Consider the following 72089-nt stretch of genomic DNA (forward strand, 5'->3'; position numbering starts at 1 on the left):
ACAATTGATAATGCTAATAATCTCCACACTTGAAGGGATTTTCTGCTGTTTTCAGTGACATACATTGTTAAAGTTGTTTAAAAAGAGTGAGAGGAAGGTATATTGCCAGGGATCACATCTAGTAGAGCAAATTCTGGGTATAAAGTTTCATTCAGGTGTACAACATAAGACATTAACTGATCTTGGCAGGACATCTGGTGGTCATCCTTTGGGTGTGTGTGGGGGGGTGACTAGTGTTAGGAACCTTGAAATCTGAACCAGCACCATGTAGGCACCAGAAGACTCTACAACAAACATTTTTATCCAAGGGCTTGATTTGGGGGAATCCTTACCAGAGCTAGAACATGGAGCCAGTTTCCCAATAATCTCCAAAATCTAAACAACACTATTTTGTGATGTCCAGAACGGTTTGTGCAGTGTGAAATTGTTGCTTACCTAACTAAAGCCTTTTTTCCAAAGTTCAGGGGACTTCCCTGGTTTTTATTTCGGTTTGTATATGTAGTGTGATTTAGCTAGTTTATTTTTTACATTAGTGTATTGTAAAAAACCAAAAAAGTTTGCATATGGGGCTTTCAGTTGCATATTATTGATTTGTATGTGTTCTAGTTGTGCTATGTTAGCCCAATTTACTAGACAAGCACCCTGTCTACTTAACATACCGCTGCATGGTAAAACAATAGAATGACTAAGCCTCAATCACCCAGCCTAACACTAATGAAGTCTATGGATCAAATGATCTCATATTACAAGCTTCATTGACATTGCCATACGAAATCAGCTCAGTGTGGTGTTTGATCAAGAAGAAAAATGTTTTTTTCAATGCCAAAATTTTAAATAGCCCCAATACAATGCCTAATCTGTATTGTATTTGCCGCGGTAGGTATTTTATGTATATCCCATGGCTACTCCTTTTGATTAATTAAAAAAAATCACATGGTATCTTTGAATATGAAATATATATATATATATATATACTGTATACAACACAGTTACCTTTGTGTTGCTTTCTATTGGGTTCATACATGCACAAAAAGTCAGTCCAACTGCAGGTTTCTTCCCGATTCAAGACTGTCCGATGCCATTAAACTTAATACAGAATTGCCCTAAAACCTTGAAATCAAATTTAAAGTGTGAAATAGTATTGCTAGAATATTACTAATTTGTGGACTTGTTAAAGCATCCACCTGTGGTAGTGGGTCAGTTGGCTAACAGATTTGCTGATTCTCAAAGAGCAGTAAAGCGGCTTGTGGTGGGATTATACATTATCTTCTCAGTGAGGCTGGCAGGACCTAACAAAGACAATCGTGGAAGGGGGAGGGTCAGAGTAGGACAAACAGTCAGTAAATGCTATGTTTCTGTGTGCTATATGAAAAGTTAGACAAAGGGACACGGCAACTTTGTTTGATTTATAACCTGAAGCTTCCCTCATTTCATTTCATTTAGAACACAAATATACCATTTTGTTTCAAGTGAGCCTATGCATCATAGTGTGCCATGTTGGAGCATGTACAAAGCAGAACATGGTGATAATCGAAGATTGCATTTTGTTAAATAGTGTTCCAATGGATTAGTGCAGGCCTGATAGAGCTGCAATTCTATTCTCTTTTATTAAGTAGATAGTAGATAGTTATGGGCAAATCCATGGTGTCATAGTTGACAACTGTCTGGTTTAGTGGGAGCAGTCCTAAGGCCTGTTTTAATGAGAAATGTGAGTGGGAATTAGGCATAAAGTTGGAAGGTCATAACCTTTGTCACAGAGCAGGACAAAACGTTGACAGCTATGTATATCATGATGTTCTGCTACTCCCTAAACTTATTATGTCACATCCCACCCAGGTTATGCCCAGACATTGTGCATGCAGTAAGTATATGTAAAAGGAACCTAGGTAGTGTTAAAAAAAAAATATTCTTAAAACCACCCACACCAATTTATATAAAGTACGTAGCGGTACATACATATAAATTGCACACACAGCCCATGTTGGTGACAGGACTCAACATATCGCTGGTTACAAATAGGAAATGGTTACACTGCATTATTATGTTGAAGAAACAGTAGTATCTTTAAAGGGCTATAATTCCTGTCACGACCTAATCGTTCTGTGTAAGGGCGATAGGCGCTGCTGTCCATAGCAGGTATAACAATACTCCCTGTGCACATACGCAGAATGCGCTCCCATTTATTTCAAATTAGTGGTGCAAAACCAGACACTATAATTGTCATTACGATACACATGCCCACACCCCTGATCGCACAATCACAATCTCAGCCTCTCTTTCACCTTCATTCGCATTTATTACGTGTTCCATTTCCTGGAGGCGCACAATCTATCTCTACTGCGCACTCGATGGTACAACGGTAGACGCGCTGTCCCATTGCACTCGTTTAGTCCTCCACCAGTTTCATAACGCGTCCTCGCGTGGTAGTTTTCAATCGCTATGGAGACGGTTCGAAGGGTCATTATCTCCACGCTTACTATCGGTGCTTTCGGAGGGGTCGGGGCAGTGCTCTGGCTTCTAGTAGCTCCGAATGAACAGCGTAGGTTAGAAATGCGCAAGGTAAGGCTACGTCAATATGATAAAACGCGGGGAAGGGGAGTGTAGAGGTTGCTGGAACCGGCTTGTGGGTCATCAGCTGTCTATATACCCAGAAAAACACGAGCGCTCACCGAAAAAATATTTATTTATTCAAATTGCTAAACAGTTTTTTAAATTCATAAAACGTGTCGAGGTTTTGGTCCCTGAAGGGCGCATTTGACACTTTTTTAGCCATTTCAGTGAGAAAGTCCCTTGAGTCATCCTGCTTTTCTGGGTATCTTTATTTTTCATTAGAAGCACCAGGGCCGTTCACTTCTGAATTATGTTTATTTTATATTATCATATATATCTATATTTCTCCTCATTCAAGCAGCACTTGACAGAGCAGGTAGCACAGTATGTATATCTTGGCAGACCCCTCCAAAATACCAAAACTGTTAAAACGTCAGCAGCAGATAATACAGAGGATTGCGCTGAAGACCTTCAAGAAAAGGGTGACCTTAATCTTAAAAGTCTCCTTTTGTTTATTTTTGCTGTTGCTCCTGCAGTCTCAAATATTATTAGTATTTATCAATGCTTTTTTTGACACACAGCCCTCTTAACAGCAGCCACACTTTTCCTAAACTACATTTTACATTCTATAGATTAGATGGACCTATGTAATAATCTTTACAGAATAAAATAGCAATATATGTATTAGAAACCCACATCATGTGTATTCCATGGGGAAAGTTGTCTTTATTTCTTACAGGATCTGTATGATTATTCCTGCTCATGATGTTGCCTCAGGGCCATCTGTAATTTGTTGACTGGCTCTGACTACCTTTGTTATGGGTGTTGAAGGGAAGGTTAAAACTTCAGGACAGGAAATTGGTAATATTAGGCTGGCCCTGCTTTAGGCTTCCCCCAGTCTCCCCATCTGTAAGGTTAACTAGAAATGTTAATAAGTTAGATTGTTTTTATCAATTTCAGAATAACTGATTAGCATTATTATTGGTTTATATAGTCATCAGATTATGCAGCGCTGTACACAGGACATAAGATGACATACAGAAAGAGGTGAGGAGGGCCCTATATCATATACAAACCCACATACAGGTATGCATTGGAGCACGGAGCTGTAACCAGGGCTGCGACAATGCTTGCTTTGTATCTTTATAAAACCGGGGTCAAGATAAAGCAAGACAAAATACCTTAATGCATATGATAATCATGTTGGGATCCTGAGAATTAGAACCTGCAACCCATCTACTTTGAATATAGTAGATGTGCTTGGCCAAACATCTCTCTCTGTGTGATATACTTACGGCCGGACAGCTCAATGCCTGATGGAATGCTCTGGGTTGGTCTATTCAGACCCCCATGCACATGGGCAGCAAGCACCTTTCTGCAACTTCTAGGTAAATTTTTTTTATTATTTATTTATTTTATTTTTTTTGGTGTTTTGTTTAAAGAATGCATACTTCCAGAGTACTATTTTAGTTCCTCAGCATTAAGTATGTAACACATTAAGAATTTACAAGCTAATAAATACATACACATACAGTGATCACAAAATGGTTTGGACCCCTTACCAATACACTCATGTTACTGAATTACAAACAGAACATGAAAACTTAATGTGTATGTTTTTGTATTGTTTGAAATGTAGTTTCTTTCCCCCCTGTAGGAGATATATTGTTGGTACGTTACATAGCAATGTGTGTATTGTTTTGTGTTACAAAAAGCATGAGTGCAATAAAACTTACTATGTATCATGAATGTTCCTTAGTTTGTGTTTTTCCCAGTATGGTTTACATGTAGTAAATCTAGTATTTGTACGGTTGTGTGTTGCCTTTCCTTTGGACGCTAAAAGGCATTACTATTCTGAGCTGAAGTATTGTCCCAAATAAATAAGCATTTTGCTATCTCTGCAAAAGTATGCAGCTTGTGTAAAGGCACTGACACCATTATGTTGCATGCTGTGTCCCTTGTGATGCAATTGGTGCCTTGTTCCAATTGCTACCTGATCACAAGATCTCAATTATTCATTAGTGGATGTGTGGGCAAGTACTCCCATCTAACATAGGAATAAATCAGAAAGTCTTGGTTCTGACATTCATTACATATTCATTTCAACCCTAGAACAATCAAAGGATATTATAGTTGGAGTTTGCCCTTTGGTTTTTGGGATTTTGCTTACAAAAGTTTTAATGCCTTTTTGCAAAATGGCTCAGCCTTATATCCACACATAAAACTCCTCTGAACTAAAAGACTCTCCCCTTTTCTTCTTAGAATTTTCCTGAAGCAAATCCAGCTGTCATGGCTGAGGTGCGGAAACGAAATGAGTTGGTTCTTCAAGCTATTAAAGAAGCGGCTGAAACAAATGACAATGTCTCAAGGAAACCGCCATGGGGTTCATAAATACAGCTCTCAGATCACTGCTAAACAGTTATCATTTTCATACATACGTGAGTGACAGCAACATGCTAATTTTATAGCTGACCGATTGGGACTAAACTTCAAGACTTCAACATTTTGGGAACGTTTTACTATTATGCACAAGCATGCTAGTGCGTTTACTTTTGTCATGAATGACTTAAGGCAGGAACTCCTCAGCTGAATCATGTTCTATGCATTGTTGAGTGATAAAAGAATTCTCTGGGATTCCCACCTTAGAGTATTCCATCAATGTGTTTATCGCCTTTGAGCAGATCTTTGACTGCCATTTCTACTCATATTGCTCTAGCAAAACAAGAAGAGCATTTATTCTTGGATCCTGGCCAACGACATTGTAGATTTAAACAAAAAATATTGATGGTGTTCGGTGTATATTATGCAAAAGGAGATAAGTGTAAAGAGTGGAAAATTTATTAAATGTATAATGTAAAAATTAAAAAATAGCCAATCATTCATTTGGCTGGGAATTCAGAGTAAACTTTGTGCCTCACCAACTAACTGAATCTGCTTCTTCTATTTAAATATTTTTAAATATGTAGAATACATTTTAGAGTGTCAATGAATAAGCAAAACATAAACTTCAACTATAAACACAACAAAATGTTGATTCACCAGTAGTATTATTTTGTAATAAAAAGTGTTACTCTACAATATTGGAGCAAGCATACATTAAAAATAGATACATTAAAAATAACCCACTCTTATGGTACCTATAAATGTTTTTTTTGCAAACTAAAAATTTTATTTAAATGTACTATATTAATGATCTCTGATGAGTTTCTATCAGACAATAGCTAGAGCTTGTTGTAAAAAAGTACACCCTCTCTGAATTCCATGGTTTTACATATCGGGACATAACAATCATCTGTTCCTTAGCAGGTCTAAAAATTAGGTAAATACAACACATGACATTACACCATATATTAATTCAACAAAAAGAAAGCCAAAATGGAGAAGCCGGGTGCGAAAAACGAAGTAAACCCTTAATGTACTCTGAGTACCGTTTGCTGGGACCTCCATTCCTGGGAAGATTTCCACTTTTGAAAAATCTTTCTCACTGTAGAATGATGATTTAAATTGTTTGATAATAGCCTTATAACCCTTTCTAAATTCATGGGCGGCAACAATTGCTTCTCTAAGATAATTGCTGATGTCTTTCCTCCTTAGCATTGTGTTAAAACACACCTGAATGCTCCAGACCAGCAAACTTGCTGATGATCAATTTAAAAAGGGCATTTGATTAGCAGCTCCTGTCTGCTGCTTAGCATCTTAATTCCTATGGAAGCAGTAACTTTAGTTTTTAGTACATGGCTTCTCCGTTTTGGCTTTATTTTTGTTGAATAAATGAGAAGTGTAATATGTCGTGCTGTTCATCTGAGGTGGTATTTACCTAATTTTTAGCCCTGCTAAGTAACTAATGATTTTTTTGCCTAGTTAATAGAAAAGGAACTAGGCCAAGTCGACATGCTAGATGCGTGTACTTCTTTAAAGCTGCTTTTGCATATCAGGTAAGTTGTGCTTAATGTTAAAGGGAGACAGAAACAGATTTGTGTTTGAGGCTGTGATTAAACCCTGACTCACCAGTTTGTTACCGCAAGCGGACCTCCTTACATTACAATTCTTGCTTCCGTCTGTTGCTGTTTTCCCCTGATTGTTTATATAGGGTTGCAATGCCTCTCTAAGGCTAGGTTACCACTTGGGTATTTTTTGCAAAAACGCCCATAACAACGCCAATTCAGCCACACGGCATTTTATTAGTGAAAAAACGCTGCGGCCAGATGTTAGCTGTTCTTCAATAGGAAATCGCACAATGCTATATCCACTTGCTGTTTTTCTGTTTGGCGTTTTTTCAGTCCTCTTTGGCGTTTTACCACTTCTTGGGGCTCTGTGGCAGTTTTTCAAAATCGCAGCATGTTGACACTTTTTACAAAAAAATCTTGTGGGTTTTGCCTTGGCGTTTTTTATGGCGTTTTTTTCCCACAGTTACAAAAAAGGGGCAGGACCCAGGAAGAGGAAGAGCTGCCATTTTCCCAGTACTGTGGTAAAACTTGTATCTGCTTGTACACTGTGTGCTGTCTCTGTGTAATTTTATTAGCAGCATGGCACCCAGAATTGTCTTTGATGTGTCCAAGCTTATTCAACTAGTGAGTATCCCTTGCAATTTGCACCATCATTTGGGGTCAATCTTCCTAGAGGAGCAGAAATTCGGAATAAAGCATGCCTTACAAACCACAGAAAAGAGAAAAAAGGGTTCGCCGGGGCGTGTTTAAGTAGAACTCTACCAAGGAAATGACATCAGGAGGGGGCAGATACTTGCCATTTATCCTAATCCCTTTTAGCTGGGTGAAAATTCTAACTTGTAAAGGCTGGCAAAACTGCCTAAGGTCAAAAAAGCAAAAAATTTCCACAGAAAGGCTAAAATGCCAGAAAAACCGCCAAAACGCAGGAAAATGCAGTGGCAGTTTCCCTGGCGTTTTTCATTAAGAAAATAACGCAGGAAAAATACCCAAGTGGAAACCTAGCCTAAGGCTCACTTCCATTGTCTAATGTTGGGTATGGGCAAAAACATAGAATTTGATGGCAGATTTGGGCCGTCTAGTCCGCCCATTTTCCTGACGTAAAGTCTCTTATTAAGCAGGGTTATCGTCGGAAATCTTGGGGCCCCAGTACATGCTAAATGCCACTATGGCACCTATCACTGTTCTTTAAGATCCTCCAATAATCATAGCCTAGAGTTAGTGGTGCCTGGGTGAAATATACAGCATATTCACTCACTTTAATGCCCACTCACTCTACCACCATACACACATTCTTTCTCCTGTTCCTCTTCCTAGGTGCCACTAACACAATGCTCATCCCTGACACACAAGTGCTTGATATCATACACTGACACACATGCTAACACTAAATATTCACACATGCACTCATGCTATCATATGCACACAAACATTAACACTTTAAAGTAACACACATACACAGGCATAATACCCCATACACTAAACACACACACTGCACTACATGCAGATAAACATGCTAATGCAATATGTTTAGTACCAGAATGGGGTACCCTGCCTGCTGTCTTTCAGTACTGCTGGAGCTTTCATGACGGGAGCATGCAGTGACGTACAGCGAGAGGCAGAGCTGACTTGGCACCAGGATTTTAAAAACCCAGAACTGTTGCGTTATGGTACCCTAGTGTGGTCCCGCTTAGTTTTATCCTGTTGGCCTGCTCTTTTTGGTTGCTATATTGGTGTATGATTCCCAGCCTGCCTGACTACCTGCTTTGTGTACCAATTTGGCTATGTCTGACTACTTGTTCTGGCATCTACCTGTAGCACTACCTATACAGGTATCTGGCAACTCCTGTATTTTGCTACCTATACCCAGTGCCTATATACAATGTGTATGTATGTATATATGTGTGTGTGGGTTTTGCCTGTACCTGAACCTCCAAATTCCTGTCCTCTTATCTTGAGGCTCAACCCATTGCTAGGTGTATCAGGGCAAAGAATCCATACAGTAACACACCCAACACCATCTGCATACACACTCTAACACCACACATGCACACATAATCCAACATACAGTAAAACACACTATTAAATATTAGTGTGTGTGCTATATAATAATATATATTACACACACATACTGACTTTAACTCAACAGTACAATACACACACAACTCTCCCCTCTTATTTTGCTGACCCCTCTCTCCCATTCAGCTTGCACTCCCTGTGTGTGCAAAAATGCTGACATACTTACACACACATAAATTTATACTTAATACACACAATAAAATACGAACACATACAGTACCATACTTATTCGCACTAACATACCGGGTACTTACACACACTAACATACGCACAACTTACCTTTGTTGGCTCAGGAGGGGGTAGGACAGAGTCGGCTCTTCTGCTCCCTCAAGGTCCTCATACACTATGAGTACAGGGAAATGACATCATATCCTGGCACTCATATTCAGCATGTTAGGCATGAGGAAGCGTGGCCTGCATCCTTTCCTCCATGCTGTACATATTGAGCTCCCTTAGTCTTTTCTGTTATTCATAGTATCAGATTTAAAATGTTTCCATAAATATTGTGCCATTTTATTTATTAAAGAAAGTGTTTGTTGAAACAAAATGTGATGAAACGAGTCTTCTGTCAGTCCTAACCTATATTAGTGTATACAGCACTGTATTTTATAGCAGGGGTCGACAAACTTGGTTTGGATCTGGAAGCCAGATAAAAAAGGTAGGAGCCATCTTTTTTATGTTTTTATTTTCTTGGTGCCACACACCATATGTAACAGATACATGCTAACATCTTATGCTCACAAACACCTTACAGTAACAGACACACGCTAGCATTCTACACTATAACCATTCTACAAACATGCTAACACCATACACACACTGACTGTAGTCCTAGCACTATACATATACACACACTCAAGCACTATATATATATACCGGTGTGTGTGTGTGTGTGTGTGTGTGTGTGTGTGTGTATATATCTATATGTATATACACACAACACTGACTCTAACACTACAGTAAACACATATACACACACTGACACTAGCAGTGTTCATATACACACAAATGCACTGACTCTTAACACTACAGTAAACACATATACACACACTGACACTAGCAGTGTTCATATACACACAAATGCACTGACTCTTAACTCTACAGTAAACACATATACTCACACTGACTACACACAAATGCACTGACTCTGACTATATAGTACACGTGCACTACTTCCCTCTCACCTCATATAGACCAGCCACGCCGCTGTCTATGTTCTGCTAATGTGAATTTGGCACCCTAGGTTTTACTGGGGGGGCACGCTTAGGCGAGGGCCGTGCAATAGATGACCCCACTGCGAGGCCACACATCCCCCGGATTCATTATGGCAACCATGCAAAACCTTGGATGTCAGAAAGTGTTCTAGTTGCCAGGGTCTGTCGAGCCCTGTTTTCTAGTCAAAAACCCATTCTGTATTTTACATGGGCCTTCTTCCCCTTTTATTTAGTGACGGGAATTTCAGTGTCCGAACTAAGTGTTCCTGGGAAATATTTCAATTTGATTTTTACTCGGCCCCTAAATAATTACCTGCAACACGCATCAACACTGGTTGGTGTTTGTTTAGTACCCCCCAAACTAAATGTTTGCCAATGTCCACCCCAGTTAACTCCCCTGCAAGAAGGGCTGGCCTAGCCTTATGTAATGCATACTTGGATCAGTGAGAATTCCTGAAACCCTCCTTACCCATTGTTGTATGTGTACTGCAGGAACACGTGGCCCTTGACATAACTGGTAAGTTAAAATTATACCTCCACAGCGAACGCCTCAGCATAGCTGGGAACTTTCTGGTTCTGGCTACCCAGAGCATCCCATTGTGGGATGTGGGTAGGAGGTCTAGCGACCTGGAGTTTCCCCTTAGTGACCCTGAGACACAGTGCTTCACCCAGACAGTTCCCAGGTATGCTCCTTACTGAATAAATTTCTCTGCGGCAAACATCTAAGCAAGACGCCCTGTAGATGCAACAACTTTCACCATGTTTTCTCAACAAAGAATGATGAATGTTTTCTTGTTCCTGTAAAGGAGCACCTCAGCCCAGTTTCATTTTGCATGGTACATTTTATGGCTCCTCCCATCGATGTTTCTACTGCAAGTAGAGGGCATACCTCAGTATGCTGCTTGCACATGCCGGTATGGTATTGAATACTGACGTGTTGATAAAGTAAATGTGATTGGCTGCTGCTTCTTTCACTTACGTGGGAATGCTACTGAGCTGCTTAACATCTTATAGTTTTCTGCATCAGGAGAGGTAGACTGTGGAGAAGGTAAATTAAGCAAAAGCCCTCCAGTAACCATGCATTAAACTAATTGTTGTCCTTGCAAAACGGACTCCTAAGTGTAAGTGACTAGCGCAGTAAAATCATTCCTGGCACCGTATGGCCAGCAGCCTATAAATTGAACACTTTGCAGCGTGCAGCCCTCTCAGTATAAGCGTAGTGATGGGAAAAGAAAGCGGGAAGTGTTGAGGCTCGGTAACTAAATCGATCCTTTAATGGCCACATGGCGGCACTCGGAAGCCGTTAATGTAAACGTTGTATCTTTTGTTTGTGGCCACATGGGGGCGCTCGCTCCCGACCACTTCAAGCTGAAGTTATTGTGTGAGGAGCTGGCAGTTCTACCGTTAACCAGCGGACGGAGCAGTGCAGGTACACGCCACCCAATGGTGGAGCAGTGGCGCTGGAGCCTGCATTTCACCTTTGCGCCCGGTAGTGTGCGCTGTGATCACTAGCAGTAGGCGGGCCCTAGCTTCCCGCAGCAATAAGAAAAGATACCGAGGAGAAGCGGCGCAGATTAAGCCGTGTAGCCGTCTCTTGCTGTCTTTTTTGCGGGAGATACCGCCTCATGACGGGAGCCCCATGCTGACTGACTGCAGGACATGGGAATCCTTAATATCACTGACCAGGTGAGCAGCGCTTTGTATGCACCGCTGGTCGACTGAGCATACTGCGGCCTAGCAGAGAGCCTGAGGCCTCGGTCTGACCACCAAGGCCGAACAGTGAAGAGGAATGATGCGCGGGGTTGGCTGCACAGGACGGGCTCTCGCTGTGGCTTCTGGGGCAAGGGACCGAGGCTGCATGTCCTCACCGGGTTTCCCGCCGGCCCTGCACAGTGTAGTGGGAAGTGCGTATTGGCCTGTCCCCTTCCACCATCCCCGTCCCTGATCGAGTACTCTCCGTGCTCCGAGGTGGCCTCGGGTTCCTCACCGGCGAAAGCTTATGTTTACGTAGGCGCCATGGGGTGGGCACGGCCCGTCCTACTCACTATGTCGCCCCTGTTGCGGTGCTATTTGCGGCCTTTCTGCAAAGATGCTGCCCCCCCCCTTTACATGCACTCGCCCGAGCTGTACCCAGGTCCCCATAGAGACAGCGCCTGTGCCCATCCATTTTGTGAGCCCGTGGAAATGTGCGTGTCGTCAGCCGTTACCAGCTTGCACCCATTTGCTGAGCGCGCTCCCCCCCAGTAGAGTTGTAAACATAACCTGACAGAGTCTGCAGCGCTCCCTCCATCATCATACTTTATAATAAAGCTGTATGGATTTACCTCACGTGCAGCAAATTACAGGTTTTTGGGACAGAATCCCTGTTTTTTGTCACAATCCTGGCCCTTGGCTGTACTAATCCCTGTTCTGCCGCACAATCCACCGTGAATAATGGAGTGAATCCCAATTTTAGCTGCTTACCCGATTCCTTTAACGAAGTCTAGTTGTGTAAGCGTTTGTTTTTTTGAGACAGAACAATAAATCTGTGTTTTCAAGCATTATTACAGAAAACATACAATTTTGCCTATTAGGCGCTTTACACAACTTGTTGAAGGGCCGCACTTAAGTTTTGCTGTACTTTTCAACGTGCGGAATCGGTGAACGACAATCGCGTGACGTATCGATTGCAAGTTTGATAGAGGCGTATGTATTTATTATTATACAAGATAAATATTTCTTTTGCAGAGTACTGTTTTAACTGCTCTTGGACAAGCACAGTTTCAATACACCCTGCTTTGTAACCGCGTGATAGCTTTAGGTTTGAGACAAAATCTGTGATCTTTGTTTACAAAGCAGTTATTTTTTTATCACCTTTTTATTTTTATTAAGCGCCAACAAATTACACAGCGCTGTTCAATTTACATGCGGCAGGTAACACAGATAACCGATATACATTAATACATACAGACACATCAGGAGATGAGAACCTGCCAGTGAGCTTGCTTTTTAGCCTTATGGTACTTTATACAAAGTTCCTGGCGGGGATGGTGGCCTTGGCTCGTGAGCTTACAATCTAAAATCAGGAGCTGTAGTTCTCTTGATGAATTCTTTAAAAGTGGAAGACTAACAGAAAAAAATATTTTTCACCTTCAGAAAGGAAATACAGTGCTTTATACAGTTATGTTCCCCTAAATGTAATTTATCATGACCTGGACGCTGCCATTGCTGTCAGTCTTGATATTTTGGAAGACTTTCCCGTCTCCAACACCACACGGACGTGATCCTTTACAGCAGTGCTAAGGACGTCTGTTCCTCCATAGACTTTTATTAGTCCATATTCAACGAAGTGATTAAGACTGAGGGATTCTGTTGTCTACACTAGCTCTGTTATCAGCTACCTAAAAAATTTTTAGGCACAAAAACAAACTGGAACTGCTTAAAAATGCAATGGTTTTCAAAACCATATTTTTATTCTCGTGCCGATAATAAAAACGTTGGTGCGCGTCCATTATTAAAATTAGTATTATGTGTAACAGTTTGGAAACAATGTTTTGTTTTACTGGAACATGGTAAGAAAAATGCAACTTCGGTTTCGCCACCTCCATGTCTGGAAAGTGCCTTTATTTTTCCTGTCTTTATGAATGCATATTAACCCCTTCAGTCCTGGCGGGGTATTTGGTACCTTACATCACAGACCTTTTTTTAGCCAATTTTACCATATGTGGGTTTAATTAAGATTCCTTCTTTTCTGTGTTTGATATACACACAAATTACACATCCCTTTTCAGTACAAATAGGACTTTTATATGAAACCACAGAAACATGCAAAAAAAAGTTTTTTGCACTCATCTTAGAATTTCTCTATTCTGCAACATCCCCTGATTATAGACATTGCCCCACATACATATTTTAACGCTCTAGAGGATCACGTCACTTCTTACATAGTGCCGTAAAGGGTAGTAGTTTTAATAGTTCTGTTGTAATGGGTTTTGTAATAGGGCGATGGGATATAAGGGTTTTTTTTTTTTGGCGCAGTATGGCTAGAGATTCCTCTGGGGAAAATGTTTTTATGCAAGCCATGTCTCAATGCCATCAGTTAGCTCACTTTTTATTTATTTATTTTTTTTTACTTTTTTCCACTCATGGGAGGAGGGAGAGTCATTTCTCACTTGCTTCTCTGCTATACCAAGCGAGTCTCCATAGACTTGCATTGGGTATTGCAATGCATGTGATCGGCCAGTAGGGGCACTGTCCCTGCAGGGAATATCTGGCCTCTGCTGACCTTCCGGTTGATGCCAGCAGTGACATCTCCCAGAAGGGAATGCCCGATGGGGCACTCTTTATTTAAGGACCTACCAGCTCTTGCGCCAGCAGCCGTTACAAACGATCGGTCAGCAGTCTGCTGACATGGGGACATCTCCTGGACTCCCCTCGGTATCTGTACGTCCTTAAGGGCTTCTTAGAATGTACAGGTGTGTCCATAGGGGACTGAAGTGGTTAAAATACGTTCTTATGCATTCTTCTTTAGTAGGGCTGTCAGATACAATAAACTGTCTCTTTAACACCTGCTGGTGTGTCTTTTTACTTCTAGAAACAAGGTTGTGACCCAGATTTGCTTATGTACTTCACTTATATACAGTACATTTGTCTTTTAGACATCATTGTAGTGAAATAGTAATCTATCTAAAAGTAATCTTTTTCTTTTTTGGATATTTAGGACCAGTGCACAGTGAGGTGGACTGACACTTTGTGCATTCTCAGTTCTCTTCCAATCTTGTTGACATGAGTTAAATACTAGGGATGCACCAATATATTGGCCAAAAGGGGCATTATCGACAAAATAATCATCCAGCCTTCTTACCTGTGCGTTGGCCGGGAGAAGCAGGCACCCAGCAGAGTCATGTGAATGCATGACAGAGGGAAGCAGCAGGGGCCCTGTGAGTGAGAGGATGGAGGACGGTGTATGAGTATATGAAAGTGTGTGTGTGGGGGGGGTAAGCATGGCATAGAGAAACTGTAATCACACTCCTATCATGCCCAGGTTTCAGCATCTACTTGCTGCGTGGGCATGATAGAAGTGTGATTGCTGTTAGTAATTATATATATTGTTTTTTTTTATTTTGTCCAATTTTGGTGTTACTCATGTTTTGTTTTTTTTGTTTGTTTTTTTTAAATGTTGGGGGGGGTCATTTTCAGTTTCAGCCAAGTGAATGCTGAATTTTCGGTTTCGGACCAGACGTTTCATTTCAATGCGTCCCTATTAAATGCATATGGAAGAGCCCAAGTCAGATAGGGCTGATGCAGATGAATTCATGTTCTAACAATCTTTATTTTGTGTCTAACCCTTTCCAATGTTTCTACAAACATAAAATAGAGTTTACCGATTTAAAATGTGGTAGTGCCTTATTCTGCCCCATTACGTTATCTCTACTCTGCTTAGATGGGTTACAACTTCGGGACAGCAAACTGATAGGATAACGAGGTGCCCTTTTATATCCAAATCCTGATTAACAAACACAATTCACTAGGTGTAGGGAGTTATTAAATCTATACTAAGAACTGTGGCAGCAGTTCCCTAAAGTTGTCGGTAACACTGTTGCCTCTATATGTGTAAAAGGCACAGCACACGAGAATCGCTAACATTCCAGTTCCTTTTGATTTCCATTCTGGTGGAAGGAGATGGATTTGGGGTAAGGTTTGTAGAACAGGTTGAGTATCCCTGATCCAAAATCAGAATCCATTTTTTTTTTCTTTCAGGTAAGGGATACTCACGATTGGGGGGAGGGGGCTAGACTTGCAGGAAAGAGGTGTCTGACCTCTCCTGTAGTCAATCTTTTCCTGCCACTTTTTCGTCCTGCACGAATTATACATCATTTTGGAGACGTAGTAGTCTTTTAAAGTCATCTGCGTGCATAAAACATAATTTATTATTAGTGATGATAAATACAAAAAACCCTATACTAAAATAGGAAGAAAAATCCAATTTTTCCAATCTTGCTTACATTTTCTTTTATACTGTAAGTGCCACAGCTGAACAGTGACCGGAATTATGTTCAGCAACATCTCCTGAATAGTCATACCCCACATACATACTTATGTTCCAGATGGCCATATCCATGCTTTCCATATTACCCCATATTACATGTCTCCTAATACTATTGACTTGGTTTCAGTGTCTGCGTCCAAAGTTAACTTTTGTTCTCATTCTTCTGTCTCCTAGCATCCACTGGTCCAAGCAATATTCAATCGGAACATAGAAGAAGTGAAATTATTGTTGAGTCACAAGGAAAATGTCAATGTTTTGGTGAGTGACCCCATCTTAACCCCTTCAATCCCAGGGGTTTTTGGTACCTCAAGTCCCAGAGCAATTTTGCGCTATGTCGGTTCAGCGATTATTCTCTTTTCCTGTGAATAGTGTACCCATGTAAACTATATATTGTTTTTTCAAGGAGAGATAGAGCTTTCTTTTGATACCATAGTTGGATGATTAGCTGAAAATTTAGAATGAGACATTTAGTAAAAACTAGCGAAAATTTGACAAAAAAACTTTTTTTTTTTGTCCCATCACTAGGTAAAGTGATGGAAAATTCCCTCCAAGTTTAACCCAAGTTTAACCCAAGTTTACATTTTTTGTAGAATATTTATGTTTTTGTATTTATGTTTATGGCTTAACGGGTTTGTGGGTTGTGAACGGGGGCAGGAGGGTTATACTGGGTAGATGTTATGCTAGGGCAGTGATGGCAAACCTTTTTGAGCCCAAGTGCCCAAACTGCAAACCAAAACGACTTATTTTTTTCAAAGTGCCAACACTGCAATTAAACCTGAATAACGAGGTTTTAGTTTAGAAAAAACAGTTCGTACTAATTAACAGCTTTTGTTTAAAAAGAAAAACACAATAACAGAGCTTTCCATTAAACATTTTTTTTATTGAAAAAAACAAAAAAAAATACAACTGTACACGTGCATGTATTTTTTTAAAGACGCCTTTTGTAGGCACAATTAATGTGATTTTTGCTGTTGTGTGTCCACACACTTAAACACTTGAATAACATACACACGCATGCACACACTTACGTACACACACATAATGGGTTAAACATGTGTTACAGGGAATCATTCTCTTCCCTTTATGTATGACATGCCTGCTTATACACACATATGCACTGCTCTTACGCATGCCTGCCCACAAACACACACATATACACTGCAGTTGCCTGCAGATACACACTTGCCAGTACTCACACATATGCACTACCCTTATACACACCTGCCCAAACATACATAATCTTCTCACACACACACACACACGCCTCCTCATAAATATACACTGCCCTTGCACATACTTACAAAGACGTATACACTATAAGACAAATACACTCCTTATATACACACATATACACTGCCCATACAGACGTACACATATACACTGCCCATACACACGTACACATATACACTGCCCATACACACGTACACATATACACTGCCCATACACACGTACACATATACACTGCCCATACACACGTACACATATACACTGCCCATACACACGTACACATATACACTGCCCATAGACGTATGCACATACACACACATATACACAGCTGCCCTATACACACACACATATGCCTGCCCAAGTGCCCATACATATGCCTTACCATATGTATATGCACACACAAATCTACCATCAGACGCCCCCCACCCACCCACCTTCATTCTCCACATCAGACCCCCCCAACCCACCTTTGTTCTCCACATCAGACCCCCCCACAACCTTTGTTCTTCACATCAGACCCCCCCACAACCTTTGTTCTTCACATCAGACCCCCCACAACCTTTGTTCTCCACATCAGACCCCCTCCCACCCAGCCACCTTCGTTCTCCACATCAGACCCCCCTAGCCCACCTTCGTTCTCCACATCAGACCCCCCAATAGTCAACCACCCACCCACCTTGGTTCCCCACAAATCTTACCTTTTCTTCCTCCTTTCTGCTTCCCCTTCCTCCTTTCTGCTTCCTCCTTTCTGCTTCTTCCGTTCTAACTTTCCTTGTGTTTTGCCGCTCGCAGTCTGTGCAGTGCGGCTGCGCACAGCTGTTTATGCTGAGCGCCGGGGCTGGATATAAACGTCATATCCAGTCGCCCGGCGCTCAGCAGAAACAGCTGGAGGGTTCTCCCCAGAGAACTGTGGGAGATGTAGTCCGCGGGAGCTGACGCCGTGACTACAGTGTATGACTGTAGTCACGGCGTGCCCACAGAGACGGCTCGGCGTGCCAACAGCGGCACGCGTGCCACACGTTCGCCATCACTGTGCTAGGGCAATGGGATGTAAGGTTTTTTATTTTTTGTATTTTTTATATATATAATATAAATATTTTTTTTTTTTATTGGTTAGAGGTCCTCTTAGGGACCTCCTGAACATGTTATTAATGCCAGTGATGTCACAATGACATCACTTAGCTCACTTTATTATTATTTATATTATTTAAATGATTTTTTTATTTTTTAAATGAATAACTTTTTTTTTTTTTTTCTCCTTCTCTGTTTCAGGAGGGGGGAGTGAGAGAGATGGTTTCTCACTCCCCTCCCTGCGATCCCCCTGCACCGATCACACTGTGATCTCTATGCAGGTCCTCACAGACGTGCATGGAGATCGCAGCGTCTGTGCCTCATCCCCTGCAGGGGATATCCTGTCCTCCGCTGAACTTCCGTGTTACGTCAGCATCGACGCAACCCGGAAGGGAATGAACGATCGGGCAGTTTAAAATGTAACCGCTTTCCGGCTTTCATGCCGGAAGCTGTTACCTCAGATCAGACAGCTTCTGCTATCAGCGGAGAGTCCAGGCTGTCAAACGACAGCCTGATCTCCTGTTGAAGCGGCAGGGATGTGTCCCTGATGCTGCAAGAAGGGCTGGACGTACCGGTACGTCCATAGGGGATTCTTGGGATGCGTTTTTTTGGACCGACCATTGCTCGTTAGTTTGCTTACGAAACATATCTAAAGTTATCTTTTTATTTTTATTTTACGAGGTATGTCATGTGTTTTCTAATCTTATGCCATTCTTCCTCATGCTAGGACCAAGAGAGACGTTCTCCATTGCATGCTGCTGCCTTCTTAGGAGACACCCAAACTATTGAACTATTAATACAGTCAGGTAAAATCCACATTTAATTGCCTTATATAACTTTTTTTTAATCTGGATAAAATCTACCGTGCCCATGATACCTGCGGGTATATGCATCCTAAAATGATCATTATATTGGGTGCTTCAATATGCACCACTCTTCTGTGGGTATTTATTTTTATATAAAGATCTTTTTTTTTCATCTCAAGATCAGTAGCTGCTGGTTTATTCACAAGACCGGTATCTTGTGATTAACATTTCATGAGAGCCTTTACACTTCAAGTGTGTATATATAGTATACGAACTTGCTGTGTGAATTGAGTGACTGTAGATGAGCTTTAAAGAACGTATATAATATTTAATGCTGATCTTAAACATTTTCATTTTTTTTAAGCCAAATTTAGCTGTACCTTGAGAGACTAACAATACATGATTAATGCTTCCTTCTTTATACCTTGCTACAAAATCACTGAAGATGATCGATGCAACCAAAGTATCCCATTCATGATACAGTGGCTTATAGCTATAGTTGGTTATGGAACTTATTTCATTTACTTAAGGTTTCTGCAGAGGAAAAATGTTATCTGTTCTTCTTTATAGGTGCTAATGTTAATGCAAAGGATTCGGCTTGGCTTACTCCTGTGCACCGGGCTGTTGCTGCACGCAACGAGGTAAATAGCGCACCCTGAAATGTTTTTGGGTTTTTTTGTTTGTTTTTTGTACGTGTTGTGTGGAGTGTATGTAGATAATGTAGCAGCCAGTAGTTCACTAAAGGAACTCTCTAACTTCACCGTTCATAATGAAGTGTGAGTGGAGGTAGAACAAGAAGGGCTGAGCTGGCCCTGTATAATACATAAATCAGTAGGTGAGGAGAGATCTCACCAACGTTATAATCTCTGCATTATCCAGGGCCAGTCAAATTCTTCCTTTGCAGTGGGGTTGGCCTTTTATGATGCATAGCAAAGCCAAGTAGTTAACCTAACTCTCATCCAAACTGCATTCTCTATAGCAAATAGACCCCGTTGTCTTAGTATATTTGATACCTTAATTTGAGCAAAGCGATTTATTCCGATATTGTAGAAACAGTGGGCAATACTTGATTTCTGTTTGTTGTCATAAAAAGTGTTGCAAGTGTCTGAAAACTTAAAACAAAAACCGGTGGGTTCTGTTGATGTTGGGAACGGCATATCTACATACTTAAGGTCTTAACTTATTTTTGTTACACCTAATTAAACTTATTCTCCAAAAAATACAGAGGGCAGTCTCTTTGCTTGTGAAGCACTCTGCTGATGTCAACGCACGGGACAAATACTGGCAAACTCCACTACATATTGCTGCTGCTAATCGAGCAAATAAATGTGCAGAGACGTTGATACCGCTGGTCAAGAATGTCAACATAGCTGATCGGACAGGACGCACTGCCCTTCATCATGCTGTGCTCAGTGGAAACTTAGAGGTATAACTTATCTGATAGATTGATACAGAACATACAACTATTGCATCTTTCTCCAGTTATTAAGCTTACTCAAATAATGAAAAGTAAAGGGTTCATGTATTACTTTTGGCGTTGTGAAGCTTCTGCCTTCTTGTATTATTAAACGGTATGCTGGTCTTCTTCTCCTTTCCAGATGGTGGTAATGCTTTTAAACAAGAGGGCCCATCATGGTATATGTGATAAGAAGGAACGGCAGCCTATTATGTATGCATCTTTCCTGGGTAAGCTGCTGTATGAGGCTTATCCTCTATTTTGTTTCTTTCAGCCTACTCTCCCATTTGAACTGGCAGGGTACTGTCTCCTCCTTGGCGACGGTAATTGTGGTGGGTTAGCAACTACCCACAATGTCATGCAACAGGGCATATCTTCTCAACTTCCACCGTGTTGTATTGTGACCATAAAGAATACCTTTTGGCAGCTATCTCCTTACAGCTTATCAGTGTATTCAATAGCCAAACATAAGGCACTAGGGCAGAGGTAACTTGAAGGGGTTTCCGATACTCCAATACTTATGTATACATATATTGCCCGATGATTGTAAGGAATGTGTGTGATATTTGTTACTCTAGTAACTATTTGTATGCTTCATGTGAGTACTCGCTTACCCATAATTCTCTTCTGTTGGAAATGCTAGGTTTCTTAACTTAGAAGCCACAAATGGCTTCAAACAGATTATATCATAAATACTTCTCTTTCTGCAACAATACTGTAGGCACTAAGGAACACACCCAAACACATTCCTGGTCTTCTGCTTCAGGTAGCTATACGTAGAATACGTAGCACACATTGCTAGGTTACTGACAATTATGCATCACAAAAAATAAAAATCACCTTTTTCTTTTTTACTAGTTTACTAGTTAGATCATTTTTAATTATTGACACTGATGGAAGACTGAAGGTGTGAACCTTAATTAGCATTGCCATAAAGCATCAGCTCAGAGTGATTTTTTTTTTTGTGCGGGGAATGTCATCAGAAATAACATGACAGACAACAATGACAGCCCTCGGGTCTGCTGGTAGGGGAAGTTTAATTGGAGCACAACTAGACAAAAAACAGGGTTTTGTCAATATTAGATTAACCCCTTTAACATTAAAACCAAGTGTGGTGTTGAAATATGATGCATTTATTTAGCCTTAGGTACGCACGCTTCTATTAGAGGATTTTTGTTGTATCTTAACATATGGGGTCATGCTCTTCAAGGTCACCTGGAAATTACTAAACTGCTGATCTCTCGGGGAGCCGATGCAATGTCAAAGGACAAGAAAGGTTATACTCCGCTTCATGCAGCTGCTTGTAGTGGCCAGGTGGATGTTTTGAAGTATTTGCTGAAATTGGGCGTGGAGGTAAGTTTGAGTGATATTTTTATATACACACACAATACATGTCTAGAACTTTATGAATAGAGTATAGTTTAGTATAGTATTAGTATAGTATAGTTTGTGTGACTTATAGGACCTAATAGTACATCTTAAAGTCTTCCACTGGCAGGCTATTTCCTATTGGTACATCGGAGATCAGGCTGTCATGAGACCCCCCTAGCGACAGGTGTGCACCATTTGTACTTAAGTCAAGCAGAATGCCCAAATTATGTATGTCTTATCTCTGAGAATGTGGCACGTAAGCATCACTGTTTTGGTTTAAGGTTTGTCTGATGCAGATTTTTTTTTTTTTTTTTTTTTTTAAACAAAAAAAAAAAACCATAAGAATGAAAATGTCTTGGCAATTATGGTATATTTCTTCTGCAGATTGATGAGCCCAACGCCTTTGGGAACACTGCCATGCACATTGCCTGTTACATGGGTCAAGATTCTGTAGCCAATGAACTTGTCAATTATGGCTCCAATGTCAACCAGCCTAACGAGAAAGGCTTCACCCCTCTGCACTTTGCTGCTGTTTCCACTAACGGGGCTCTGTGCCTGGAACTTCTTGTTAACAACGGGGCAGATGTCAATTTTCAGGTAAGTGTCTAGGAGGGTTCTGAATCGCCCTATAGTATTAGGTGCAAGTAAGTGCACCGTGGGGCTTGTTTTTAAGTTAAATTGCTTGACCACCTTCCACAATCTTGCATGTTCATGTAACAGATGGTTCTAGTCTGGGTGGGACACATAATCTAGTCACCAAAGGACACTGTGCTATAATGGCCTGTGAGCTAATGGTTTGAATGATCACCACTGCCCTTTATCCACCCCACCCGTTTTACCATTACTGCCCACTTCTGAATGGTGCTTGGTTCTGCAGGTTCGAAAGGGAGAAAACATAAGGCTAGGATACTTCCTTCATTGAAAATATATTAATAGTTACAATGTTCCTTCTAGAGTTCTTGTATGTCCTGCTTTTATATAGTGCGGATTTTATTTACAGAGTAAAGATGGGAAGAGCCCACTGCACATGGCTGCCATCCACGGAAGGTTTACACGCTCTCAGATTCTAATACAGAACGGTAAGTGTGGACATCCCCATATGGCCCATAAATACTGAGATTTTTTACGGATTGATAAATACAGATAAATTCGTTGTTTGTTTTTTTACAGGTGGTGAAATTGACTGTGTTGATAAATATGGCAATACTCCTTTGCATGTCGCTGCTAGATACGGGCATGAGCTGCTAATTAGTACGTTGATGACAAATGGTGCTGACACTGCAAGGTAAGACTGCCCATGGATAACTACAGTGTGCTTTGGGAGTTTGCATTTTTGTTTGAGCAACGAATGTATGGTTATTGTGGTTTTCCTCCCTAGGCGTGGTGTGCACGGCATGTTTCCCCTTCACTTAGCTGTTCTCTTTGGGTTCTCCGACTGTTGCCGTAAACTACTTTCCTCAGGTAAGAGACCGGCTTTAATTTATAATTCATGTCTAATGTAGCTGTTAAGTGTGTATACGTAACCCAAGCAAACCAGGGCACTTTGAGTTTAAAATGTGTAATATTCAGGCCTTTGTAGGATATATGGTGTGTTCAGTCTGGAAGCTTCTTATTTGCGTTATCTTTATAGTTGTTTTGGCCTCTTTGCAGGTCAGCTGTACAGCATAGTGTCGTCATTGAGCAATGAACATGTGCTGTCTGCCGGCTTTGATATTAACACACCTGACAACCTTGGGAGGACCTGCCTCCATGCTGCTGCTTCGGGAGGGTGAGTGGCTTCATAAAAGGCAGTACATATACCTCAGTATGTCGATTTACTTGCAGGATTGTAGGGTGTTGCATTGTTTTGTCTCATCTAGCTGTCAACATTATGCCATGTACGGTAATCTACACTTATTTAACTGAATGCGGCTTCTGAAACATTCTTGATAACGTCAAACCATCCCCATTTTCTTTTGTATTCTAGAAATGTAGAATGTCTTAATTTGCTGTCTAGCAGTGGTGCTGATTTGAAGAGACGGGATAAATTTGGAAGGTAAGATGATGATCCTTAGCATCTAGCATTATTAAATAATTCCCATACAGTTGCAATCCTATTACTGTACACAATGACTGCCTGCGCTCCCCAACATTGTCGTACTTTTTTTCTTCTAGGACTCCACTGCATTATGCTGCTGCTAATGGCAGCTACCAGTGCATAGTGAATCTGGTTAAGGCTGGAGCCAGTATTAATGAGGCAGATTACAGAGGCTGCACCCCCTTACACTATGCTGCTGCTTCAGATACCTACAGGAGGTTAGTAATCACCTTTAAAGAACAAACCTAAAGTTGTCAGAGGGAAGAGAGCTACTACGATTGGTGCAGTGTTGGTTATCTACGTGTCTCGATTAATATACTTGGTATGGTGACTAAGTTGTAGGTTTGCCGGTGCATTAAGGGAAGGTATCCGGAACCTTTAGAATTTGATCAGCTTTAGCTCCTTCCGGAAATGTTTAGCCCCAATTCCTTTTATTCCAGAAGAATGTTTTCTTCTTTGGGTCATGATCTTCCTCCACTTATGTAACTGTTGTCCAAGCTGTCTGCGGTAATAGGATTTTGAAGATTCTTCAGGTCATCCCTATGTCTCCTCAGGGTGGACACGCACTCTGGGACGAGCCAAGAGCATGAGGAAGAACTGCTTAAAGCCTCGCAACAGAAGGAGTCTTTCTTGTGAGTTTATTTATTTTGCTTGTTTAATGCCTAGATGTGCAAGTACAAATATACACAATCCAAGACAGAAACTGACCTACTGAGAATTTAGTTTTGTTTTTCATATTTCAAGAGAATTTGATAATTTGAAACAAAAAAGGGAGACACTATGAATATGAAAACTTAGAGCCTCTCAGATATTATATGCAAGTGAATATGATGGCAGAAATGTCGCTTTAAACAACTTGTGTCTTGCAGATACCAGTTTTACCCAGGAGTTGCTATTGTGACTTATATATGTTTTTGTATCCTGTCCTCTTCCAGCTGCCTAGAATTCTTGTTGGATAACAATGCCGATCCCTCACTTCGTGACAAACAAGGATACGCTGCTGTGCATTATGCAGCAGCCTTTGGCAACAGACAGAACTTGGAACTGGTGAGTCAGCCCAAAATATGTAAGAGCAAAGAAAATACCTATTGAGAGGACAGTGAATAAGGGGTTATGCTGTGTGTGTGCGTGCGTATAAATGATACACATACAGTAGTTTGAAGCTGCTTTGTTTTCAAGCATGAGCTTTGTGAAAACTTCCACATTCCTAACTTTTTTTTTCTTCCTTTCAGCTTCTGGAAATGTCATTTAACTGTCTGGAGGATGTGGAAAGCACTGTACCGGTTAGCCCTTTGCACTTAGCTGTAAGTAGCACTAATGTCCAAGCAGTGCTTCCTGACCTGTTGGAGATGCTTTTCTGCCTTCTCTACTGAATGTAACCTAAAAACCTCAGTCCTAGTGCTTCTAAAAGTTTCCAGAGATCATTTTTTAATTCAATTTAAGTTTCTAGGTGCATGATGTATAGATTAAAAATATTTTTTCTTAAGTAAAAATAAAATGCACTATTTCACATTTCATCTGTTCTTAACATCAACACTTAATGCTGTTCCTATAGACTCTTGTCAAGAGATCTTGAACGCATTTTACGATCAGTTCATCTGTATTGCAAACGTGATAAAGGGTCGTGCTTTGGTTTTAGTTACATCTAGTTGGACTGGTGTGCAGCACTATGAAGGACGGTCAAAACACATCAGTTGCTGTTTTTTTTTTCTCTTTACTACTGTTATGAAGGTATTCATGCAAGACTTATTATTGCACTTTTGCAGGCCTACAATGGTCACTGCGATGCTCTGAAGACTCTGGCAGAGACTCTGGTGAACCTGGATGTGCGAGACCACAAGGGCCGCACTGCTCTTTACCTTGCAACAGAAAGGGGATTCACAGACTGTGTGGAAGTTCTAATGAGCCATGGGGCCTCTCCTGTAATCAAAGACCGTAAGAGAAAGTGGACCCCACTGCATGTAGCAGGTGGGAATTTTTTAATTTTTTTAAACTTGTCACTTGGTCTGCTTATTTATAAGCGGCGTGTCTCGTTTAACTCATTTAGCTTACGTTTCCTAAAATGCTAGCGCCACTGTGTTCGCCAGGCATTTCTTGGACATGCGCATGCACATTCCATCTTTCATCAATTTACACACACTTTTCCTGTAGTGGTGGCCTCCTTTTTTTCACCAGTGTCCAGACTACGTTATTTTCATGTTCCAAAGAAGGCTGTGCAGACCAAGCATTGTATTTATAGAGATACTCTGCATACTTTTATTTATACACATTGGAATCCATTGAAATCAATAGAACAACAATTGGAAGCCTACCTAAGTAGGCTGCCTTCTTCAGCGGAGGCAAGCAGATGAATATTAATAAAATTATTAATATCCTTTATTAAGTGCGCAACACTGTACAAAATGAAGACCGGGTGGTTAGTTAATATACTTTTACACCAACACAAAGATCTTGTCAAGAAGAGTGGGCTTATGAGGGCCCCACTTGTGAAATAAGTTATATAGGTAAAGGTAAAAGGAAAGGTAAAAAGGGAGTGATATCTTTCTTGTAGCACTATTAAGGAGCATGGACTGGAGTGTGATTTGCAGAGACTTGTTGGGGAGTTGAATAAAAGAGCAGGCAGTTAATCCCCTTGAGGGATTAAATAAATGGGCGGTGATGGGCTGGGGGCTAGGGCCCTAAATTGATATTGGACCAATCTCCAGTAACCCAATAGATAAGGTTTTTTTTTATTATTATTTGTTGCCAGCTGCCTCTGGAAACACAGATGCCCTACATCTGCTGATTGACTGCAGTGAGAGACTGGATATTACCGATGTTGTGGATGCTCATGGGCAGTAAGTTATTGCTGTATACAGGTTAACATGTTCTGGCTGTATTGTAAGCCTCTCCATCCCTTTACAAACCAAATTTATTGCACACATCCTCTTCCTGCAGAGGTTCAGGGTATAGCGTCATACGACGGTGCTCCAGATGCAGCATTGTTACAGTAGCTGTTCCAGTTCTGCACAGTTTTCCATTGTTGAAATGGATTGTTTTGGTGATCTTCTGTTCTTGGTTTTTGCAGCAGATGGTCCATAGCCCATCCTAGGCATAACTGGCTTAAGCCAGAATACATCTTTGTGATTCATTGTATTATATGAGCTTAAAGATCTATATTGTACCAATGTTTTTTCTTTTTCTAGAACTCCACTTATGCTTGCAGTGATGAATGGCCATGTTGACTGTGCTCACCTGCTGCTGGAAAAAGGAGCCACAGTTGATGTTGGAGACAAGAAAGGAAGAACCACCCTTCACAGAGCGGTGAGCTCTCAAATATATTCTTAGGCAGCAGCTAAGAGTACACACAGTTGCATAACTGTTGAAATTTTAATATTGAACGAATGCAATTGACATTACTGCGAATGTGTATTCACTTGGAGCTAATTGTTGTATTGTATTGTCTACAGTCGGTGACCGGCTGTGAGGACTGTGTGGGGGCCCTGCTGGACCATGATGCCTTTGTGCTGTGTCGGGATTTCAAGGGACGCACACCTATTCACTTTGCTTCAGCCTGTGGCCATGCTACGCTTGTGCACGTATTTCTGCAGGCCGCACTCTCTACAGACCCACTGGATGCAGTGGTGGATTACAGTGGGTACACTCCCATGCACTGGGCTGCTTACAATGGTAAGGTGGATAAAAGCATTTATTTACCTACAGACAAGAACCATTTGGCTTTTTTCTTCCTTTTGCAAAATATCAATTCTTATTTGGCCTTTTCTTTTTTATATTGACTTCTTGTATATCCTATACATTGGTAAATTCACTAATTTACTTGATATATCTCTTCTGGAAGATCATTCCAGTTGTTGACTAACCCCTCAGTTAAGAAACATTCCAACATCTTGATTTTATTCCCCTTCTGCTCTTGTATCCAAGAAATGCATTTTAAAGATCTTCTAGTCTCTCCATAATTGTATCTTCTCTATATCTGTCGTTTTGGACAGTGTGCAGTACGGTGTGCAGTACGTCTCAGAAGCAGTCAGTAAAGAGGGATGACCACGTCCTTTTCTTACGACTAACTGATCTAACTATACACTTCTGCTTGTATTCCCTGCTGTTAAATAATTATATTGCTTACAGTGTGGTGCCCTGAGTACTGTGCGCTTAGATTTTTATGCCTCTTGTAAATCACTGTTGCTAATCTTGTCTAGTCTTTTAATCTAAATTAAACATTTTAGCTATCTAACGTCATTTTGAGGCTTTCCTAAATGGGCTGCTGCTGTTTTAAGTTATTCTGTTCCTGATGTATTTCCCAGGGCACGAAGATTGTTTGGAACTGTTACTTGAACACAATCCATTTGCATACCTCGAAGGAAACCCTTTTACCCCTTTGCACTGTGCAGTGTAAGTCACCATTTCCTCTGATCAAACATCTTCGATACTCAAAAGTATCAACTGAAGTACTGTGTAATGCTGATGTTGTGTATCACTTTTTATAGAATTAACAGCCAAGATGGTACGGCTGAAATGTTGGTTGAAGCTTTGGGTGCCAAGATTGTGAACAGCAGAGATGCTAAAGGGAGGTGGGTATAAGAATTCTTACATGTGTTGTCCATGTCATACAACAGTACATTGTGCTCTTCTCTTTTCACTATCTGATGCAGTTGTTGTTGAACCACCCACAAGCGCAGAATGTATTAGGGCCCTTGCATTCCTAACGGTTTACCATTTTCTTACACAATAACAGAGAGGGAAACATTGGTTTTTCCACAAACCTTGAAATAGTTTTCATCAATTGTTTTTTCTCCTGTAGAACTCCTCTTCATGCTGCATCCTTTGCTGATAACATGAACGGTTTACAACTACTCCTGCGCTACCAGGCTGAGGTGGATGCCATTGACCAGTCTGGTCGGACACCTCTGATGATGGCAGCAGAAAATGGGAAGACTGCATCGGTTGGTAAGTATGTTTTACTTAATCTCATAAAGTTAAAACATTTAACTAGTGATCTATTTCTTTTTCCTCTGGCCTCTTACACTTTATTGATGCTAACTCTTTCTTGCAGAGTTTCTGCTGTATCGTATGAAGGCGGATTTAACACTTATGGACATCAACAAGAACACTGCTCTTCACCTAGCCTGCAGCAAGGTGCTGGGATCTGCTTATTAAGCTAATGTGCCAGTAATGCATGTTATGTTGTCACAGCCTTGATTGTGCTTCTTTTGGAATATGTTTTTGTAATAATGGTTGGTGCAGACCAACACATTTAGCCTACAAATACATCATTTAAAGGATGCTACAAGTTAAAATACTTGACAATACTTTTTACCTTTTTAGTATAGATTCTCTTAAATGGGGACAATCACAAATTATGGTACAATTCCAAAAGGGAAGGGAAAACATAGTAAAAATATGAACGCTCACCTGCATATTTAAACTGTTCTTTTAAAAGCCTTGTTTCCAAAAGTAAGTGCTAGCCCTTATTGTATTCCTTGTGAAAGAGCATTTACTTTTAGTATTGCTGTTAAATGCTATGCAGTTCTCCTAGACTTGTTACCTGCCACTTAAGGCCAGACCGGCTCTGCCTTCCGCAAACTACACTTGCCCCCTACAGACTTTTTTTTTGGGGGGGGTTGTCCCTCCCTGCTCAAGGGCTCGGGGTGATCCCTGTTTGAACCCCCACAATAATTCCCGTAGAGATTATATGTTTGGGTTTTTGTGGATCCCAAAGAATATGACAAAACTAGAACTTAGTAAGATAAACTGAAGCATTGGGTAAAGGGGTCTGTGCTCACAAGCTTACATTTTCACAATTGCATAACCTTTGCTTGAACACTTTCTAAGAGGTTAAATGTTTGTGTGTAGTGTGTGTATATGTATATGTATATGTATGTGTATATGTATGTGTGTATGTATATATATATATATATATATATATATATAATATAATTTTTTTTTATTTTTTTTTGAAGGTTCTGTATAGAATGTTTTTGTGTGTATCTACAGAGAATTTGTTTTTGTTAATGCAGAAAAGCAGTGGCCTCTTTAGTGTGCCTCTAGTTAGAAGGTGGTGTTAATGAGCCTTGTTCTTACTATTCACTTAACCCCTAATGGCAGTTGATGTGCCTGGCCCTTCACAGAGTTAAATGAACTTAGAAAGCGATAAACAATCTGAGATGGTGTTGCTGCAATGCCTCGACATCAGGGCACTAAGTAATACCAAAAATAAGTAGGGTTGCCATGTGATTGCTCACGGGAGCAATTGCATTTGCCCTATTGAAAGACAGGATGTTGTTCAACAATTGCTTCTTTCACTGAACCTCTGTACTCAGGTGATGTTGAACGCATGTTGAGTGTTAAGCAGTGACATATACCAGTACAAGGTGGGGGGGGACCCAGAATTCCACAACTTGTAAAAACATTGACACATTGTTTCAAGACAAATATTAGAATGTAATTTGTAGGGTTTTTTCATAAGGTTTTTCAAGTATTCTTTTTTTGTACCTTTTTTTTTTTTTTTCTTTTTTAAATCGAAAATTAGACATGATGAAAATTATGGTATCTAAAGAAAGCCCTTCATTTTGGTTACACCAAATGAGAAAATTACAGCTAAAAACAAACACCGCAGAAATGTTAAAGCAGCCATTTTCACGGATGGTACAAAAAATGAAAACCAGTCCTGTCATTGCGGAGTTAATGTCACTTTTCCCCCCAGTCTTATTGTTTGTCTACTTATCTTTCAGGGACATGAGAAGTGTGCCTTGTTGCTATTAGGGGAGACCCGGGACCTTGGCCTTATCAATGCAACAAACAGCATGCTGCAGATGTAAGTGGAAATGCAGGATTATGCACATAAATGGCCCCTTGGTGTGGTTTCTGTAACATTTTACTCAGACAGGACATGTCTTTCTAGAGGTGTGTGTCAGATATTTGAAGGAGTTAATCAAAAGCGGCCCCCAGCCAATTGAATTTGGCACTCCTGATTTGTCACGGACATTGACTGGGTTACCGTGTCCTTGCCGTTTTGCAATCATTTGCATTGTGATTTTAATAAGTAGGTTTTGTTTTTCTGCAGGCCGCTCCATATTGCTGCCCATAATGGACTAGCATCGGTCGTCCAAGCTTTGCTCACAAGAGGAGCTACTGTGTTAGCTGTGGATGAAGAAGGTGAGAATTGGGCATACTTCCACCAATTTAAAAACTGATTTTTAAGAAAGCACCATGAAGATCTTCACTTGTGGAGACTAAGATCTGAAAGAATGTTTCTCTGCAGGGTTTAGAATATTATTTATTTTTTTATATAGTGCCATCAAGTTCCATAGAGATATATGGTGCTATACACTTTTCTTTTAATGGGTGGAATGCATGCATTTAATTGGCAGTATGCGTCCCGCTCATGGGTTTCTGATTTTTGAGTTTGCATGTATTCCACATTTTTGCGATAGGTTCTCGTTTATTGTGCAGCTTTCATAATATTAACCCCTTAAGGACAATGGGCGGTCCCTAAACCCATTGAAAACAATGCATTTTGAGCCCGTACATGTACGGGCTTTGTCATTAAGGGGTTAAACATTATCTTATTTGTTAACCTTAGCCAGTTGCATCCAGAAGTTGTGAATACTAATAGAGCTATCAAGAAGTGGGAGCCATGAAAGGAGAGAAATATCTATAACAGACTTCTTTACTGAGCTTTGTTTACAGTGTTGTGTACTTTTTTTTTTTTGTTCTGATTTAGTAATTTCGTAAATATAGTTATGTAAACTTTTTCCCTAAAATACCTGGTTTTAAAACCAGGATGAAGTCAAAAATTCCTTGCTAGTTTTTTAACCTTTTTTTTCCCCCCTTGACAGCAGGTCACACCCCAGCCTTGGCCTGTGCTCCGAACAAGGATGTAGCGGATTGCTTGGCACTTATCCTATCCACCATGAAGCCTTTCCCACCAAAAGACGCCATCCTACCCTTCAGCTTCAACCTCCTGAAGAACTGCGGCATTGCTGCTAAAACTGCCCTCCCCAATGGTGGCAGCTGCCCATACACTAAAGATCGGCATAGCTCAATTGCCATGGATGGCTGCTACACTGAGTAGCTGCTCCCGTCCTGCGGGTGACCCAAAACCTTACTTTTAATTTATTTAGGATAATATTTAGGGCACTTTAAAGGAGAACAAGACATACCATTTACAAAGGTTTGAGCTTCTGCTGGTTTACTTGGTCCCCTGATCCTTAAAATTGGTCTTGTGAGCTGGCCTGGCCTGTCCTGAAGCTTATGTAGTATTGTACCTTTCACTTGTGGAAGAGGCTTGCATAAGTTGGGGGGGATCCTTGACTCTTCTTTACAGCCTGGTTTGTGTAATGGATGCCTTTTCCATCTCTGAAAGCGTATGCAATTTGTTTTGAGGCTGATAGATGCTGAAGGCTGTTATAGTTAGAGTAAGTAATCAGGCCTCAATATGTTCATCTTGGAAGTTCTGTTCAGGTTCACAAGGCTGGCCATGTAAGCGGCATCCAGAAATCTCCAGGTGTGTAGCATTCTTTGGCTGTAGCTAACTTGGACCATACCAATTTCATTAAGAATGCGGTGCAACAGTTGGTTTAAAATAACTAGACCACCTGTTTTTTATTTTTCATGCATGATGCTGCAGTTTTCCATTGATTACCCTCTTAAGCAACATTCCCACTCTGAACTGCTGCAAAATGCCCCCACCAACTAGGCACTTTAGTGGTTGTTTTCTAGTGCTTGATTCTTTTGATCTTACCTTTCCATGCCTAACAATGTAATGTAACATGTCGTCAGTATTTTAATTATTTCCTCTACGTGGAGTGGCCTGTAATATTGGCTATTGTCCACTCTGGCTATGATAGGTTAAACTGTCTTAGTCCACACACCCTCCTATGAAACCTCTTCTGTTCAAATTATAATTTGCACTTGAAATCCTTTTAAACTGAAAAAAATAATATCCAAGAGGTGTGTGAGGTGTCTTAGTGCTAGTTTAGGTGACTTGATCAGATTGTACGACTGGTGCTTTTGTGTATTTTTGTTTAGTTTTTTGAGGCATTTCACTCTCCCAGCAAGCGGGATACAGCATAGCCTAGAGTGCACACAAGCAATAAGTGAAGGCAGCTTTTTTCATTGCGAACATAAGCTTTGCAGGCTTCCATGACTGTTACTCTGTCAATTGGAGGCTGTAACAGAGCTAATTTGTATTATTAATTACAAATACATACTTTTTAATTTGTTTCCCTCCCTCGCATCAACTTTAGTGTCCTTGTTTTGCTTTGTTTTTTAAGCTTCTAAGCATATTGCCAAAATGATAAAGGGATCAACTGTCAATGCAACAAAGAATTCAGTGGTGCTACAAAGTTAAGTTTTAGAACAGACGCATATATATATATATATATATATATATATATATATATATATATATATATATATATATATATATATATATATATATATATATATATATATATATATATATATATATATATAATATATATATATACTTGCATTACCCTGTAAATTAGAGCTGGAGGAATGGTTTTCTGCCCATTCTTGAGCTAGTGGAGCCTTTCAGTCACGGACATGTATTAGTATGTATGTGTCGGCTCTTTGGCCATTTCTTTAATCACTTTGTATAATGCCCTATAGAGAAAAATTAGTGACGTTGAGGCTCTATTTTTTTTTTAACTGCATTTGTAGCACTCTTAAAATTGAGAAACAGAGGCCAGAATTTCTGTGATATTTAAAATTTACAGCATGTGATTCTGTCCTTTACACAATTATACTGATTACCAGTCAAAAAAACCTTGTAGCTACAAAAAGGTATATTACATTTCAGTAGGTATTTTAAGTTGAACAAAATTGGAATGAGTTTAGGTGATTTTCCTCAAGCTTTTGAAACATATGTTGACGGCCTATATTGGATGAAGTGGAAAGTGTTATACTTTTAAAATTTTTAATATTTGAAACTTCTGGAATAGTTTTACATTTCAGATTCACTAGTGAAGTTTGGGTGAAGAAATCCATCTTGTTTCTCTGGTATTAATAACTGATGCCTCAGATGCAAAGAGGTTCTCGTATCCTGACGTGTTTGTGTATAGTACCCGCTAAACAGAATCCCCTTTCAGCCTCATTTAAACGGGCAGGAAAGCGAAGAGTATGAATTTGTTCCATGTTTAAAATCTGTCAAAATTTAGTATGTGTCAAAGTGGCAATTTTTGTTTTCCACTTCAGAGATCAACTAAACAAACCTTATTAAATGGGGGGGTTTAATCAGAGTAATCGGACACAGGATGAAGACTGACCCATGTACGGATTTATATACTGTCAAATGCACCAAGAAACTGAACCAAATTGTGGGAATAATCCGGATATTATAGTCATGTGTACCTCTTAATAACTCACCACTTAAAAGGAAGAAAATTGCCAACCTAATATAGAAAACCGACACACAAAGTTGCTGACATAAAATTTGGTTTTACATCTACCTATACATCAGTCAAACCAGCAGTGTCCTATGCCATACCTTGCCTCCATGTGTTATGTAAATAATGATTCGTGCAAGAGCACAAGATAGTTCTGCACCGATCATATTATTTACGTAGAAATTAAGGCAAGATATGAGATTAGTACTGGCGTTCACTGCAATTTAGATGAATTTCTCCAGTGCATGCATTTAAAATTAGGCTTAAATGCCCTATATACTGTATTCTCATTTAAAAAAAAATAAAAAAAAAAAGCATCTTAATGTTAAAACCTTATTGTAATGTTGTTCCTATCATACAATAAGGTCGCTGACATTTAAGCCCTTTTGTAACCTCCTTTTATACTTGGAATTAGTATGACTAGGTCTACTCCACTAGCACCTGCTTTTGAATGGTGTGTGGCCCTCAACATTAAAAGGTCAGGCTGCACTGTTCTAAGTTTAGGACCGTAAAAAGCTAATATGCCCATGGCTGGTCTTCTCACACTTGACTGGTTTGTTTGGACTTAGACATTCTGTTTCCTCTGGTTCTTAAATTGCGGGTGCCTCAGTCATTTTAAGATTAAACGATTTACAGTCAGCTGTTTTATTTGCACTACTTCGATCTGGTGTCCCTGTTTGTCTAATCATTGTCTAATTGCCTCTAAGAACACACGAGCTGTAAATAGTCTACGTCTTAAAACTCATATAGTGGCTGCAAATGGACTCCCCTAAACCATGTAAAGATTGTGGCTGTAGAGCCCATCTGTGATATCTGAGTACAGGGGTAACTCGGTATCTGCATAACACACACTAGGCATTATATATATATATATATATATATATATATATATATATATCTGCTACAAAGAAGAGAATGAAAAACCCTTTAGTTTAGCCATAAAATGCTTGGCGCACTGCTACACCCCAATTCTGTGGCACTATATGTAAGCTAGCTGCTCACTGAGCTTCCAAGGCTCTTAGGACAATCTATAGATCTAAGCTCACATTTGAAACATGGTTTAGTCTTTTTTTTTTTTTTTTTTTTTTTAGTATTTTACCACAGCAGACAAAAGACTGGCACACAACAAAGATTTTATTGGTAAAATAAAATCATGGCTATTAAAAAACAAAAAAAATATAAAAAAAGGGACTTTATACCCCTTTATTTGTGAATACTAAAGTGTTACCTTATTCAGTCAACAGAAATTACCTCAGTTTGCTGTTGGTGTTAAAACTTGAATGACTCTGTAAAGTGGGGAGTTAGAGTCAAACAGGCCAGTTTGCATTATTTATTGTTTATTTAGTAATCTGCACTATTTTGTTTGCTTTTCTTCTTGCATATGTTTTCTTGTGTGCCTTCGTAAAATGTAGCATAACTTGTAAATTATTTTTTGAGGGAGATGTATGTGTGCCGTATCCATAACTGGGTTAAAAAGGAGCGTCTACCACCTAACCCATTTTTTTTTTTGCTGTCCGGGCAAAGCTTTGCTTCTAGCTGGGGCCGTCCTGCAGCCATCAACCTGTTCACTTGACGAAAGGCTTGGGTCCAAAGATGCTGCATGGAATTGTTAAGGGCTAAGATGTTTCGGTATGGATAGTGTTTGTTTTTAGATGAGGACAATGGTTTATCCCACCCCCTCCGATAACCAGTTTTATTCCTGTATATCTTTTTTTTTTTATTTTTTTTTGGTTGTATGCCTCCGGTGTAGTTACGATTTTCCTGTTTTGCTATAGTTTTGCACAAGATTTTGGGAGATGAGATTTAAGGTGTTTTGAAGTATAATGTAGATTTTCTCATCCCCCTCCCTCGGACCTCAGATACTGCCTGCAAGGCATCTACCAGTCTCTTGTTAAACATCCATTTCATGAGGAAGTCCATATGCTACCATTGCTTTATATTATGCGATTTCACAGGTGTTTTCTGACGTATTAATGCAAAGCTTGATTATGTGAATATATAGTGTGTATTTTAAGGCTTTTTTTTTCTCTCCATTGCACATTTTTCCCTATCCAAGACAATCAAAGTTCTTTAAAAGGGCTTTTAGATAACTCCTTCTCTGTCCTGACTTTGCAAATTCCTCTCTGCCCTTTCTCTGGTGGGGGCATGTTGCAGCAGTCTGGCCGCTACAAGTCATAATCAGCTCTGCCTTGTCTTGTTCTCCTTTAATGATTATAATGTGTGCATTGGCAGCACAGCTTGACAATTGTAAGTAATAATTTGTAAGTGTTTATTTTTTCGGGGCGCCGGGCATGGGGTAAGCAAAGGAAGGTGCGTTATTTTGCTGACAGATGTCTGGTTCCCTGAGTGCATTGTTTACAGGGCTGTCCTGAAACTTCCATTCCTATTTCCCTCTTCCCACCCTACCTCTAGACTGTGCACCATTTTCCTTGGGTACTAGTTAATCTTGGGAATGGTAACTGAGTTTGTTTTTAACCCTTGGATTTTTACTTTTCAAAAAACATATTATGCCAAAGTATCCCCATTTTATTCACCTCCCCCTGTTAATTTTAGCTGTGCCCCTATTGAGTGTAAAGTGTGGACTGGATGCCTGTGACATCCACTCAGACTCTGTACAGGATCTTTCCTTGAGTAGTTTCTCTTCTAAAATGGAAGTTTCTTTCAGCTCCTAATGCAAAGCACCTGCTTCATTAATAAGCACTTTTTATAACCCTTGCTGCTGCTGGTGCCCACAGAGCATTGTTGCAATGCAGTAGACATCCGCACGGCTTAAGGGTTAAGGTATCTAAGGGTTTGATTTCCCTCACTAACACATGGCATAAAGATGGATGGAATGAAGGAGTATTGGTTGATTTCATCCTCCACTGCTGTGCTCAATCCTCTAAAGGGGAAGCAAGGATGGAGAAGTCGATGTGTTTTAACAAATAGAAGGGGACAATAAAGAGGAAAATAACAGCACAAATGCATTTCACACAAGTTTACTTGCACTGCCACTGTTTAAAAGAAGGAGCTATTACCCATGTGGATAGCTAACGTGAGCCATATTGCTGAATGTATCCTCTGACACCATATACCAAGATATTAAATTAACTTTAAATATTGTTGACACTTTGTGTATACACAATGGTTGGTTGCCAATTAATTTGAGAGTGAGGCTGTCATGATCAGTTTGCAATGTTTTATTTTATTTTTTTTGCGTTCCTTTGGTTGGATTAGGTCCAGCTTGATCCAGATGCGAACGTGGAAAAAGTTACTATGATTTAAATATCCAACAGAAGTCCACAGTTCACCAAAAAATACCTCCTTGTGTTTGCAGCATTGTTGTCATATGCAAATGGGTTCATATCTACATAGGTGTGTGTGTGTATATATATGTAATATATAACCACAAGGTATGTTAAAACATATACAGATGATCCCATAAGAAAATGATTTATCTCTATAGAAATATTGTGTGCCCCCTTTTTTTTATATTTTCAAGGGATGTTTATTGATGTTGGCGAGAGAACTGTCTTTACAGCAATATTTAATATCTCCATAACCCAGGCAGCTTCATCATGAAAATAAAAACTGGTTCCTTATTATTAGAAAAATATGGCAACTGGTCATCTGCAAAAATACTTTTCTAAGTTAATAGCAGCTATATTATCATTTGAATTGCATAGTAAAAAATGTGAAAATATCCAAGCTTATAATTAAACCAAGGGGAACGTATAATGGGCTTGTGCCAAGAATGAAAGCAGACAAATGTATCTTGCTGTCCGTTGTTACAAAGCAGAATTTCTTTTACCGAGGTCTAACAAAATGGCGGTCCGTAATCAGTGTGGCTGGTATTTTCTCCAAAGCATTTTTACACCAAAAATAAAATGGTAGAGGACAATGTCGGTAGATTTATCATCCTCATAGGTTCTTGTTAAGTGATAATTATGGTATGTATAAATTGATTTTCAGCCCTAGGTTAAAGGACATCTTCTCTGTCAACATATTAAATTGTACATTATTTAGTTTAGTCTTAGAATGGATTTGTTCTCTAAGGGAATGTGGCAATGCACCACACAGACAGATCAAAGGGTGGTTTATATTGTCAAGTGTGATGGTGCATAGTAAAGCTTCACAGGAAGCAACCGGTGTTTGTGCTGACCGTGCACACCATGCTGAGACAACATTACGGGGAAAACCTTTATTCTTTAACAGACTCCATTGCCCCATCAAGACTGAAAAGTACAGTAATGCCTTTGCACAGAAACCAAAGCAAAACACAACTGTTCTAAAATGAGTTAATGTGTCCCCTTTATGGAAATCATAAACCCTTTTTGCTGCTTGAACATTCTGTAACAATCTTGCTGGAATACGTAGCAGCAAAAAAAGAAAGTCTTTGTGTTCTTCCTAGATGTGGTGTATTTGGCGGGAAAAAATGGCCTCACAGTTTGTGTGCTGTTGGAGTGGAAGCACAAAATGCATTGCTGCATGGGAAGGATTATTATATGAGGAAGAAAGTTCCTCATATTCACCAACCACCGTCTATTAGAGTCAATGAAATGCCAGAGCACCAATTCCTCACTAATCTCCAGCAGTGAGAGGTTTTAACTCTCCTCACTACCTCCACTCCCTCCCCGACTGCCACCTCTGTTACGTTTGCACTTGTTCTCTTGTGACATGTTCAGGGTTTCGGACTTGTTACATGTGGCAATAAAATTGAATCAAAACTACATTGTAACAATTTAATCTTTTGCTTTTGGGTCTTACAGCTCATGTAATGAGCTTTACTCTGTGTGAGCCAATTTTTAGCATTAGATCCAGCTTTTCTTAAAATGTGTCTCTTAATTAACCTGTCTGTGAAATGCTGCACCCTTCATAAACATTATAATGACCTCAAGACCCTGCATAGGGACAGTGATTAAGGTATCTGACCTCATTCTTCCCCAGTCGGGAACACTAAACTGGTTGTACTTCTGTTGGCGCTAAGGCTATTTGGCGTGGCATTTTCCAGAATAAAGTCTGGCAGATTGACAGCACAGGTGCATAACACTTACCACAACTTGGAGTTCAGCGCTTCCAACCCTTTTCTATTGCATATCACCGATAAACATGTCGTTTACAACCCTCCGCTTTGTTATGTAGAGTTTTTCAGGCTCGTGCTGTTGTGGCTTCCTTTCACCCTGTGAGGTTTGTATGCCTTTTTTATGAGTTTCTTCCAATACGCAAGGAAATAAAGCCTTATATAAAACAGTTCTACTTCAGTCGCTGATCATGAACCAGAGTTTAGAAGAGGATGCTGCATGACATTTCTGTATTACTATAACGCTGCTTTTTATTGTCTTAGCCAAACTATGCATTTCTGTTATCTGTAATGGTTATTTATCCATAAAACATGTTTTAATGCAGAAGCTGGTTCAAAATGTGTTAATTCTGGGTTTTTTTTTTTTTTTTTTTTTGCTTGTTTCGTGTAGCCAACATGTAAGCAGGTCTAAATGGATATTGCTTTCCCTCCCTGGGATTATATTGCTATTTTGTTTGTGTGCAGTTACAAAGTACAACACTTTGAGCTTTAGACTCCTGAATTGTGCCATAAAGCAGCATCTCAGGGATGTTTCATGGCATATAATCTAACTTGCAAAGGGTTCCCTAGAAGATCTTGGGAGGTGATCTATTTTGAAGCATTAAAGAAATCCAGTTTGGTGCCTCACGTAACATAAGCACAGTTGTCGTAGTAAAGGGAACGTTTGTTTAAGATACCAGCTCCGTAGCATAGCGGGCTGGCCACGATCCCTAATAACGCCAGCAGTCATCCCTTTGCCATCGTTTCGGACTGCCCTGACCCGAACCCTTTTTATTTTGTAATTTTGTTTAGCTGTACCTATAACTGTACTAAAGCTGTGTAGCTATCTGTCAATGTGACGAGAAATTAAGACTGTCATTGTAATTTGACAAAATCATCTAAAAAAAAAACCTAAACCATTGTGTGTGTGTGTGTGTGTATGTATGTATATATATATATATGTATGTATATATATATGTATGTGTATATATATATATATATATATATATATATATATATATATATATATTTACATACATACATACATATATATGTGTGTGTGTGTGTATATATATATATATATTTACATACATATATATGTGTGTGTGTGTGTATATATATATATATATATATATATATATATATATATATATATATTTCCATCAGCAAATACTTACAAGCTCAGAACTGGTCATTAGAGAGATGTGCCTTTCAAGTGTTCATGTGTTTTTAGTGTTCCTCCATTGAGCTTGTATTAAGAAATTTGGATGCTTTATCTTTTAGTGTGCACATTAGAAGAGGTGTAGTACATTCTGTCAAATGCCTTTCTGGAGGATGTGTACAGATTTAGATTTAAGTAAATATGGTCCAGTGTTTTTCAGGGTTTTTTTTCACAGCCCTTTCTTCCCCATTTAACGTGGTAAAACATTTTTACGTTTTTGTATTGTACACCCGTACAGATACTGGGGCAAATAAATCCACTTCTGCTCTAAAACCTCGGTGCTGTATTTAACTTTTCTTACGTAAACATTCAAGTAGTTTATCAGCACGTTTGTCACTAATTTTAAAGTTCCGAGGTTTGGGTACTACAGTACTTCTCACTGTTGTGTTAAGTCTGAATTAACTGAGCTTTAAAAGTAACAGTTGAAAAAGAGATGAATCAAAGAAAACTATTATACTTTTCCCTCAATATCCAGGATGATTCATTAGAAATTACATTTGTAATGGCAACATTTTAACTTTCATAATCATGTGCATTAAAGAGCTACATGCTAGCATAATACAGTAGGTGAACAAACTTTAAAGGAAAGGGTTAAGTATCCTTAATACTGTTTTCTTACCAGCTGCATGTGTAGAATGAATTTTAGTGAATTCTTCTTAAACATACCGTGTTGCATATGCACAACAGTACAGGAAAATATTGTAATCTCTTAAAACGGTTAACCTGATGGAGAGCCACCATTCTTTCCTTGCCAGTGTGTTCTGTGATATTGGCGATAGTAGACAATGACATCTGTGCTGCTTGTAAACAAATATTAGATGCACCTCATATACCGACTCATGCATTATTTAGCAGTCGGAATTACTTTGTCGAGGTGCCTTAGCTGCTTCTGTTGGCCGAGGTGGCCTTGACCGGAAATGTACTGGGTGAAAAAACGCATATATTGATACCACTGTTGTGTAGAATATTGACCAATTTGTGCAGTGTGATTAATCCCCCTAACACTTCTAGCAGTTTGCTGCTTTCTGTTCAGCCTTTATATGCATACATATTGAAATACGGCGGAGGGTTTAGTTTGGAGTAACAGACATAATGGATAAAGAATAATAAATTGATATTCTAGGTACCATCTGTATCCACAGCTCTGTGTTGTATTTTTTATATATATATATATATATATATATATATATATATATATATATATATATAATCCTTTTCCTGAAATTTTTGCTCCTGTCAGTCTGGGAACATGCGAAACAGGCAGCTATCGGCACATTTTCTCTGGAGTTGGATGTGCTGAAATATGTAAGAGCAACAATTTCTTAAAAGAAAATCAGGGAAAAAGTGGGCATTTAAATATTCATTTGTTCTTTAATTCATACAAATTAGTCTCGGTGCTTGAGGCTAAGAAGGACAAACGGTATTGGACCACATTGTAAAATGACATTTTTCTTTGCACAGCATGTAGACCTCTTGACCTTCGACTTTTTGAGTGTGTGGGGAAGTTGTTTGGGGCGTTAGTGGTTGTAATCACTAATTATGTCAATGTTGCTATTCTCTGTGTGTAACCAATGGGAGTGCGTTTTCCACTCAGGTTGTGAGTTGTTGCGCTTTTGTGGCAGAAAGCAGACTCTGCTTTCATGTTCTTTCCATGTTTTGCAAATGGGAGTCTAGTTTAGGCAGTCAAGTTTCTAAATATTCATCTTCCCTTTAAAAGTGTATTTTGCATGTCCAATTCTTTCCTCCAAGCTTACACCGGTAAACATACTGTGAAAAAAATTACTCTATTCCTTCGTAAGATTTTAGTCCCAATCATTTCCATATTTTCAATCTCTCACAAATCGACCACGCAGTATAAAAGTTGTAGGTATTTCGAATGGGATTTTTATGCCGTACCATTGAATTATTGAATACATTTTGCGAATCTTGGGTAAGGAACTCAAGTGTCTTCCAAGGCACTATGAAGGCTTTTATGCCCATTCAATTAATACGAAGTGTTAAGAGATGTTAGAAACACCATTCTTCTAATGTCACAGCAGGAAACAAAGATGTATTCTGTGGTGCCAATGGCAGTTAAAGGGTTGAAATACATTATTGTGTAGGAGCTAGAGTGCACTAGCATGAAATGGACCCCTTTATGAGTAGACATCATGTAGAATTGTGTTTCCAGGAATTTATTCCACATTGCTGCAAAACTAACAATACCTCTCCCATAGAGATGCATTATATAGTAGAAGTGTTAAAAACCCATCATTGTTGACCTGAGATGCAACCTTCCCTCATATCAGATGTTAACCTAAAAAAGTTGCCAGACACCTGTTTGCCTTTTACACCCCCAAAAACGAGATTTATCTGGCGCTAGGGAAGCCATTGATGGGTATTCTTGTAAAATCATCCATTGGTGCATTTCTCTGACACTGTGTAATAGTCTGTTGGCATTAAAAGGTTGATTTGGTGTACCAAGATTTGTGTTTGTTGCATGTTCCCTCACCTTTATATTGTTTGGTGGTTACAAATTAAGACTTAAGGATCCACTGATGGTCCTTGTCTTTGGATATTCCTTTGTGAGCACAAGTAGGTAATTTGAAATGTGAAGACTACTAGATTGTCATTCCAAACCACGTTTTAAATCACTTGTAGTGATGACATTTTATCGATGCATAGTGTTTTGGGTCCTATGATGAGTGCCTCAATACAAATTGATAAAAAAAAAATTATGGTCTCCCTTGCTGTGATTGAGCCTCTAACAGCAAAATGTATCATCAGAGAAGGTTGTACAGTGCCATAGAAAGAGAAAGCAAGTTTGGTAAAGATGATACCTTCATGGCCTAACTGACGCATAATGAATTGCAAGCTTTCGAGGTTATCTAGTTCTCCTCTTCAGGCATATTATACTGTGGAATCTTTCAAAGGAGGGAGCGAAGAGGCATACAGGTGGGAGGACCAGGGGGAAATCTCAACTTTATTTTATTAACAGGACAACACGTTCAAAACTTGATCACTTTTTCTACAATGCTCCCAGCTACTCAAGTCCTGCTGCTCATATTGTGGCTTTGAATCAGTTATGTTTATTAAAAAAGCTTTAGCTTCTAATGTTTGTTGTGTTTCTTTTCTATGGTTTCATGAAAATATCAGCCCCATCCTGGGCTGTGCAAGTTTGTTATTCCTGTTCATCTGTAGAAATACAAAGTAGGAAACTGAGTTAAATAAGTAAACGCATTTTTAGTCTATTTACCGATTGAACTTATTTAAGGACTGTTGAGCCATTCATGATAAACTTGCTATGGTCAACCATTCAAAATGCATAATAAATTCAGTGAGTTAAAAAGGCAACGTGGCTGCAGATTCTTGTTTTAGTAAATAAACCTCCTACTTTGGTTAATAATTTTGTGATAGGAGCAAATGTAGCGAAGGAAGAGAAACTCGGCCTGAAGTGTGCCAAAACCAGCATACCAGGTAGGTCTAAAAGGGGGCAAAAAATAAGTCACAAGGCTAGCATAACAAATTAAGCTACCGTGCATCAAAATAATAGTTTAGTTTACAGGGTGAGTGAAACAACCGCGGCGCCTACGTTGGTTTTGAATGAGCGCCTTGAATCGGCAATTGCATTTTGGCTTATCGTGGTCAATAATCTGAACTTTCTGATAAATGTGATTGAGGACAACTCGTCAAATGGAAAATGAGTGCTAATCCTCTTAATCCTAATAATAAAGCACCTAGGACTGCTACTGGAATCCATTGGGAAGAATAATGCTTAAGTTCCACGAGCAAATTCAGTAGTACATACAAGCTGGAAGGGGGATGAATCCGGGAACTCCATGGTTAAAATGGAGGTAATGAATTCCTGCAGTTGTCCCAAAGTTATCCAACAGGAGCCAACACAGGGTCTCATGGAGAATGCCCAATAGTTTTGGACTGATCCTAGAACTAAACTTAAATGTGTAGCAAATGTCTCCCTCCACTTGATCCTGTACAGATGCCATAGTTCCGGATGAATTAGTAACCACTCAAAAGCATCTATGATGTTAGCATTGGCCAACCATTATCCCTTCTGTGATCATACTAGAGCTTGAAGAGCCTTATCTATGGAGGCATATTTAAGGGGAAAACGCTTCACTCACTATGAGAGGATAATTCTGATCAATCAAATTTATTTTTAATGTGACACGTGGTTTTGGGATGGGCCCTATGGCAACCAGGGCAGATGTTAAGTAGTCTTCGCAGACCAGTGGTTTTGAAGTGGGGATTTGAATGTCCGATTATGAATAGTCCAACCTCCTCATGGAGGTTTGAAACTGTCCAGGTCGGAAGGGCCCTTTCTAAGCAATTTTGCACTGCCATTGGAAGACAGGAACGCAGCGGGGTCCCGTTACTTTACCCTACTGTGAAACAGGCTTCTCACACAGCATGCAAGCACCAGACCCACAGCTACGGGAGACATAAAGGGGTGTGGGCAGGAGAATTGAGGGTATGTATGATTCTATGTACATGAGCATGGATGTGTAAGTGGGGTGAAAGGGAGCGTGTGTTAGCATATGTGTGTCAGAGCATAAGGTGGGGCGGGGCAAAGAAGGCCCAGACTAGCCGTTTGGGTGCAGTAAAGCTGCTTGGGGCAATGTAAGGCTGTGATATCTGAACCTGAAGCAGGTGAATGGGGAAGTGAGGGTCTGTCTTGATCTGACTGCCTACAAATAATTATAGAAAGGGACCCAATTAGGATACTAATCTGCACCAAGAATACTAAAAGAAAAGAAAAAAAGTGTTCTTCCATAAAGTGGTAGTGTGAGTTAAAGGAGCGACTAGTTTACTGTGCAATGAATTAAACTGGTCTCCTTACTGAACCTCTGAATACAAACACCCCTGGATGAAAATACCAAATAAAGAAAAGGACTAAATCGAATGATGAAGTTGGACTGGTGAGATAAATATAGAAAAAGGTGAACACACCCAGGGATACCGATAAGCAGGGAGATAAAAGTCAATGGTAACATAAGTATGCGAGGCAAGATTAAAACAGACATGGACGCCATTGGACCTCTGAAGGTGTGCTGTGGTATCTGGCACCAAGTCCTGTACGTTGCAAGTTGGAGCCTCCATGGATGCATGCTGTTGCCTAGGTAAGCAGCGCACATGCACCTGACCATCCATGCGATGTAAAAGAAAACTTCATTCATCGGTCCAGGCGATCAACACGGGTACCCCGACTGGTCTGCGGCTACACAGCCCCATATGCAACAAACCTTTGCGGCTACACAGCCCCAGATGCACACCTTTTTATCAGAACCAGCATGAACTTGTTCAGCAATCTGCACTACAGTTGCCCACCTGTTGGATTTGACCACACAGGGCAGCATTTGCCCCCAACATACATCAATAAACCTTGGCCACCAATTACCCTTATCCTTCTTTGGACCAATGATAATGTGTTCATTTTGGCATGGGTGCTAATTCTGAAGCCAAAGGATTTTGTAGAGCTAAATTGGAAGAAAAAAAAAAAAGTTTACTGTGACTTAATGCTACACCATCTTTGGCCTACCCATTGGATACCATTTCTTGACAACTATAGTTATCTAAGCGTGGTCTGTTCATGTGATGGAACTAGTGTTAGACTCAATTTAAAATTAACAATTAACAATAGCTGCCTTTACACATTCAAATAATCTATACGGGTACGAATAACTTGGGTTATCCTTTGGGATTTCCTCCTCTTCTGCAGAGTTTGTGGAGAAAGATGCGGAAAAAAATTGAGAGCAGGTACAATCAACAGGGGATGCTTTGACTTCATAGTAGGATTCCAATGCAAGCATTACTCTGTGAGTGGGATCATGGGTAATGCAGAACAAAGCCTGAAGTGCCCCACTTTTGCTATTTGTGGAGGCACATTAGATGTCAAAGATGGAAAAATATAAACTTGATATAGTAACTAACAAAACATTAAATAACAAAAATCATAGAGGGCTTCAAGTAAATATAACAGTTTTGGTATTTCTATGTGTTCAGATATTCATATGAATAGAAATGCTAAAATTACAAGAAATTTACACGGAATAAAAATATAAAATGTTTTATTTTTCATACATAAACCAAGGAAATCTTGTGTGTTCCAAGACATCTGTATTTGCAAGTGATTTTATATGAGTTTTTAAAAGGGAAAAGGTAATTGGCAAATCAGAAAGAAAGGCCTGTTCAGCATGGCATATCACGTCTACACGGTAACTACAGATACAGTTCTTTGTAAGGATGGGAGAACATAAAATGGTGAGAAAATGTATATGCTAATTTTGTCACACTTTGCCTCAGATCGTAACCATTTTACCTGATAGACGTTAACAAAATAACGCCAAATACATCAATTGTAATGGCGGCATTTTCACTTTAATTATATATATTTTTCTTGTTCTACCTCTCTTGGCAAGAGGTCTGCAAACTTGTGTATTCACAACACAAAAGGTCACCATCCTCAATTACATTCATAATCAAAAAATCTGCACTACTGGTGTCCACAACTTGCTTGCTTTTGTTTATAGCTATATAAAAAAAAATATCTACACATCTGTTGGCAATTGACTAGAACGCTCTAGGAATTTAATCCATTTAAAAAGGTGAAGTCTGAGAAAGCTTGTGTTCTATGAATCAAGACAGTTTGTTTATCTTGCGACGGGTTCTCAAAAGGATGATGTTTATTGTGCCACTTTTCAATCTTTAAAAAAGTTATTATGCCTATTCAGTATGTAAGATGATATACCTTAAAACAGTCGAAGGACAAAAATTGGCATTTGCCTTTCCCAAAACATTCAAGTTATGCCACTGGTCAATTACATTAAAAAAAAATAAAAAAAACCCCACAACAATCTTCGTTATCCATCAATAATTTCTAAATGGTCTTGAAAGAGGGCAATGCACAGCATAATGATACCTCCTAGCAAGAAACCTATACTGTGGATGAAGCAGTCCTTTCCGTGAAGACCAGAGGATTCTCTGAGTAACATCTGGGGAAGCTGACAAAGGATGTACAGTCATTATCTGTTACAAGCACAATATTTAACAAAAAAAACAACAAAGGATAATGAAGGTAGCATTAGTGCACAAAACACTAGAATTTTAATGTATAACTCCAAGTTACCCACTATATGAAGGAGGGTCCATTTTTAGGGCCTAAATCCCTCTGTCCCTCTTTCTTCTCATGATATCCCTCTTTTCTAAGAATCTTTGCAAGGTTTGAGTTTTTCACAGTATTCTATATTCCTAAACTTCACAATGCATATAGAGAAAGCAGAATCTTGTCTATGAATTAAATTGTGTAAATAAGAAGTGCTATTTTCTACTGCTTTACACCCTAGCGAGTTAAATATCAAGAGGGCGAGAAAAAAGGCAAACGGCCAATTCCATTAAATGAGCCAAGTGACATCTGCAACAGTCTATATATGTAGATATATTGTATACACACACACACACCTATGTGTTAAGCTGTTATCAATCCCAATTCATTGTCAGATTCTCTTTAATTCACAACTTACCATGTCTACCAGTGCAACATATAGAAATATGCCAGCTGTAGCAGCAAATATCCAGGGAGTGCCAGCAGAAGAGCTAATCATGGTACCAGTCACCATGCCCATGAAGGACAGGAATACTGAAACCAGGCTGAAAAAAAGAATCCTCCGCACTGGGACACCAGTCTGTAACAAGACAGCAAAATCACCTGAAAGAGAAAATATTTGCTTACAGGGGGCTTAAAGGTTTCCACTTCAGTCACATCTTGGCAAAATCTTAGAAAACACATTAAAATAGCTTTGTTTTGGAAATAAAAAATTAGGTGGGGCAAGAAGATCAAGTTCTGGAAGTTTAATGTGGTTTGTCAGAACGGATGGAGTTTGGGTAGGGTTACCATGAGGCTGCACCTTTAGCCAGCTTTGGGCTCATGCCTAGCGACAGTCAAACAAAGACCACCAGTGGCAAAACAGAACAATTGGTACCAATATAAGCAATGCAGGGAGTTCCCAAATATGTATATGCTGGCCGTCAACCCGAGATATGTATATATGTTCCAGACAAACATGCAATCAGAGTGGCCCAGAATCGCTGAAATACTAATATCTTAATTTCTCAACATGCCAACAGAAGTATTTACATGCCCCCCCATGTTCTATTTCCATTTTATATCATATTATTACTAATTTTTAAATAACAGAGTGCCAGCAGATTATGTAGTGCTATACAAAGATCAAAATCTCACATATAGACGTGATTGGAGTGTTTTTTTTTGTTTGTTTGTTTTTTTAACCATACCCAACTCATGAGGCAATTCGTGGCAAAACACAGCAACAGTGGTGCTAATACCCCCCGAAAAACCAGCAGAGAAAGCAGCACCTGTAAAATAGAGAGAATGCATTATAAAACACTCACTTCAGAGGATCATGATTGCCCACCCTATTTAGATATACAGTCGTCTTGTATTGCCAATGAAAAAGACATCTGTACTCATGAGACTAAGTCATACCAATGGCTAATCCGTCTGTGAAGTTATGAATTCCATCACCAAGAAGAACCATCCATACAAAGTCTGCAATGCCTCCGCCACCGGCAGAGTGCGAGTGGCCATGGTGTGATGATGCGTGAGATTCTGGGTCCTTTCTGATGACCTCTTCCTGAAACTCACTACTCCTCTGCAGATCATCAGTTGTTTCAGCGACTTCACAGAAATCACGGTCTGCAGAAAAATCCAGATCTTCAATAATTTCAAGGGGTTTTAAATTACAATCCAGTAACATGCATTTGCATGCACGCAAGCACAGATATACAAACAACGGAAAGGCATGTCAAAAGGTAGCCTCTCCACTCTTTCCAAGAACTTTGATTAAAATGAGTAATACATTTCAGTCTAGAAGAAGCATTACGCAATAACGAATAGCAGTTTAAATATCACACATACGGCCGGAAGGTCTGTCCCTACTGACAACTCTTTATTCATGAGTAACGGCTACCATTAACACATACAATAAGACCACGCAAGGTGTCAGGATCTCAAACTATAAACTTTCAGGTTTTACAGGTTTACATAGTTCACATCACATGTTTTAGTCTTTGGCGTAAAGCACTGTCCTGAGGAAATCAAACTGCACCCATACAGCTGTAGAGCTATGTGACCTACCAACAGCGTGGCCGAGATCCCGTAAAACGGTGGTGCAGTCCTCGCCTGCTGTAGGCCGCTGTTGCTGGGAGTTTTTCTGGAAGGCGACAAATGCTGATTATCATATATAAAATAAAAAAAAGCACACATTAGCAATTTTTCAGATTTTCCAAACAATATACTCACCTTCCGTTTCCTCCTCTGATTCACAAGTCCCATGACGTTTTCAATAAGAAACAGCAGGTAGATACCGCCAAGTACGCATAAGCCTTTCAGAACAGGCCCTGTGGAGTGGGATTCTTTGCTTTGTTTAGCATCGGTGTGATTTTCCTGGGCCTGTGAAACATTACCCAGGGTTTATTACAACTCACAAAACTTGTATCCAGATGAATCCCTCCATTCCTGGATTATACCTTCAAAGTAGTATTCAAGTCGATAACTAAATCTATTGCCAGTGTGTTACATGTACAGGTCACAGAAAATGTTGCCATTAAAATGGATTACATGGAGACGCAGAGGACATCTATCAGAGAAGAATATTACTTTATACAAAACACTTATCGCATGCATAAACATGAAATATTTCAAAAGAAAACCTGTAGCATACATGGGGCAGGAGGTGGAGTAAAGCATCACCGCACAGAGTACCCACAGCCAACGCCACTAGGAACCTGAGGAGGTAGCGGAACACAGGGCGTCTGAGAAGTGGAATAAGGGCAATGGCCAATAGCGAAGGTGCGCTGACTAGCGTGACGGCAAGTGCACCCCAACCCAAGACTGAAAGACAGGAAAAAAGAAAAAACACCTATTAGTTGGTGCAACTAAAAGCAATATTAAGCTGTTTATGACAAATGAACAGGATAGAGAGATTATCATGAATTTTTATAGTGCCATGATATTCTGCAGTGCTGTACAATGGGATGTGTGGGAATGAGCCAGACCTAGACAGAATGGGCAGGCTTCACTTTAAGTGTAAAACATATGATATGTAGGACAGACTTCTCCTCCAATACCTTGGAGTAGTGACGGCTGAGAGTGTGTGTCTACAGCGTTGAGCTGATCATTGTGCTGAATGCACACCCGGCTGTCAATCTGGTAGAGCAGAGCCGGACACAGCAGGGTGAAATGCTGAGGAGTGATTTCTGAGATGCCATCAAGCCCAAAATTCAGTAATAACTGAGTCACATTCAAACACTGTAAAGGGAGGAACAAAATTAAAACAGTCTAGAAGCACAACGCATACAGGTTGGGCAATCTGTACACAGACATATCACATATGCATTTTCTTAAAAATAAATTAATATGAGTTTTAGAGACGAGTTTTCCATTCTATTAAAATTATATAATATATATATATATATATATATATATATATATATATTAACCATCTTCTAGAGGCAAGCATTTTAAAATCCAAGAGTCCTTATAATACAAAGGCTAAAGCAGGGCAAGACAGAAACACAAGCCAAAGCAGGACTGATGCAAACCCTTACTTATTAGGATATAGGACTTTTATCTTCTTTCCATCATGTTTTGCTCTGTTTGGGCATGGCTTGCCGAGCCTTGAAGTCTACATCGCTTCAGTCTCAGCTTGTACTACAGAGCAGCTTGCATGACAACCTTTTATTGGAATGTGGATTTCAATAATTATTAGGGTCCTCAAAGAGAGTTAAATTAAAATGTGCCCAAAATAGCAAAGGGGATATCTGCCTGGGCCTCCTTATATATAAATTATTTCACCCAGTCTGTCTCTTTAGGCTGATTTTTTTTTTTTTATTTAAAAAAGAAAAGGAAAAAACAAAACAAAAAAACACAGGAGTCAATGACTGATTGTACCTGAGCCACATATGATATAATAGAAATAGTGTTTGTTGAGCTCTGCAGAGCTACACTAAAAGATCCTTCATAGCTGTATCATGCAGTGGTTCCCTTACATTTTCATGCTGATGAGTATACTTAGAGTGATGAAGTTGTAGTAGTTGCTCCAGAATGTCTTGCGAATGCCAATTCTTCAGACCTTGGTGCCTAGTGCTTTTTATCCCATCCTGTATAGTGATTCTTCTAGACTTTGGCACCTCTGTCACCGGCTGCCTGTGGTGCGCCTGATGTGTCGTGTTGGAGTCATCTTTCACTCTGACCTCCCAGGGACAGACAGAAGCAGAAATGGGTAAATTACTGATTATTAATAAGCAGCCTGTAATAACCAACCTTATCATTAACACAAAAACAAAACAAAGACTGTTCTAATAAGATACACTAAAACATGTTAATAAAGTGGTCCAGTAAGTAGAAGTTGTCAACGACAATTGTTAAAGTTGTATGATACACAGTCCAATAACAGACACAACTTTCAAAGAACAGCTACAAGGTCTCTCTTAATGTGCGGCATAAGAGGCAACCTCTCAGGCCCTGAATTACCTTAGGGCCTTTGCACTTTTATTGTAGGCACTTTGGGAGGACGTGGTAGCAGAAGATCGCTATAGGATCAGCTGATTAAGTCCACACCAAGGAAGAAAAAGAAAAACGCGGGGAGACTATTTGGGCCGAATGTTTCTTGTTTTAGTACCTTACATATTCACTCACCTTCTAGCATTGTTGTCCTCTTTATTGCCCTCTACCACAAATGGGAACTCCACGGTGGGGGGCGTTAAATGGTCCCGGCTGGAGTGTACATGGCTGTGTTTGTTTTCCTGTACGTCTAGTATATCTAAGTGAGCCACATGATCATGCCCTAGTTCTGTGTGTTGTATCTCAACAACCTACAAATGAAGAAAAATAGGTTCTCTTTCTACATTCTTAATCGTATAGATTCTCACACTGTGCCATGTACTGCTTGGTGCAAGCATTTATACGTTTCCTAATCTCTGAGCACTTTATATTTCCATTACCCAAGCACATATGTTCATGAGGATCATGATGTCATATACCTGAACTTTGCCAAGCCCCAGGTTCTGGAGTAAGAGAGTGAGTCCATGATAAGTCAAGGTGTCATTCTCCCCGTAGAGATGGAACAGCTGTCGAAGATAATACCCTTGCTCCTTTTCAGCATTTTCCAAGGACATTGCAGTCTCTGCATCTTCATTGGTCGCCTCCAAGGTCTGCTTTGCAGACAAGGGTCGACCTAAAGTGGAGATTTTTAAAGATGGTATTTTCCCCTGACAAAGAAAAAAAGATGAACATGTCCATAGGCTCCAAAGAAATATCAGCCAAGCCTTGGGGGGCACCATCTATGAAGAAAGGATACAGATATATTCAAGTTAAGGATTCTATAATTATTATTGAAAAACAAAGTTTCAAGGTGCATAACAGTCCCAGGTCGCAGTCATGGGTCACATACTGAAGATTGCCTGGTAGTCCAGGAACATTGTAGCGATTAGCCCATAACAACTTAGTCATGCCAAGGCAAGCAAATGGTTGAGCTAAGTATAATATATATATATATATATATATATATATATATATATATATCAATCAGTCTTTGATCCAGGGGCATGCAGGATATTCTTTGATCATCAGTCCTTGTGTTAACACCAGGCAAATGCCATAAATTCAATGAGCAGATAACATCACAAGAGCTACACTTGGGGTGGGACATCTGCTCTGAGATGGGTCATCCAGGGGACAGCCACATATTATGAAATACGGGGAAAGCGTATATATATTGCGTAGAAGGGTTCAAACCTCCGAGTCGGCCAGGTAACAACTAGGTGGTCCGGCCTCTGTGGTTTATCTATACGATATGGTTTTTGGTCAATGAAAGACAGCTTTTCTTTAACACCTTAATGGAGAGCTTTACCATCCGACTCTCCCACAATGACTTATACACTGTATATAGGTAATTGTATATAAAGGATTTGTTTGCTCCCATTTGATTTTTTGCCAACTTGTAACCTTTGTTTCCGTATTTTTCCCCAGATTAGATGTTTAATTAATTAATCAGCTCTGGTCTTTGTTCTTGAATATGAACTCACTGTTCTGAAGAACACGCTACAGAAGAGTTAATTATGTGTGTCTAATTAAGTTACTTGCTTTTTAACTGTAATTCTGTTTTGTCGGGGGTAACCCAAGACACCCACATATAATGTTTCGGTGATTTCAAGGGTTACTGGGAAAAAAAACTGGCAATCTGGTATATTTTCTGTACACATATAACAGCAAACAAAATCATAAACCTGAGACTTAATATTGTCCCTAGAACCTAGAGTTAGATGACTACAGATATTCCAAAGTGTGTTTGGCTTCCTCACCCTGTGTGTGAACATGTGGCAAATGGTTGGGTCATGGGGCCTGTGTGCTGGTGCAAGCGTCAAGCCTCTATGCTCAGCCCTCCGGGGTCAGCCTCCATCTAGCACCTTCACCAAATTATTCCCATTCCAGCTGCGATGGGTTTAATAGCCAGGCCAATGTGATATGTATGTTTTCTTTGTTCACAAACCTATAAGGGATTGGAACTTCCTACATTTAATATAACGTTTCTCAACAAGTCGCCTTTCCCTGCCATCCATTAAGTTCCTCTAATTCTACAGAGTAGACTGTGACTGTCCCAGGGTTCGTACAATAGATTACCACTTGGGCACGGCATATGGGCCAGCTCCCACAGCTATAGAGAGAAGTCAGCAGTATGTTTGCTGCTGCAGGAGTCTATTAAAGCCAAGTTACCGGCAGATTGTACACGGAGGCTCAAGTTCACCACTGAGTGAATATTATTCTTATTGAGAGACAACAGTAACGGAAATAAAGGAAAATCAGAGACCTCCGAATTAATTCTGGCTTATCAAACCAAATGGAAAGCACAATAATAAATGCACTAATGTATCTCTTTTAGTGTATTTAGCAATACATTCACAGGAACAGGTGATAAATCCTGTCCACCCATTGTACAGAGCTACAGAATTTGATGGGGCTATATAAAACAATGAAGAAGAATAAGGGCTTTTGGCAGCATTTACACAATGACTGGATCCTGTTTTATTTATGCAGTTGTGCACAGTCAAGATCTTCAGCCCCACTCACTTCCCCTCCAAAAATGGTGTGTGTCCCTTGACGTCAGTAGGACCTCCTACTCGCATCCCGCATGGGGGGGCTGCAGGTAGCCAGAGATTTCCCAGGTACGCTCATGGGGACTGGATTTGTAAAGCCCTGTTCTATGCATTCCAACTCTGTGATTTTGGAGAGCACTGCATAATGCACATTAATGGTGTGCACATTAAGTGTGATTTCTGAGCTGCTTTAGTAGGCCATTGGCTGGACCTGCATCCTTGTCTAAAAGCATTGCAGCCCCAAGCCAAAAAATAAGATCAAGTTACTTTAAGACAGGACACAGACAGGGGTCACAAGGGTAGTTAACAAGTAAAGAACGATAGCGATTCCAGTTTTAGCAAAGCTGAATGATTTCGAGAATACCCCTGTACAGATACATAATAAATCGGAATCCTCTGATCCACTTACTGTAAAAATGCATTAAATATTTTTATAGTAGTGTCTCTTTTATAATTTAAAGCATTCACACCAAAGAAGAGAAAAATGTGAATACGCATAATATACTTTGTTTGGCAAATATCAGAATACAAAATTTTATACAAAATTTTATACAAAAGTTATACAAAATGCAAAAAAAGTGCATTCCAAAATCAACAAGGTAAAAAAAATAGTTATACAGGATGAGCTGTATTCAGATCCATACTTGACCAAGGACATTTTTCAAAAAGTTTGGGGATCTCACACAGGGGGTCAGTTTATCCTGTGTATTTTTTGCCTTGTCAATTTTGCTATGTACTTTTGTGTTCTGTGTAACTTGTATTCTGATATTTGCCAAACACATTACATATTATTAAAGCATATTCATTATGCGTCGTTGTTTGGTGCGCATGCTTTAAATTATATTTAATTATAACACTATCTAGTGCCTGGAGAATTTCACCCTATCCTCACTATTTTGCTTATTTCACTTATTTAGAGTGCAGTTTTAATTATTACATTTTAGTGTCTTTGTAAAGTACAGGACTCCATAACAGAGTATAAAGGTTTCTTCAGACTTAGTATTAATTAACCAATGGAGGAAGTGAAGTCATTAAGAAAAGGTATAAAAGTTGAAAGATATCACAAGGAGCCAACTGAGTGGCAGGTACTAGATATGGAGTCCTATCAGATTTATTTAAAAAAAAAAAAAGTATTGTGCCGTTAAAAAACAAACAAAAAAAATTACATTACTGTAAATAGAACTGTGTTTTATGCTTCAAATATGGTTTTCTATTGGACATTCCCTTGCAAACTGGCAAAGTTTGATCCCTTTAAGAAGCTATAGTTAACCGAGCTAGCGATCAACCATATATATAGTCCGTAAAGGGGGACTACCTTGTTTCCCACGACATGAGCAACAAAACATCTAAACCTTCAGGAACTCATGAAACAAAATGCTACTGTTGAATGATAAAAGTTGGAGAATGAGTGACCACAACCGTTGAATAGAGAAACATTGCAAGATATTATGGGTAGAGACATGCGGTTTTTACAGTATGTGAATAACCAATAAACTGAACAAGGAAAATTCAAAGTGTCCAAGTATAATATCTGCTGTAATATCTTCTAACAACCACCTGTTAATTCTGCAGCGTGTAACTCACCGATGAAGAAACACTGTTGATATATACAGCCTATACGGTGGAGAGATGATTTAGAACTTGATCTCAGATGTTCTCCACTTAAACAGCATTGCATTGAAGTATCTGACCGGTGCACCGCATGACATCAGTAGGACAATGCTGTTTGTTTTTCCACTTTTCCAATGCCTGGCTACTGGAATCCAAATTTAGCTTTGGATGGGGGAGGAATGGTGTGAGGCGCTTATGGAAGAGGACCTTACCTACAAAGATAGGTTAATGTTTAATTTACACATTAAACGTTTTGCCCAGCACATGTTATCACCGTTTCATGAACATGTAACAAAATATATTTTAATATTAGGAGACACATTTTGCAAGAGACAATAGTCAAGAAGATGACCTAATGGCACACTTAACTATTAGATCCACATGTAATGACGTATAACCAACACATCAACCAAAGAAAGCAGAATTTCTAGAATGAAATCTGGGAAAATATACAAAAGAATAATTCAAGGCATAGCTCTCCCTTTCCATGGGTTCCCCATGAAGTCACAAGCCTAATCCTGACACAGTTGGGTACAGCCAAGCCACTTAGTAGGAGCATGCAATTGTTTGGTGTCCAAAGGACGTCCTTTTCCCAGTTCAATAAAGCTAAAGGTTGAGTTAAGCAAGAGCTTCTAGAGCCAAGTGTGAAATATTCGTACACACAAACAACCTACATAAAACAAAGACCCAGGAGCAGATGGTATCCAAAGCTGGCCTGGGACTCAGCTGGTGACCATCAGTCTGGGTGGATAAGGCAAGCTATAAATAGATGATATATATATTTCAACACAGTGGTCACACACTGTCTACCTACATTAAAAGTTGAGATATTTTGGATCACAACGTGTAGTAGCCCATTCTGGAAATAATAGTATAGTTACACAACAGGTAGAAGGGCAGTACACCCAGGAGATCCTGAAACGTGCACAATCAGCACATAGATAAGATCTATGAAAAGGCATAAACATAGCATCACTTCCACTTAGGTTCCCTGCTGCATTTAACCCCTTATTGGGGAGGGGAGAGATATAAAATGGACTTCGGGCAGAACTAGAATAATTTATTTTTTTGTACCCATTAAACCCGTAAAAAAAAAATCCCATCTTTACCGGAGGAGACTTATTGAACAAACTTAGGGTGACAGAGTTCCCCATTAACCATGCAGTTAATATGGACTGTATATCACAGACTGCATTAAAATGAGTTATTTTATGCACAATGTGTTATTTTTCTCCTAGCTCGTCACAATTATTCTCATCACTTAAATTTCTGTTACAGAATTTCAAAATATAAATAGAACACTCACAGCAGTGCTAATTGTCATATAAAAGCAGATGTATATCTAGGACTTCAGTGCATAAAAATATGTTTTTCTTCTAACATCCAGTTATCCAGTGATGGTAATATAGCGGTTAATCCCCAAGTTTAGTTTATCATTGAACCTTATGATAGCTGATTAGGTGTTAATGATGCCTTGGGAGTGACCCACCTTATCCACTTTATTTAGGTTTTTTGTTTTTTTAAATAAATAAAATCTACTTGCCTCATACAGCCGCAATACTTCCAATTCTGTAATCCAGGGGGGTAAAGAAGGATTAATTTGCAGGCTTCAGCGAGAGAGCAGCAGGCTTGAGCTGCAGTCCCCTTGCCCTGCAGGTGAGAAGACACTGCCTACATTCCTATGGGTCAAAAGTCAGTGATAAAAGGAGCTGTATGGGGAGGGAGCAACAGAGCAAACCCCTCCCTGACTGCTCTTCTGTTACACATTCATAGCAGAATTCTTAGAGTAACTATTTAAAGGGACAGTACGGTGTTCAGGAGTAACACATATCCAGTACTTTGGTAGAGTTCCAATAGAATTGAAAATGTATACTGTCTATTATGTTTAATAAAGTAATAACAGAGACATACCCCACGCATTTCAAAGGACCGAAAAAAGACACTTTAGTTTCAGGGGATGCAAACGTTTTAAGGAACATTTTGACCAATTGATAGATAGTTGTGTAATTTAGGGAGGCATGTAGAATAATGTGATTTTCATTTTTCCATTTATAAACTGATTTTCTGCTGTTTCTATATAGATTACTGTGGATATAGGACACGGTTATATATTCATACATCATACATTATGTGCTCCATGAAAAGAGGGACGTCAAGCGGGGACATCCGTCTCAAAGAGGGAATGTCCCTCCTAAATAGGGACATTTGGGAGGTATGCAGAGGTTAGCCATTTGCAGAGAATGTAGGCAGGGCTGGTAGCAATCTACAACGATTCCTATACTCAAACTATCACTGGGCTGAAATCCAACTCCTGGCAAGGCCTGGCTTGTTCAAAGGGCAATAGTGCAAGCCAGAGAGGTCTACAATGCCTTCACCAACTTCGTGTTTCCTTCCCTACATGCGTGAATACTCTCCTCATCTGTGGGCACAACTGTACTTTTCTTACATGGCCATACCTAGGAACTTTTTGGCTTCATCTCCCCTTGTGGCTTCCGGTAGGAGGTCCGCCAAAGTCACGGCACATAACGTTATTTTTAATGGGAAAATAGGAAGGGAGTGGGGGTGCCGCTCCCGCGACCCGGAGTTTCCCCATAGTGTGCCGGAGAAGCAGGTTCCCAGGTATGTTCATGGATCTAAGCCTGCACCATGCTGTGCCACACAGATTTGCCCACTCATACTCAGTGTAGTTACCTTTGGTGCTGCCCTAGGCCTGACCCAGGGCACCACCCCAGCCGCCTTTTCCGCAGCTGCCATCTTCACTACAGGGCCTTGGATATGATGTCATATCTTGGCAATCCATGTTTTAAAGGCACACAGCTTCTGCCCCTGGACCTGTCATCCTAGGCCTAGGTCAGGAAGGATGCGTAACCGCTCATACTGAAATACATTTGATATGTACCCCTCTGGATCCCATGCTAAGTGACCATACAATATATGACAAAAATAACTCGTATCATGTTAGCTCTGGAAAGAAAATTTGGTAAAGATGAAACTTTTATTGGCTAACTGAATTGCATTAGATTGCAAGCTTTCAAGACTGCTTAGGGATGTTCCTCAGGCATATTATAGAATTTAAATTAGATTTGCTCACAAATCTATAGTTATATGCAGGCGCTCCCAGCGAAACATAGATTGTGAATTAAGATTACGGTACATTAGGATAATGATGTCAGGGGGAAATACTTTCAAGTGTCGGTGAAATGTAAGATTTGGCACAATCTCTTTCAATAGAAGCTCGTTTGAGGAACCATCCATACTTCTTCATATTTCTGTAAGTCCAAATTCTTATGTTATGCATTTGTATAGCACTGCAGAATATGATGGTTCTTCTATAAAATAAATAGTAATAATAATAAGACTGTCCCTCACTATGTGTCTGTATGCGTATATGGATTATATGTATATTGTGATGTAAACTCTTTATCACAAAAACAAAATTGAGGATTTTATAATTTTTTAACGTTTTTATTCATTCCTTTCTTTATTTATTTATATATTTCAGAAGGGTTTCACAAGGGTTGGCAATCAGGGGAAAAGTTGGGGATGGCCCTCTGGACTGATCTGGTTCACTTCCTGAACATGTATCTGTCTTACTTGCAATTCCACATACAGCCATTAAAATCAAGCTAAAGGGAGGATTTACCCATTGACTGAATCATTTTGGTGTTCCCTTTATGTGTTTTAATACATCTCCTTCATGTTTTGGACAAGAAAGAAAAGTAAGCATTTTGCATGCGTGCTTTTGGTTGCTTTATTTCTAGACCACCTGGCTAGCATTATCCCCTGGGCTGTTGCCAGACGTCCCCTGGTTTCACACCTCTTTCTAGATGGGTGGGGGAATGTTATTCAGTGAGCCTGTTTAGGGAAATCGTTGTCTCAGGTTCAGAGGTTGATGATAGGAGAGCAGATGCAGTGCAAATATTTCTTAAGCCTCTTGCGCTTGACAGCTTTCCATGTAAGAGATGCATTGTCTGTTTATAGATCCACTCTTTAACCAATCAACATGAAAGATCCTCAAACACTATTTCTGTCAGGCAAGGTACTACATTGGAAGGCATCGGGCCCTCTGTCGGAACAAGCATCCGCTCAGTAGAGTCCGGTGGCTTCCAGGCAGCAATCTTGATCCGGTGGCTGGCAGGGGTCTTCCTCTCAGTGGCTGCTTCCTCAGTTTTATGACGGCAAGTTTGCGCATGTATACTTCTCTAAAAGTCTTCTCTTAAATGTGTTGCTAATTACAGAGGACAAGCAATTACATATACAAATGCTTTGTGCCTTTTTCAATTGTTGTGCTATTATCAGGTATTGCTACTCAGTGTTGAGCCCTGTGTGGGACTGTTTTCTTAATCTCGCTCCCCCTGAATTTCTGACCGTTACCACTCGCTCCCGCAATTTATGTGTTCCAATCCCGCAACATGTGTGTCCAATCCCGCCCACTCCTGCAACATGTGTGTCCACTCCCGCCCACTCCCGCAACATATTTGTACAATCCCGCCCACTCCTGCAACATGTATGTCCAATCACGCCAGATCCCGCAACATGTGTTTCCAATCCCACCCACTCCCACAACATGTGTGTCCAATCCCACCCACTTCCGCAACATGTGTGTCCAATCCGGCCCGCTCCTGCAACATGTGTGTCCGATCCCGCCCGCTCCCGCAAGCTTCTATTCCAATACATTTATTTAAAGATAATTGGGACTTACAAAAAAATCTGCCTGAAATGGCCCTACTCCAAAATGGGCTGGGTGTCTAAAATCAACCTGTCCTCAGCTCAGCGCTGCATGCCTGAGTCACTCACTCCCGCTTCTTCCCTCTCCCGCCTCTACGAAAACGAGGCTGAATATAAAAGTAAGGCTAGGACGCCTCTGACATTGAATGTGAAGAAGCAAAAAAAAAAACAAAACGCGGCAGCCTTGCAGGAATGCGCGGGATTACCAGGACCCGCAGGTCCCGATGCAGTCCTCTAACTCAGTGCCCTGGAACCTGATCCCGCTCCAGAAGAATTTAAAGTTTCAGGATCTACAGAGTGACTTGAGTATCTGATAGACTGGAAAGGTTTTGGTCCTGAAGATTGATTCTTCTAACCTGCCTTCAATGTGCACGCCCCTACTTTAATCTGAGCCATCCATAGATGTTATACTTTTCGACCAGAGGGACAATATCAGCGTAGGCCGCGGAACCTGTCATGAAAAGCACCTGTCCTGCTCTGTTGGGTAGCTCCCAGGTGGCAATCTTGACTGAGTTGCTGGAGGAGTTCTTCTCGTTGTTTGCTTCCTCACTTGGGCTCATGACACTGCAGTTATGTCTCTGCCCCACGTCATATGTGGGACACCTGCGCACAGGAGTTTTACAATCCCACCAGGACATGGAAAGAACAACAAGGCAAAGGGTAGCTGGTGTAGGGCAAAATTATGACTAGGCTTCTGGTATCTTAATCTTAACTACACTGCCATAGCCTGAGTCATGTTAGACCTTGAGGTCCTGTCACAACAGGGAACGTAACCCCACCAGTCATACATGCGCCTTAACATAGAAGTGTATTGCTTGTCATTGAATACAAAGATAATTATTAATCGTTTTGTACTTTATTCATTCTCCATGACTTAGTGATTACTTAGTTAAGACAGCGACCTTTACCTGATAAACTATTATTAATATTATTTATTGTTTTATATAGAGCCATCATATTCCGCAGAGCTGTACAATCACATAGATTACATTGTGCATTGTGGGATAATATAACCTTCGTATTTGTTGGTCACTCTGAGCAGGGCTTTACGTCAACCTCCATTCATAGCCCAGCAAGTGCTCTATGATAAAGCCTTTGTCTTTAACCTGGCCCAGGTGATTCGCCACGTATAGAGATCAGTAGATGTGATGCAATGTTTTAAACCAGAGCAATAGACCCACTGAATAGGCCATCTCATTCATTGCACCTAAAACCCTCTCGATCTCTTCAGTCACCTTAAATAATCTCGTATTCATCTCTCTCATGTCTACTTTTATATTGCGAAATATAAATGGTTATGGGACAAGGCAGGTGCAGTCCTACTGCAGATTAAGGTGATATAACAGCAGTGTAATCTTTAGCAGCTGAGAACAAGGTCGCAAACGGTTTCCCTAAATAGCATTTGTTAAATAAACAATTACTGTAAAATAATTTCTGGCAGCTTATTTAGGAAAACGTTTGAGAATGTTTTACATATAAACATGTTAATGATTTTTTTCAGCTTTCACATCTTCAGATTTAATATACATTGTAAGGATGCATAAAACATAACTTATAATTCAGGTTCTCCAACATGCCACTTTAGCCAACAATTGGTGTGGGCCTTAGACATGACAAACAGTGAGCAAAGTATCAACAAAATGAGGGCTGGTATGTCCTTGCTTTTGGACCTGCTCAGAGATCGCAATCATTTGGTGAGTAATAAAATGTTTTGTAGAAACAAAATTGCATCATTCCCGCTACTACCACGGGCTGACTGCTGGGCAGACTTCTTAGTAAGCAAACAATAGCTTTGGAGCTTGCCATAATAAAACTATTCTCTAATTGTATAGAAATATGTAAAATATTTACTTGTATATCTAGGATTTGTTTTTCTCAACTTCAGTTGTTTAATGCAGAGTCGCTCTCTGGAATACTGATCTTCATGTTACGTTAAATATACTGATACACCGGACTTATGCCAATTATGTGTCGAAATAATGTCTCTGTCCAGTATGTAAGGTTGCCTTATTAAAGCATAAAGGGACTGAGTAGAATGACCTGTACCACAATATACCATTTACACGGCATAGCTACCTGGTTTGTTGTTCGTGGTCAATGGGGAAATATCTGATTAGATTTCCATAGTAAGTTGAAATACGAAAAACATCTAAATTAAAGTGTTATATATTATCCTGATGTTATATAGCAAGGATGTGTTTTGGTTCCTTGGGGCTTATTCCCTAAAGGGAGAGTTGAAAGGAGAGTTTGTAGAGGAGCTGTGGTTTTAACACCCTCACTTCACCATTCAGTGAGGGGCTAACACTGGTAGGTGTCTCCAGCGAGAAGGGCTGAGCTGACCCTGCATGATGCATAATTCATAATTCAATGGATGAGGGGTCTTTGACTTTACTATACATTGTACGGGACAAGCCAAGCTCCTCTTGTAACACAATGTCACTAGTGGTGGCCCGTCTTAATGTATAGTGAAGTCAATGGGTTTAACCCCCCCCCGCAAGCACTCTCTTTTGTGAATAAACCTTTGTATTTAAATTAACGTAAATGTGTGATGCCTTCTCTGTGCCAAACCTGCAAAGTTGTCTAGGAAGCCCTGTCTTAAAAGTCTGGATTTTTTACTACAGATAAGCTACTTTCAATGCTAATTATAAGGGAAGTACATGACCTTCTTAGTAAATAAATAGACTTAATATAATTGGATAAATTGGCATAAAAGCATGTGTAAAACATGGAATATTAAGCGGGGGGGGGAGTGACTACCTATGGGAAAATATGTGTTGGATTACTGGCTGTGCCCCAGCCATGGAAGTGCATTATTGATAATGGGGGAAGGGAGGAAAACATTGTAATACTATCTTTAGGCTTGTGTGCTAAAACCTGAGCTTCTACAAAAAAACAAACAAAAAAAACACGAAACATTAGCAAATGACAATCTGAGAAACCTGTTCAAATGGGAATTGTAAACATCCAAACATTACTATCCAACTGGAATGTTGGACAACCTGTTGGGTTTGTAGAAAGCTTCACTTTACTGGGTGCTCGAATGTTTCCCAGCATTAATCGCAGCTTTGCAGGGTATGCATCACTAATGTAATGCTTTTCCCCCATCAATTGTCTACAAATTGGTAAAAACGCCTTCCACTTTGCTGTTACTAAAGCTAAGAAATCTTGCAAGGTCAATACTTTATGTTGGTCATAACACAGACATGATAATTTCCATCATTCTACCTGTCACATTGCAGTGTAGGTAGGTAAGCTGTCAATTGCAGGCAAAGACATATTTGTAATGTGTCTTAAATCCAGACTTGGGCAGGGTATTACTATAGCTGTAGATCAGGATAAATGTTATGAAAGGGTAAGGAGAAACATGGCTTTCTAAATGTGTGGCACCTGTAGGAATTACCGAAACTGATCAGCGGTTGCATGATGTTGCCAATGGGGCCCCCCAAAAGCCATGTCCCTCTGGGCCCAGCACCTCTCTAGGAATAGCACTGGTAGAAGGTTTTTGACCTTGTTCATATAAATTATAATGACCTGCTTGTATGTACCTTTTAGTTTTATTAGGAGTGGGTTGAACAATATCCAAGTGACAGAAAACCTTACTGAACTTCAGTGTTAAAATCTGTGGTTAATACTTCTCTAATCCAATGAAAACCTATGTGCGTTTTTTCCCTCTGTAAAGAAGACAGCTCATAGTAGATCTATGTAAGGATAGGGATTCAGCCACTTCTCTTCTGCGCCTGTTAGAACGTTTGTGGTAAGCTGCTAGGCAGAGATTGTAAGCGTTCGTTTCAGGCAGGGATCAACCAGTTTCTTGTCCTCTAGGTCTTTATACTGCCTTTAGCTGCAAAACCGAGTGACTTCACATGGTGGCTGGACCTCCACCAATGTATGCGAGGAACAGTCCTCAGGTTTTAAAAATAATACGCTCAGCGAGTTTATGCTGTATATTTTAAGGCACAATGTAATAGAGCCAGAAAGTTTGCGACCCATGACTTTATGTATGGCTATTAATAATCAATAAAAATGTTTTAGGAAACCTCACTGTTTGTATCTGTATCCCAGGACAGATGCTCACTTATGTTTTGCTTTTCTTTAGCAGTTTATAATGGACCACCATCAGTATCTGGCTCAGTAAAAAATTATGGGAGACACCGTGTGGGAGATATACTGTGTCTGTCTTGCTATAATGATAAGATATACACTGTACTACCCTCAGTGTCAGTACATATATTGATGGAAGTTATACTGTACCACCATCAGGCCGAGTATATATTGTTGGGAGTTATGCTGTAACACCCTGTAAAGGACCAGGAACCAGACATAAAAAGGTAAAATGCAAAACATCTTTATTACGGTAACAGGCAGAATGGCAGAATCGCGAACCAAAAGCATTTGGGACCAAAATGGCATTGACAGGTTGTTTGGGACAAAGATGGCCTTAACAAGCTGTTTGGGGACAAAGATGGCACTGACAAACTACTTAGGGGCAAAGATGGCCCTGTGGGAAATGAATGACATGTTACATGGGGAAGTCGGAGGACTCAAAGAGGTGGAGTGGTTGCCAAAGAAAATGGGTGTGTTAGAGGGGTTATGTTTGTTAAGGGGAGGGGTTAGCAATATTGCCACACACACACACCTGGGGAGGCAAAAAAGTTTTTGCACCCAAACATCCAGGACCCTAGGGCCCTGAATAAATCTAATGTAAACACCGGGATCATGATTACACAAACTTCCAATGTTTCCTCCACTAGCTGTTAAGTTCAGGCTGAGCCCTGTACATAGTGACATCAAAATGCACAACTTAGTTCAAGTTTGGGAGAACTTGCTGCAAGTGTAGAGGAACCCACCATTAGTGGTTTGTGCTGGTATTACTGGATTTAGCTGTAAAGTTCAACATCTTTCTTTACAATATTTCCTCGTCAAAATAAAGTGAGAGCTTTTATAGAATAATTCCCCAGGGCACTTTTTTCGGGTGTTCCATCCATCTTTTTCAGGTCCCAGGGCATGTGAAAAACCTACATTACTGCTCTACATTACTGCTTAAACATTTTTATTGATTTTTCCAGATCTATTTATCCAGATCCATCCAGAACTGCAAGATGGTTTTACGTGCCACAGCCGGGTATCATTTGTATCAGTTTAGACATTCCTCACAAAGACCAAATATGGCCGCTGGCGGGTTAATCTGCATATTGCCTAGCTTGTTCTGTACCACATACCGCCTAATTTGGGACCAAGAGTTGTATGGTCGGACATTCCCAAAACCAATACGCCTCATAAGCTGTAAGAGGAAGCCAGAAGTAGGTTATTTCATTTAAGGGGCGCTTGGACCAAGACATCTGGCTCGACTTGTGCATTTTGTCCGCCCGGTAGGAGAGTCCCGTGATGGATGTAAGCGTACCCCCCCCTCTTGTCTCACAAGATAATAGAGCGTTTGTATAGGTTCATCAATAGGATTTTTCCACTCTGGGTGAAGTGTAGTTGTTCTAATGTAACTCCCCATTTGTAAGTGGGAAAACCATTGGAATGGGGAGGAGGGGTATCGTTCCTTACATCTATTTAGTGTAAGGGGTTGTTTCGTGTCTTGATCTATAAAATCTCCTGTTTAGGATGATCTCCCGACACCAATTCCAAAATATGGGTGGGGGGACCCATTTTCAAATTCCATATTGCCCACCAAGATAAAGTGAATGTAATAGCGCCATTGGACATTGTCTTGTAAACATACTACTTTTAAGGCCTTAATTGTTGATTATAACAGGGGGTTATTTTTGATCATCTCAAGTGCAAGTGCCATGTATGGGATGGGAAGTAGACATGATAGTGTCAGCATGAGGCACATCTGGGCCTCCAGGGCAATGTTGGTGTATGCTTCTCTCTGCTTAATCCAGTCAATGGCATTACTCATGAGAGATGCCATGTTGTAATCTTCGACATCCATGATATTGAATCACAAATGTTGCTTAAATTTCTGGAGTTTAAACAGACTAATCCCAGGCTTCTTATTTTGCCATAAGAACTTTTGGAAGTGTCAGCTTTTTGTAGGAGGATGGGCAACCCTTATCGAGGATATATGATTTCTGGATAACTGATAATCTTAATCAAGAGTGGCTGGCAAGTGAATGTCAAATTCAAGGGATTGGATGTTTTCAACTCTCTACGAACTTTTTGAATAGTGAGGTAACGATGTTGATATGATATATTCTGTGAAGCTTTTTGGGAATTTCTACTCCCAGATTATCTATGCCATCTTGGAACCATTGCAACTCACAAGGTTGTAGAGTATGTCCCAAGTACATCGCTCCTAATTTCTCCAAGTTGATCTTGAAACCCTTTATCGGGAGGCATTGTTCCAGATTTGAGAAATACAATGATGATGTCATCAGCAAATGCTATTAGCTTATGTTCTATGGAACCTATCTTTATCCCCATAAACCCCGGCCAAAACTCTGAGCAAGGGGTCTAAGGCCAAACTGAACAGAAGTGGGGACAGTGGGCAGCCCTGGCACCCCCCCTACCCGTTGTGATAGGTTCCATATTTCACCCATTGTCAGGATTGTCTGGGGGGTGTCATAAAGGTTGCGTATAAAGTTCAGAAATTGGTGCCAGAAAAATCCAAATTTCTGAATCCTGACCAAGTGAGGCCATGCAACAGAGACTTGAGCAAAAATAATTTCAAATGTATGTTTAATTTATAAAAGTCTCTGATCCAACAACAGTAGGAAGGATTACGCCACTTTGGATGAGGGCCAGGTAGTGTTATGGCATCTGTAGCGCAGACGACTTCCGGGCATGGATTATAAGGGACTCCATCACCCTGTGTACCTTTCCCAATACCCCCTGGGGTCTCTTGCAGGGTTTTGTCAAGTCAATTCCCCGATTTGGGGAGTTTGGCGACGGAGCCCTGCTAAAACGCAGCTGCCTTGACTGGCTCCATCCCTGGAAGTCTCCTGCTCTACATTAAACTCTATACTTCCTAATGGTATATGAGCATCCCAAAAACAAAACAAAAACAAGTCTATTGCTTATTGGTAGACACCATGAAGCTTTTGTTGGGACTTTTTCTGAAAACATTACCTTATCAAAAAAAAACAAAAAAAAACTTATTTCCTCTAAGAGATGAACAAATGACAAGCTTACAATTTTTTTGTAAGAAACGATACCATTTACTCCCAATGTTATAAAGATTTAAGCCTGACAGTTTTTCTATAATACAACAATTTTAAAAGCTAACATTTAAGAAAAAAAATGTAATTCAGGTATTTGTGTTTAGAATACAAGATGCAGGAGGTTTTTTGGTTCTTAAATAAAGACAAATATGCAATACTTATCTAAGAAAAGCGAATAAAGATGTTTTAAGAGCCTTGACCGTACGCAACACACTGAATGCCGTGTTTTTTTTTATTTCAGATTTGTGGATTTTTTTGTGTGTTCATATACCTGATAGATTGTAAGCTCAAAAGAGCACAGCCTTTTCTCTAGTACCGGTTAGATTGTGAATTTTAACATTGCCGTTTTCCTTTTTTGCTTTAGTGCTACGAAACCTGCTGACAGTGTCATGTCCTTGTGGAGTAACCCAGGCTTGATAAAACCTTTCAATAAAACAATTTACAACAAAAAGCACCAGTTTTTATGGGAAAATAATAAAATGTTACATTTTCCAACTACTTTAAAATGTTTGAACTCCGTCTCCACTCACTAAGGAAACCACAACAGAAATCCAACACGGCTCCATAACGTAGTTTGGCTTGTTGTTGGCTTGTTGTTTTTAACATTTGTGTAACAAAATGCAGAATTAGGAACATCATTCCAGGGGCAATAACCAAACCAGAGCTCCTGGATATCCCATTATGAGCAGTGGCTCAGTCAACATGGTAGTGATTACATCGCTCGTGTTCAGCGTCCCTGATCTAGATAATGACCACCACATAATGCCACGCTATTAAAGGGGGAAAGTAACACAGCACATGTATAGAAAAGTCTAAATACATTTTAATGCAAATTAACTCCTTTGTGGCCAGATGAAATTGTATTTGCAATCCAAGAGAGAACAGTGGCGTTTCCATAGTGCATGTGTATATACGGTAATTTTAATAACCACTACTAATAATAAGCAGCCAGTAATGTGAAAATGGGAAGTATAATGGGAAGAAAACCTTTATAGCGAGCGCAGTGATGTCACTGTGATATCACTGTCATTTGTAAGATATAAGAAAGATCTCTACCCATACTGCTCTGGGAACTGTGCAAAAATTATTATATTTGTTTAAAAAAAAAGGGCCCCAATATCAAGGCACCTATTGTGTATCAGAAATGCTGAACATCAGAAAATGCTGAACAAAATTACCAAATAACAAAAATTGTTTTGTTTTTTTAATTCTAGCACTAATCATTATGCTATGTATTTCTAGAATTTTTTTTTAAAAAAAGAGGGTCTCCTTGTCCAGAACAAAATTAATGTCTAATTTGTTTGGACACATCAATTATAGTAAAGGAGAATTGGGGTTTAAAAAACATGTAAAAAATGACAAAAAAAAAATTCTCCAGTCTTACTATACTCCTATGAAAAACCCACGGTCTGGAAATGGTTAATATGGATTATTTGTTGGTGGGGCTGCATGTGGTACCAGGCAGTCCCTTTAATAACTACAATAAAGCACCTCTGAATCAGTTACAAACAAGGGGCATTAAATAATCTGGTATCATAAACTGCATTTCAGAAAGATGCCAGCATTGCAATGGTTTCTATTAAAACAGTTTATTTTCCGGTGTTACAATTTTATTTTTAAACTTCCCAGCTTCTTCCCATGCTCAGTGTGCCAGGAATGATACAAAAAGTATTATTTCCAATTACCAGGTAAAAAAAAATGATACAAATGCATCTATGTAAATTCAGCCCTTTGCAGTTATGGTAGTTTATGGTAGATAGTGAGATTATCGGCCTGATGGTAAAATGGCAGATCTCATCTGCAGTAGGAACCTTTGGACAAGGAAGAAAATGTGGCATCTTGGTAAGGCAGTCCACTACCAAAGGGATAGCCATATGACCAGCAAAAAGCAAAGTCTAGAAGAAAATCCAAGGAGACTGAAGACCAAGGCTTGGAGGGGACGGGATGAGCCGGTAGGAAATCGGATTTACAGAGGAACTTTTCAGACGCACAGGAGGACACACATGGTTTGGCAGACCAGTACACATGCTTGGAGTACAGACTAGGCCATCAAAATCATCTCTACACTATATCATTTTTGTCATTCCAGGGTGGCGGGCCAAGGGGGCATCAAATCACAACCTAAAGAATCACCAGATTAAAAGGTTTGGGCACATAAATCATTTGGAGGCCCTCAATGCAAGGTCAATTTCAAGGAAGTAATCAATGATTACAATAAATGAATTGCTCTTATTATTATCATTGTTTAGATATTGTTAAAATTCAGCTTTTTGGGTTTTAGACGAAGCTGGCCACTTGTAGCTGAAGAACCGCTAACCTCATTGTATACAATTGATAAAAATATAAAAATCACAAATCCTCTGCATGAATGAAAGGTGCACAAAGGACACCAAACAAAATAGTTTTCTTTTCTTTGTGGATAATTGTCCTTACATTCAATACATATCACAATCAGCAATTGTCATACAAGGCCACCAGCCAGTTATAAAGCCACCCCTGTCATAAACATGATTTATGCAAGAAAGGGCCTCTAAACGTTGTTAGAACAGTGGTGTCATATGGGAATATTCACCAAGAAAGCTAAAATCCAGGGGAACTCTACTCTCCCAAGATGGTGATCACCACTGTTTCATTCACAAAAGTAATCACAACCTTCCTGCAAATGTTGAGCTGCTGACTTAAATCAGGGGCTTGAATGTAAATACTGGCACTTTAAATTAAAAATTGTAATATAAGATGCTGATGTATCAAATCCTCAACTATAAGGATATTTTCTTTCTACTTGGATTGTGTTTCCCAAATTGGGAATCCATTTTCTGTTAATACGAATTTTGTAAAATCTCAGATATGCGTATTATCTATAGGATATAAAAGCATAGTTTCATTCATCAACATTCTGATAAAATGGAGAAGTAAAACCTGTGGTATCCAGCTGATGTGAAACGGGATCCCTACATGTACTTCATGTGTTTATACTCCCAAAGTTACATAAGCTTTCTGGGGCCTCAAAGGTCTCTTATTCAGCTGGAACATCTGAGGATCCGAAAGCCATTGCAGCGTTACATGTTTTCCTATGTTGGCCCAGTAAAAGGAATCCACTTTGACCAATTTTCTCTTGGGATAATAAGGCCATTTTTCTTACGTCTATGAGAGAGATCCTATACTGCCCGTGATTTGAATGAATCATGCTGGTTAAAAGGGTTATTTTAGGCAAAGTCGTCAGCCAGTGACTCTCTTATTTGATCGTCATCCCAACGCATAAAATGCGGGAATTAACAACATGGTAACCTTGGCATCAGAAATAAGGAAGAGGCCCATGTGCTTTCCGGTTGCCTGCCTATTATATGAATTAACTGTAAAGGTGTAAGCATGTAAAAGCTTTTTACATTTTTGTGACAGTCAGTGTAGGCCATTGATCATTAATCATCATAGCTTGGAACTCTGCAATTTACAATAGCCTTTAAAAACTTCGCAATTTAAACTTTGAGCTGTGCCATCCCATCTCATCTTAGGGCATTGCATCCTGGCTTTAGTGTTACACCAGTGCTTTTGGGTAACAAGACTGAATTACCTCCAATAACTGCAAGACTCCCCCGAACTCTGGCTTTCCTTCACCTCTTGTGTTCGGCAAATTATGCAGACAAAGAGGTGTTTTGATCTATTCTGGTAATAGATTAAGGGGATGACAATGTCCCTCCACTTGCTCATTTGGAGCCTGTGGTTTGGGAGGAAGAGTTGGGAGAGGCTGCTATCTTTTTCCAGTGCGACGAGTCTCTTTTCCGTTACTGACTGAATTGGAGGCTCCAGGAACTGAGTGGTTGGGTTGGCTGCGTGTGATCCGTCCACCAGATGGATGACTAGTTGTTGAGGGTTGGTGGGTGGTTGGTCCTGGGGTGTTATTGCCATTACCGTTAGGTAAG

General features: G+C 39.8%; 5 protein-coding genes across 7 annotated transcripts in view; 2 read left to right on the plus strand and 3 right to left on the minus strand.

The window, feature by feature from the left end:
• Nucleotides 1-2465, minus strand: part of LOC128473419 (protein LBH-like) — an 18383-nt gene extending 15918 nt beyond the window's left edge. For both annotated transcript variants that reach the window (XM_053455613.1, XM_053455612.1), the window contains exon 1: nt 2283-2465. In XM_053455613.1, coding sequence (XP_053311588.1) covers nt 2283-2310 — 28 coding nt within the window. In that variant the 5' untranslated portion in view covers nt 2311-2465. The remainder of the gene's footprint in view (nt 1-2282) is intronic.
• On the plus strand, nt 2340-5418 carry LOC128473420 (ubiquinol-cytochrome-c reductase complex assembly factor 3-like). Its single transcript, XM_053455614.1, has 2 exons — nt 2340-2559; nt 4813-5418. The coding sequence occupies exons 1-2, from the start codon at nt 2440-2442 to the stop codon at nt 4939-4941; spliced, it is 249 nt and encodes an 82-aa protein (XP_053311589.1). The 5' UTR covers nt 2340-2439; the 3' UTR covers nt 4942-5418.
• Nucleotides 5419-11298: 5880 nt separating this feature from the next.
• On the plus strand, nt 11299-32213 carry ANKRD52 (ankyrin repeat domain 52). 2 transcript variants are annotated; one of them, XM_053455615.1, is made up of 28 exons: nt 11299-11473; nt 15990-16073; nt 18841-18919; nt 19490-19560; nt 20145-20345; nt 20518-20605; nt 21586-21728; nt 22131-22343; nt 22747-22825; nt 22917-23031; nt 23125-23207; nt 23397-23514; nt 23713-23781; nt 23901-24041; nt 24378-24455; nt 24759-24870; nt 25056-25127; nt 25590-25791; nt 26573-26660; nt 27009-27126; nt 27273-27492; nt 28125-28212; nt 28308-28391; nt 28622-28767; nt 28874-28956; nt 30552-30634; nt 30884-30975; nt 31659-32213. In XM_053455615.1, the coding sequence occupies exons 1-28, from the start codon at nt 11447-11449 to the stop codon at nt 31892-31894; spliced, it is 3213 nt and encodes a 1070-aa protein (XP_053311590.1). In that variant the 5' UTR covers nt 11299-11446; the 3' UTR covers nt 31895-32213. The 2 variants fall into 2 exon arrangements, with proteins under 2 accessions (XP_053311590.1, XP_053311591.1); XM_053455616.1 differs by having other exon boundaries at nt 31662-32213.
• Nucleotides 32214-46880: 14667 nt separating this feature from the next.
• SLC39A5 (solute carrier family 39 member 5) lies at nt 46881-56480 on the minus strand. Its single transcript, XM_053457672.1, has 12 exons — nt 56246-56480; nt 52550-52849; nt 52206-52381; nt 51557-51755; nt 50636-50816; nt 50230-50399; nt 49809-49958; nt 49644-49719; nt 48993-49202; nt 48782-48862; nt 48010-48194; nt 46881-47490 (listed from the first exon to the last, which is right to left on the minus strand). The coding sequence occupies exons 2-12, from the start codon at nt 52847-52849 to the stop codon at nt 47350-47352; spliced, it is 1869 nt and encodes a 622-aa protein (XP_053313647.1). The 5' UTR covers nt 56246-56480; the 3' UTR covers nt 46881-47349.
• Nucleotides 56481-70571: 14091 nt separating this feature from the next.
• The window catches only part of NABP2 (nucleic acid binding protein 2), a 10711-nt gene continuing 9193 nt past the window's right edge, over nt 70572-72089 (minus strand). The window contains exon 7 of the mRNA XM_053455617.1: nt 70572-72089. This exon is cut by the window's right edge and continues 7 nt beyond it. Within this exon, the coding sequence (XP_053311592.1) occupies nt 71918-72089 (172 nt within the window). The 3' untranslated portion in view covers nt 70572-71917.

Source organism: Spea bombifrons, chromosome 2 (genome assembly GCF_027358695.1).
Source record: "Spea bombifrons isolate aSpeBom1 chromosome 2, aSpeBom1.2.pri, whole genome shotgun sequence".
NCBI lineage: Eukaryota > Metazoa > Chordata > Amphibia > Anura > Pelobatidae > Spea > Spea bombifrons.

Coding starts and splice junctions, on each gene's coding strand:
- SLC39A5 (XM_053457672.1), bottom strand. CDS start 52,849: ATGGTGCCCCCCAAGGCTTGGCTGATATTTCTTTGGAGCCTATGGACA. Junction 52,382..52,549: donor TGGGGCTTGGCAAAGTTCAG/GTATATGACATC, acceptor CTTCATTTGTAG/GTTGTTGAGATACAACACAC. Junction 50,817..51,556: donor ATACTCATCAGCATGAAAAT/GTAAGGGAACCA, acceptor CTCCCTTTACAG/TGTTTGAATGTGACTCAGTT.
- ANKRD52 (XM_053455615.1), top strand. CDS start 11,447: ATGGGAATCCTTAATATCACTGACCAG. Junction 23,515..23,712: donor CATGCTGCTGCTTCGGGAGG/GTGAGTGGCTTC, acceptor TTTGTATTCTAG/AAATGTAGAATGTCTTAATT. Junction 24,871..25,055: donor ACAGACAGAACTTGGAACTG/GTGAGTCAGCCC, acceptor TCTTCCTTTCAG/CTTCTGGAAATGTCATTTAA.
- LOC128473420 (XM_053455614.1), top strand. CDS start 2,440: ATGGAGACGGTTCGAAGGGTCATTATCTCCACGCTTACTATCGGTGCT. Junction 2,560..4,812: donor GTAGGTTAGAAATGCGCAAG/GTAAGGCTACGT, acceptor TTTTCTTCTTAG/AATTTTCCTGAAGCAAATCC.